A 71444-nucleotide genomic window follows, 5' to 3' on the forward strand; every position below is an offset into this window, starting at 1 on the left:
CCAACCAAAGCGCATTACCAAGAAATGTAAACGGTAGGTTTTCTTTTTTTGGCGATGTTGCAAGACAGCTCACACACAACTCAATTTAGTCAGTTTTTAATGAGGAAACTCAGTATGCACTCTGCTTCTATTGCCGCCACCCAGTTGCTTCACTCCTGCACTCAGAAAAGTAACTGCAACTTACTTAATGTATTGAAAATATATTCTAAAATATACCAGGCAACAACTTCCTTATGAATACATATAGTTTGAGTACAAGTAACTTACTCTTGTTGATAATGATTTTTTTTTAAAGGTGCATTGAAAATGTTCCCTAGTTAAATGGTTCTAGTAATATGACAGCATTCAGACTACTTTTGCTTTGAGGCATTTGTTTCAGTGTAAGCACCAGCCCATTTGCATTGGGTAAGCGGTTATGACTCTGACAGGAGTCGAGCTCCGATGCAGGGTTCCGGGTCCCTCAAAGGAATTCGCTTCGATGTCTGTCATGTCATTTATTACTGCTTCTCATGCGCCCCACTCTCGCACCCACCCACTTACCACCCACCGCCCCTTCCGGCCGCGCCCCTTTCGGTATCCGTTCTGTTCAATCGTTAGACATTTCCGTTGCGCTGTCCCTCTTTAGTGCGGCGCTCGCCTCGTCCTTTGTGTACGATATCCTGCGCCTGTCCAGCCCGTGTCCTGTTTTCTGCCAGCAAAGCCTTTCCGTGCTTCACTGTACAGTAGAGTGCGCTCGCACGGCGCTCCGTTGTTGCTGTAATCGCATAAAGATGCCCCAATAACACCACGCACAACTTGGTGGGTGGGAGTCCTTTGGGCTGCGCCAGCAATTTGTGGGTCAAATTGAATTTGTATTGTGCCTGGGCAGCGCAAAATTGATTGAAACATTTGCGTGAATTTATGTCCTTGAAATGATTGGCCAGCCGCATCTTTGAGAGTCACGATTCCCGTGCCCGCGTCCGTAGCCCCGAATCCCTGCCAATCTGCCGGACTTGTTTGTCCCGTGCATTATTTATGGGATTAGTGGCCTCAGACCATTCGGCCAATGGCCACGTGCCAGGACCCAAGCCAAAGCCCAAGCCCAAGCCCAAGCTCCAGGCCCAAACTGGCTCTGGCCTCAAAACTGATTAGGTTCAATGAAGTGCTGTCCCTTGCCTCGTGCTGCTGTCTCTGCTGAGCCGTTTTCTTGGAGGCAGCGTCGGGATGGCACTTCCTTTTTTGGCCAGCCGGCCTCATCTATTTTTCATGCACATCGCCCAGCAAAATAAAACAAATTTTCACTTTAATATGAGCCCGAGCTGACCTTGGGTGGAGTGGAAAACTTGCGCACACTCATGCCAACTGCTGCTGTCTGTCGACCTGTCGGGGCAACAAGTTGTCTCGTGTATGTGGCTGGAAATCTGGCTAACAGACTGCAGAACAGCTAGCGGAATTGCTGTGCAGGCGCCACACTGGCCAACAAAGTTGCCAATTAAAAATTTGCATTCTGAAACTGAACTTGTCGGCAGCAAAAAGCGATCAATAACCCAACTTCCTTGTTATACATTTTATAGCTAATGTGCTGCAGTAAAAGTCCAAGTGAGAAACAAATTTTTGCTGGCCAGTGTAACGAAGCCAATGTCACGCTTCAACTTACATACATATTTTTTAATTTTGAAAATGACGTTACGCTTTTGTGCGCCCCCTCCCGAGAAGTACGTGGATTTGGTGAGGGTCTGGCAAATAGATTAATTCCTTTAAGTGCCCAACGCGGCGTATGCGTAATGGGTGCAACGCTGAAAAGTAGGCTGCACCAGAATTTCAATTACAAAATGTCAGACGAGCCGCAGATAGCGAGCTTATCAAGATGTTGCCTTGTGTATCCCTCTTGGCAACTGTGTGCAGTGCGCGTTGTATGTGTGTTATCATTGGCATTGTAAAACAAGTCACTTAACACACAAACAGCGCACACACACACACATGCGCAAAAGGCAAAGAAGTTAAATTTGCTGCTTTTGTTGGCAGTTGTAAAACAATGGCCTGGAATTGTGTCTATTGTGTGTGTGTCTGCGTTGTATCTTGTATCTTTTTGTTAGCCCAAGTCAATTGTTCTGCATGTGTCGCAGTTTCTCCCTATCTGTGTGCGTCTGAGTGTGTCTGTATGCGTTCTTATTTACGTGTTATCTGAGACCATTTTGCCCCGGGACACGCCCTCTGCTCGTTGTGTTGCCACATGCCATCGGTTGTTGGTGCTTTTGGCACTTGTCTGCCTATTGCGCACTGATTGTTGGCATAAATTGGCATAATTAAACAACGCATCCAATGGCTATTCACTTGAATCCTGCCAGGTTTTGCGAAGGTTTATTATAAGTCTCCAACACATATGGAACTTCAAAAGGTTAGGGGATTCTATCAAACGATGATTACAATTTTGTTAAATTTCCAATGGCACAAATGAGAATTATACGTTTACAGATAATATATACAATTTTGTGTTTACTGCAGCCCTGAAAAACTTACTTCTTAAATGCCATAAAAACATTTCGTTTTCAACTTCGATTTCCATTTAGGCCCTAGGCTCTTCTGCGGGAAATGGCGAAAATGTGTGTTTTTTTCGACACGACCTTACGCGCGTCCAGTCGTGCACAAGAAGAGGAAAAGGCCACCAGCAAATGAAGAAAAGCGTTATGTAATGGGCCAACGCGGCGTATACGCAATGGCGTATACTATGGCGTTTTCGATGGCGTTGGCGGCGTTGGCGTTGTCGCCTTGTTAGCCGTCCTTTTGCCGTTCATTTCCATTTTTCGTATGCACTGCTGACTGCCATTATTCGGCTTTAATTGCTGCCTGCATTCGCTGCCCCCAGAGAATACGTGCTTTAATTAAAATACAATACGAGGGGAGCATTCAAAGACAGAAATGCGGATGTGATAAGTGGCCGGCTTAAATTTCATAACTCGCGTATGGCAAACAGCAATGCTGGGCTTTGTCTCTGTCATAATTAAGCAAATTAACTGTAAATAAAAATTCAGTAATTCGATGATTGCGTGCGCCAATCAAAAAGCAACTTGTTAAGTGCCACAGCAGAACATTGGGCCGTAATTCGCCCATCCAACTGCCAGTTGCCAACTGCCAAAAAGAGCTTATTTATGCGCATATGAACGGCTCGGGAGAGTCGAACATCGAACCTTCGCCGGCATTCGTAATTGGCTCACCTTTAATTTGATGAAAGCAGGTGGTGGGTGAGGCAGTGGTGAAAGTGTAATAAATAAATTAACATAAAACAAACACAAATTAATGAATGAATAAATGATTGCCAAGGAGGAGCGGCTCGAGGCACGGCCATGGGCAGAAGCGAATAAATATTGTGCAGATTCTGTACAAATGGCAACTGTCGATCAACGTCAATTAATGGCCAAATGGCTAAGGCAATTTCCAATCATTTTTATTCCCTTCTTTTTTGATAATTTCCTATTTGTTTTTTCTTTGGCCCGTAATGAGGGCAGGCAAATCCTGTTCTGGCCAAATGTAAATTGTAAGCAAATCAATCAGCCAGCAGCAACAGCTGTTCATGATTTATTCACCGGCGAAGGAGGAGTTGAAAATTTTAATAATATACAAAGACTGTTGTCAGTCCGTCGAAATGATTTTCTCTGAATTCCCGTTTAATGTTCCTTCATTTCCTTCACTTATTTATGCGATGCCGGATCAGGACACATTTCGACACAATGACAAAGGAACTGAAATGTTTTGGTTCGAGATGAGCGGGTGTGCTTCTTTGAGGGTAAGCAAATGTGTGGAAAACAAAGGTACTCGGAATAATGTTGTGCAGATAACTTTAAGCAGCCTCATCAATTATTAAAGTTGGGGAAAATGGGAAACTTAGAAACGTGGGAACATGGTGAAGCTCGTCGCCCCACCTAAATGATTTCTCCAGCCGAGTTGTAAATTTTAATTAAACGCACTTTACTGTCAAATTCGGACAAGAGTATCTGCATTATTTATGGCAGCTGGCACTCAAACTGCCAATTGCGAAAAGTAGAGTTCCTTTGCGCGTAGTACAATAAATAAAAGCCTCGCCTTCCAGCGGAAATAATTAACACGAAAGGCAAGGAAAATAACTTGGTTAGCAGTTTTGCTTCTCCTTTGCAAGGCTGTAGTTCCCCATGATGATGAGAACGATAATGACGTGGCCTTTGTCAGCAGTTTTTCCAGCAGGCAGTTGTAATGAATTAATTGATTTGCGGTTGCCGTGGCAAAGGTGAATGAAATATTAAAGTCAACTTTCCCGGGCAGCTGTATGCTGGAGAAGCTGGAGAAGGTGGAAAAGTGGCAACTGTCAGTGGCATCTGTCGCAGCTCGACTTGCATTTATGCATTGGCTCGCTTTTCCAGTGCCACCTTGCTCTCATTAAGGACCCTCACACACACACGCACGCAGGCACACACACACACACACGTCCTGGTAATGTGCAATTAAAGTAATTTAATTTATTATTTGCCATTGATCAGCAAACTTCGCGGCATAAATCATTGAGCATGGCCTGTTTTTCTGCAGCTATGTTGCATTTTATTAAAATGCTGACAGAACACATTAAGGCGAGTCCTTGCGGGCAGTATAGTGTAAAACCGGGAGCATTTGCTTATTTAAGGGGATTTAACCAGCGAAATCCCTGAAAATAGCCCGGCTATTTTCACCCCTTTCAATTTGCGCTAAGTGCTGCTGCTGCTGGGCCAGCAGCAAAGTGTATAGTAAATGCAATTAAACTTGCTCCCCGAATTTGGTTAAAACCCTTTGGCACCCTTAGCGTATTCCCGCTTCGCATAATCTTAATACCCTTCCACTCATTAATTCGCTTGTCGCTATATCCGATTAATTACGCCCCCCACACGAATGGCAGGTAAAATGAGTTATGCTCCAGCAACAACCTCAAATTATGTTTTGCGGAAATTTATGAGTGGGCCAGGCCAATTCAGGCCGGTATCTGCTCACCTATACATGCTATACTTACTGGAGTTTTACTGGATCCTGTAATTACATTTTTTAATAAGCAGTTAGCATAACGAGGACATCAACTAATCGCCGCTTAACATCTTGGCTTACAAAGTTAAATAACATTTTGTTGCCTTTTCCGTTTAATAACTTAATGCGGACACACACACATTCCGCCTTGCAGGTTTCGGGTTTGTTCTAGCCAAATTTAATAAGCCTAATGCGTCTGCCTGTGAACTTAGATGAATTTCCCAAGATATGCTGGGCACACCCTCCTGAAGAAGAACACCCCCTACACACACACACTCGTACGCACATGCGAGTGACTTGTGCGCCCAGCAAATGCAATTAATTATAATTTTTAATTAGCTCGCCAGCAGCCACCCAGCCACCCAGCCATCCACCCACAACAACAAAGGCGAAGAAAGCTGCAAAATTCTACTTCATATTGCCGACGCATGACGCGCCTCGACACGCGATTAATAAAAGGGGCCAAGCGGCAAGTCAAGTGCTGGGCGGTGGGTGGTGGGTGGCGAAAGGTGGGCGGCGGGGGCGTGGCCGGCAAAAGCGACAGAAACAGCGACAGCAAGTGAAAGGTATTTAGTCACGCGGAAAGAAATGTTTACTTTTATTAGCCGGGCGACCGGATTAAGTTGGGCGGAGTGAAAAATGCTGGGTGAAAGCGCGGGGTAAGCTGAAAATTGGGAGAGTTTTCCCTTGGGTGGACCTTTCTAGTTCCTAGAAAGTTGGAAAAATCATAACAAGAAGCGACATTCAAATAGAGCACTTTACTGGTTGCGTTTGGAAGTAAAACTGTTTTAATTGGCTATTACTCATACGCAATATTTATTGCATATTTAATAGGGGCATATATGTACTCATTTGAATAAATGTAAGCTGCCAAGTTAACTGTCGAAAACAACATTTTAATTATTAAGTGCATTACATGCATGACTTTGACTTTCATTACCAGCTCAATTAATTATCTGCCGACTGACAAATATAAATATCCTTAAACCTCCTCTATCGATAAGCTATTAAGCCGGTGGGTTTGCAAAAATATAGTAATGGTTGGCTATACATTGCATACGAGATCACAAGCACCCTTTAATTCCCCATTAACTGTAATGGAACTAGGGTTTTCACGAGTATTACCTCAATAAAGTCCACCCTATTAGCCATACATGCCTCTGCAAGCTGAATGTGGATTAGCCACGCCCCCACCTTTTGGCCACTCAATGCGTTGTTTACGTGCGAATGTGAAATACTCATTTCTATTTCGCCGTTGTTTATGATTGTGAAACGCTGGCAGGAAGAATGACGAAAGCAGAACGTGGCCAGCAAGTGGGAAAAGTAAGCTAAGACCCCGGCAATCCATCAGCCACAATGGCTTTAATCCCCCCGCAGGGCTTCCTGCCTGTTTGCGAGTTGGATCCGTTTGGGGCGTTCCGTTGGAGGTCTATGAATCCACGGCCGCACAGAAACACAGATACAGCTCCAAGGTCATCGGTCGCCGAGCTCTGAGCAGCTGCTAAGGCGCAAATTAGATTTGGCTGAGACAACCGTGCGCCGGGACAAAGCCGCCAAAGCCACGACAGATCAGGGCCAAAAGGACTTTAGGGACCAGGGGGAGGGGCGATTGAGAACACGGCGAAAACAAGAGATAATTTGCAGCACGCTAAGCTGTATTACATTTGTGCTCATTAAATCATATAAATGTCATATACTTCATGATGCTTGGATAATAGTTGTTATGAGATCAAGCATCAACTGCTTTCAATGAAACATAAACCAATTTTGCTACTTAGAAATAAATTCATACTCAATCAAAATGAAATAACTGAAATGATAAATACCTTGACAAGAGATTATTAGAATCTATGCCTACCGTAATAGGTATTCTTTATAAAATATATATTATTTAACATAGGGAAAATAGGCAGCTCCTTGTCTTTAGTATTGGTGAGGAAGCACAAGAGTCTCTCACAATATGAAAATCTTATGAAAATCCTATGAAAATCCTATGAAAATCTTTGAAAATTTGCTGCAGTGCCCAAGCGAGGCCGTCGGAGCAGCGAAGACAAAATTAGGGACTCCAAGACTTTGTCTCGTTGTTTGTTGCTAATTAGGCAAAAATTACATTTTAAAAGGCTGTCGAGCGTAAAATGGAAAAAGTTCCCGACCAGAACTCGACTGCTCCTAGTCGTCCTTACTCAGCTCCTGCATTTTTGCCATTTTACCGCCTGCAGCTGGAAGGAGGTCATCCACTGTGAAGAGTGGCACATATAACTTTTACTGGCCCTGCCGTCGCCCGAATGGCATTATAATGACTATGACTCAGACGTGATGTTGCAGACGCTGGTGCCAGGGTGCCAGGACATCATCCGCTGCATCCTTGCCACTGGAGACGCGGAGGTCCACTTGCTGGGTCACAAACTTGCCGCTGCCCAAGCCAACAAATTGCGGCCACTTCTCAGCCGGGCATTTGTGCTATTCATAAGTTGCCAGTGCGGCAAACAATTTGCATGTGCACACGAAACACGGCGCATATCGCACCTAACCGCAGCTAATTTAATTGAGTTGAGCGATAAATTTAATTCATAAAATCACACCGCCAACATCCTCATTAGCGGCGACTGCAAAGAGTTCAAATTTAAATTGCAACAAATTGAGTTTGGCCCCAAAGGCTGCCAGCTGAAAATACAATTTGATAAAATATATTTGTATTTCCATTTTTTGTTGACACAATTAGCGGCTTGTTGGGGCATTTCTCGGTTGTTTATTAAGGCCCGCAGAAATAGTGAATATATGGAATTTATGCGCGCAACTCATCCTACTTCATGCCCAATAATCCAATAAAAATTCGCACAAAAACGGCATGACAGCCGCCGAAAATGTCAGTGGCCCATCAAAAGGGATTGACACCAAACTCTGGGGACAGGACTCGTGTGTATATATGAGGCACATGGGTTGGGAATAGAGAGCAGGCAGCTATTTGCGGCATATTTTATACGCCTTTCTACTCCGTTTACACGCACGAGCCAGGACGAAGGACCTTCACTCCACGGCTATCCTTTTCAGCAGGGGAGTACGGGGAAAACAGATAGAGAGGCGGCCAAAGCATTTGATGTGTGTGTGCACATACATATCAAGTGAAAACATTTACACATGTTTGATTTATGGGTCAAGTGTGTGATAAAACTACAAAAGCAGTCTGAAGGCAGCGAGCTGAAATCAGAGTAAATCATGCAAAATACAAACGAAAGATGAGAATATGCCGGCATGCTGTATGGCAAAATTATGCAGTCGCAAGGATGTGCGAAAAGTCGCAACTCGAGCGCCGGGCGACGCGCAAAAGTATGCAATAAATGTGGCTAAAGGAGTGAGGACATCACTGCCGCCGAGAATTTCGCATTCCCCGCACTTCACCGCGCAGCCATAAAAATTGTATTTCAGTTAAGTGCCCGGCAATTGGACACTGTCCGCCTTGGAAAAGGAGCGGCTTAAATGGCATTAAGTGCGCACCAGGTCGGGGATTTTTCATCCAACTGACAGCTCATAATTCGAGCTAAAGCGGGGGGATAATGACAGGATGTGCAGGCAGGCATAAGTGAATTCAACTGATTGGGATTTGTTATAATAAGATTTATAATCGTTTACTTTCTGCAACTTGTATACGCAATATAAGCCAATTAGTTTCTACTACAACTTTATAAATTTACCAGAAAAATCGATGTAAGACAAACAAGAGTGAATGCTATAGTACTTTGTAGGGACCAACTTAACTTTACACTGCAAAAACTCTTCAAGACACCCTCGCCCTAAATTATAGCAGCTTTGGTGCAAAACAAAAAGCGAGAGAATTGTCTTAGGCCAATCAGAACAGAATATGATCGTACGATTATACAGTTAGGGAAAGAAAAGCTGTAACAGCGACCACCAGCATGCAGCTTCCCCAGAGCTTAGAGCATTATCGGATAAATCTTCGTGGCGAACGATCATACATTTTTGACGCTGCCCATTTAACTTCACATACACGTGGAAATATAATTAGTTATATATATATCCAATCTCATAAAACAAGAGTTGGTATATTTCAATAAATTTCCGTGTTCGATTTGTGTGTGAAAGTGGCAACGAGATTCGACCCCAAGGCGTAAGGAAGACCAGGCCTATATATAAGAGCATGTGATTGCTCTACAGCCGACTACCCCCCGTCTCGTCGACCCCCGCATCAGCTCATGGTTTAAACCCCGTCGCTCCAAGAAGAGGCCACGAGGCGACATAACCTTCAGCAACAAATTACGCAACCGGCCACCTGCCGTATGATAACTGGCCCAAATATATTGGAAGGCTAGAGTTCATCCAGATATTCAACTATGCAGAAGTTTAGACGACCGGAGCAGATTTAATTACATTTGAACATCATCATCGTCACGCAGTGGAGATCATCTCCTATGACCAACGGAGGTCCAACTTTGTGATTTCGTCTTATCGCAGCGCAGCGTAGCAGCCAGCGGTTTACTAAGGTCTTATCGCTGCAATACTGCAGTTATATTTCGTGTTTTGTTTTGATTCTCGATTTTCTTTTGTATTGCGATTTATAATGAATTAAATAATGAATTAAAGAACTTTTGGCATTTGAATAGGAATTTAACTTAGAACCTTTAAAGTTTGACCTACAGCTCGACAATGTCAACGTGAACTTGGGCCCAACTTTACGCACATCATGGAGTGGATATTTAAGGTCGTGAGTACTACAACAACAATGATAAATACATTATTATGAATTACCTATATTAAAATTCTAACAAAATGCCACTCGAACGTCTAATTAAAATAATATCTGCATTTGACTAAAGATTATGTAACTATATTTGCTAATTTTATATTCAATTACTTATATATATTTGCTTTATACTTTGCTTTTATATACTTTATTTTACCCACTGAATATAAACAAAAATGAAGAGTAGAGAATGACTAGGATAATTATGCGTAGATAAAAATATTGTTAGTTGGTAAAAGAGATTTAATGAGACCGCTTATTAAACTGAATGTATATAAATGGAATTATGATTGAAGATATATTCAAAAAGAATGAATTGTGAATAAATAGATTTAATGGTTTGTCGAGTACTTATGTTGAACACTTTCTTAAATATGTGGTAGAGTTATTTTGAACTTGGCCAAGGGACAATGTAAATATTTTAAGTAGCATTGTCATGGTAGGGAGGGTAAAGACTTAGGGAATCATTAACATCCAAAATTCCCAATACTTGTCAGAATCTGTAGCTTATCTTCACACGTGTCGGCGTGTATCATTAGTATCAATATAAAGCCATTTCTTTTTGTTAATCGATAATCCAGTTTTGAATATTGTTTATGAGTAAGACGCACTTATTAAAATGTAGTAGCGTTCGTACTATCCTAAGCTAAAAGAACCCCGACCTACGGCGAGCTAGACCCGAGCATAGCAAGAGTGCGCATCCCTAGCGAAGGAAGTACAAGGTCCTCTTTATTAGTAATTATCACCCACTATTAAAAGACCCACTAGTTAAAAATCTATCGAACTACGTACACTACAACTTTCAGATCTTGCAGATATTCTTAATAACTCAGAAACTTCAAGAGTACATAAATTGTGAAGTAAAAACGTCAATTTAACAATTAATTTTAACAATCAATTTAATTTTTTAGACACTAACAAAAAATATGAAAATACTTTAAAGAAAAATTAAATAAATGCCATGCATTTTTAAGATATAAATCCATCCAGCTTTGGCGAAGATAGGAGTCATTGTTTTGGATTTGGAAACTCCTCCACACACACAAGGTCCTTCATTCAATGGGTCACTCACACACACACACACTGTGCAGATGGGTAATTGCATTTGATGCGAACTGAAATTGACCAAGAACGACAGTTGCCAGCAAATCGAGTTATCTTGTGGCTTAGTGCAGATCAGATGGCCATATGGATTAACGATTATGACAACGTTCGTGTAACCGTGAAGGCAATAGAAAGAGGATTCCTCTGTAATTTGCAGTCACAGCTCCTAATGAAATTGCCAACAGCAAACGAGATGAAGAACTATGCGAAAAGTAAACAATTTACATCCAAACAAAATGGGAAAAATAATTATTTACAGAGCAATTTGACTGCAGCTTTGGCAAGTACAACAGAGAAAGACAGTCGGGCCTAATTTATGTGAACGGTATGCCAAAAATTCCATTTGAGACAAAAGCCAGAGAGCCAGAGAAACAAAATGTGAAAATGACAAATTGCATTAGAAGGACCTTTTGCATGGGGTTTTGGTTTTTGGTTTTTAGTGGGAGTGTTGACCACAAAAATGACAGCCCAAAGTGGGCTCACCGAGTGAGCAACAAATTCAGACCAGCTCGGTTATCCATTTATGGAGACAGCGCCAACAATGTGCCACATATTCAAAAAGCAATTCTCGGCTGAAACGGGCTCACACACACACGCACACCCACACTCAGATACACATACACATACGAAAGCAGCGAGGGAAACCACAAAAGCACACATAGAAAAATTATAAAATGAAATTCCAGCAAACAAAACAAACAAAAGTCAGCGAGACCGGGAACCCATTTAAACCGATTTCCTAATCAAAGCCGTATTACTTCCCCAGCCCAAAAACCGCAAAATCCATACGTATCCGCCATGTAACCCCATCTAAACCCATTTTTTCGTGCAAAATTTAATTATGAGCAGGGAAATGTTTCCTATTTTTTGTATTTTGTTGCCGTCAACAACGTAGCGCAAAATGTAATTAATTTGCTATTTTTAAAGCACAAAAATGGGGTATTTGAGTGAAAAACTGGCACCAAAACAATTGCCAAGGGAAACGCACTCATAACACATCTTTTCCCTGGTGAATAACCACAGAAATTTCATTACATGTGTAAACAATATAGCCAACAAATTTGGTTTCCCTTTTTCTTCATTGTTCCAGTTTGAAACGAAAAATTAAGGGAATGTCGAAGTAATTATACTTATTAATGACAGGGATTATGAGCACTAATGAGGGGTAAAATTTACTGTGTGAACTAGTTGGGAAAACACTTGGAGAAAGTTAAAGTAAGCCATTTAAGTTGTATGAAATCGATGGCAAAATTTGCAGAATGCCTTCACTGGTCACTTTGCTGCCATTTAAATTGCCCATTAGCATTTTGCCACAAATACGATGATTGGACGAGGGGATCAGAATCAGCATCAGAATCAGTAAAATAACTTCAATATTCCGGCAGGCAGGTGGAGGACAATATTTGACAGGACTTTGGCGCTGCCAGGACTCTCAGCAAAGCCAATATATCAAGTACTGGATTTTCGCAAGGACAGAAACACCAGTCGGCGTGTTTAAAGCCTTAGCCATTTGATTTATGTTCAATGAGCGAATTTAAATTGCAACCTCAGTGGCAGACAAAGAGACGTGTGGCTGAGTCAAATAAAATCAAATCATACTTTCGCATTAAAAATGTACGCGGCAATATCAGGGCTCTCCACAGGAGACATACAACACATAAAAGGAACGTGTTTCGGTTTACTCTCGCTTTTATTTTGTTTTCGCCTCCGAAAGTGAAGTGAAATTCCGGGCCATATTGCCAGACTTTTTTGAAAACATTTATGTTGATCCTGCCAGGAGCGTAGTGTCCTTTTAGGCGGCTCTGGAATGCGACACAGGGAAAATTACGTTGACAAATGAAAATGTCACAATGATGATAATTTATTTTCTCCTTTGTCGATTGCCTTTCCTCGGACCCAACTGTGTGCCACATTCCCCGGGCATTCCAACTTTCATCTGCACTCTGGCCGACATCTGTGACCCGAGCTATGCGCAATTAAAGGTAATATCCTGCAAGTGCGAGGCCGCCTTTGGGGATGATTTTTATATATATGATGGGGATGGGTGTGGGGAGACTTTAAACACTTGCGAAGTTGGCTCGAGGTTTTCCCAAAGTTAAGCAAGGATATGTATCAAAGAGGCACAGAGACAGTTTATTTTTCCATTAAAAATTACCATTTGTGCAGCAGATAAACTTTTACTCATCAATTTGTGTTTGTGTCTTCTTAACAGAATGTTGTTGTTTGTTATTCCAAAGATAATTTATGATTATACCTATACATATAAATATATATATTTATGGCAGTAATATAGTGCCTGCAATTTAGTGCATTCTTTATTTAATTATTGTTCCCCTGCAGGTCATCCGACTTATCGAGCCGTGCAGTCCATCCATCTTGCACACGAGGCTGTGGTCCCAAAACCAGAGTATTCCAATCATCGTCGTCATCATCTTGGGTAATCCTGTCCCTCCGCCGAGAGGAGTGGGAACTTTCCGCTTCATGGGCCTCATGCGCCTTATGCGCCCCTTACGCTTTCCACTCGATGGATTCGGGGAAAGTGGGCGAAGGAGGAGAGGTCCTGGGTTGACGCGTTGTGCGCTATTAAACTTTTTGGCATGATATTGCGGCCCAGGACAAACACACACACTTGCGCGCGGGCACACACACACTTGTCATATAATAAACTTTTATGTTAACGGCTTTTGATGTCTTACCAAAGCGCAAACAGAGTCCTGCCACACATGGCCCAGAGCTAGTCGTAGGGCAGCTGCCAGCCAGGCACTTAATGCCCATTCTTCTTGCCATCAGTTTTGGTGGTCGGCCCTGTTTTTTGCATTGCGGCTTTATTAGGCTGAAAAATGGAAAATGGCGCCCCCGAAAAAGGCGGAGGAAACTTGCAGTCTCCCGTGGTTGTGCCCCTCGGAAAATTCCTTTGTCTGTCGGCTTGTGCGTGTGGCCCATTAAAATTCCCAAGCCAAATGCATGAATGGCAATGGAAAATATTTACATAAATCTTACCAGGATTCGACTCAGCATGTGGCAACTGCTCGCAGCCTCCCAAAAATCAGAGAAAATACAGGCTTTTGTTATACATATTTATCATTGGATGGTAATAACTAAAAAACTTTATTGAAATTTTTCATTCCGATTTTCATGTTTACGTGGCTACTCGCTTAAAAATTAAAAACAATTTCATAATCTTTATAATGCGTTGCCATTTTGTTTGCAACAAAAGTCAACAGAGTTTGTTTTTGTTTCCGCTTTTCGGCTTCTGTTATAATACTCGCTATTTTTGCCCTTATTATGCTTATAACATATATTTCATTTTATTTGCGTAATTGCAATTATATTCATGGTTTTTTCCTGTCCCATTTGTGGCAACATTAATTTACCCATTAAACATTCATTTACATGTCGCGACTAATTTTGCATGCGTTGGGTTTACATTTTTAATATCGATACATCCATATACGTATATAAATCCATATCTATATCTATATATATGTCCGATTTGCGAGCACTGTGCATTCTTATGTTTGTGTTTTCGTATATGTAATGTATGACTACCACACGAATACTTGAGTACAATTTATAGTTTATTCATATGGCATATATGCAGGTTTATTTACAATTTTGATCAGTTAAACTCAGTCCCATTTGCCGGCCGTGGAACCCATACATTTTTAAATGTGGCACAGGAAGAGGAGCCCGGTTTCCCGGACAAAGTCCTTCAAGACGAGCCCAAACCCAACGTGGACACATTCGACGGCCTCGGACCGAAATGGAAATGCAAATATTTTGTTGACAAGAGTGAAAAGTGACTTGCCGGTTGGTTGTGTCTTCGTCCACGTCTTTTGCCCCTTTTTTCCGGTGGGGCAGGGCTATAGCTATATAAATGCAACCGGACATGCCGAGCTGGGTGGCTCTAAATTTCGCCGGACTTGGGAGCAATGAACTCGCAGCAATTGCTCGGAGTTGGTAGATGGTAAATGGGCACAGGAACTGCCCACATGACTTGGAGAAATTCGAAATTCTTCCAAATAAATTGCTAGCCGGAAAGTCGCACTTCAAACTGAGGCGGGTTTTTGGCAGGAATTTCTCATGCATTCTCCAAGTTCCCATAGCTTATTGAGAGAGACCATGGGACATGTACATTTTTCAGAAAATTAGTTTAGGAACCTTCGAAGAAGTTCGTGTCGAAACAGTTAGCTACTTTGTATCTCTAAGTATGTACATTGCTTAAACTCTAGGCTATACAGGGTAGTCCACGGGCCACACACAGATAAATCAAGAATCAAGAACGAATACCAATAGTATTTACAACGATCTGAGTAAACATTCGCTACATATGTATATACTTAAGCTAGTAATGGGGGGTCCTCCAGAAGTCCGCGGATATTCAAAAACAGTAGTCAAGTGCTACACTATGTACAAATGAAATTTCTTTGCCTTATTGCTACAGAACAAATTATGCGCTACCTTAGGTCATAGACACTTTAATGACTGCTTTTAAATCTCGACTAGCTGCAAAACACCCCTGCGCCCATGTCCTTTATTATTTATATAAACTTCTAGCCATGGCTCTATAAGCAAACCACTTGAATATAGTTCTCTAATTTGATGATTCGTTCGAAATGCTTTCCATTTAGCTAGGTTCGCTAGTGTGCTGGCAATTTACGTGAGAAGTTTATGTACATGGCTCCGATTTCCGCCTAACTAACTAATCCCCAGCCCACTTAATTAGAAGCACGCTTACTTACAACTTGCCAAGGTGCAGAGGAGCAGCTCCAGGAGCAGCGACGCGGCTTCTTCCATCATTAGCATAATTAGTTGGTTTTCCAGATAGGTATTACATGCAGCTGGAGTGGAAGGACCTCAGATGCTGCTGATTCTGCTCCTGCTGCTGCTGCTCCTGTAACTTGGAGTATAAATCATTTCAGCTGCACGCGGGGGCTGCACTGGCGGTGGAATTCCAACTGGGCGACATTAATTTATCACCGTGCATTCCGGCTGCCATTATTGACACGCTCCGCGGACGTCGTCGAGGGCACCTTGGGGTCACACGGGGAACTTGTGCGCGGTTTTTCCAGCATCTCCCTGGCTTGAGTGGGCCCAACTCCTGCGGCCGCTCCTCCTCCAGAACATCCTCCTCCGCCTCCACCGCCCTGCAGGAGCAGCGAGGAGCAGGCCTCCAACAATACAAGTGCCGCCACCATTGTGCTAATTACCCTGACCGCCTGCGTGGCCTGGCCAAAGTGACAGGACCAACAGGCCAGGGCAACGGCGGCCGGAGCGGCGTTCGTTTGCATCGCCTCGGGTCGCTCGCCTGTGCGGGAGATGGAAATGGAGATGGAAAATGGGAAATGGGAAATGGGAAACGGAGAATGGAAGGTGGAAATGGAAAATGTTTAGTGGAAAATGACCAGATTCGTTGCGCTGAATGCGCAACAATTTGTAGCTTGTCTGCATTACAAAGAGGTCTACATTTGCTATTAACTTGGCCCGAATTTGCTTAGTTCTCACTGCATTATTGAACAGATATGTTGTTGGAAATAAGAAGAAAAATCTACAAAATTTGTAGTATGAATAAATTTCTAAGTAGAAGAATATATTGCAAGAAAAGTTACTCTCTCTGTTTTAGGAATAAAATAGCTCAATCATATTTATATCATATCATTTGCTTGTTCTGAAGACCTCTTATTTTTGCAAGTGCACATCTGTTGTGGCCACAGCTCATAAATTGCGCAAAAGTTGGCCCATCACAGATAGAACGAGATGCAAGTTTAATGCATACAAATCGAGGTCAAGCAGATGCATGAATGTATAATTCACATTATCAAACTCAAGCATCCAATTAAGGCTTAAAGTGAGAACCTGATAGCGGCCAAAGAAACCGTGGGCTATGAAAGGAGGCGAAACTCACCCTGAAGGACGTGGACGCGTATGCTGGCTATCTCCGTGTTCGAAGGATAACACGAGTACTTGCCGGAGTGCAGGAGATCCGCGTCGTAAATGAGCAAAATGGATTTGGTCTCCTCCGACTTGATGGTCTTGAATTTCAGCCGGCCGCCCGAAGTTTCCTCGCTGAGCACCTAAAGGTGAAACAAAAAAAAAAAAATATGCGTGGGTGTGCTTGTCATATTAAGTGCGACTTTCCCTCGCTGGAAAAGCCAAAGCTCCGCTGAGTGCTGAGCTAAATGCAAAAGCATGTTTTCTCATAATCATAAAAGCCAAAATTAAATACATTGCGTATACGACGCGTAAGCAAACGCGAACAAACTCACACTCACAACTTGCACACTCTCATTGGAGAGGCGCCAGCACAGAGCTCATAAAAGTTAAAAACGTTTATCCTGCAGCAATTGGCTGGGCGTGGCTCCGCCCTTTATCCTTACCGCCCCGCACCCCCCGCACACGCTCCACTTTTGCGCTTTTTACTGCGCACAAACTCAATTATTGCACGATAATTTGGCACCAAAGAGGAAAACCTTAAATTGCTATTGCCCTCGGCCGCTTAATTTTTCTCGCTTTTTTTGCTTTTTTTTGGTTACTCTTAGCCTGTAAATTGATTTCGAGAGATATTTACCTTATCCTGATGATACCAGAAGATATGGGTCGGTGGCTCCGGGCTGAACTTGATGATGCAAGTGAGATTTATGGTGCTGCCCTTGTCCACGTACAGATCGGGACCTCCCAGAATGGTGGCCGTGGGCACTGCGAATGGAAAATTGTGGAGGGGGAATGAGATATTTACTGGCCATGCACCGCCTGTGCCATTCCCTTTATAAATCCGAAAATTCCCGGGCTCTGCTAATCACTGTGTTACGTCGCCTAATCAGCGCCATTCCCATTTTTCCCAGCTCTGACGAGTTGTGAAATTGCAAAATGGTTTGTTTTCCCAGCTTGCAGCACATCGCCGGCGACCAGTGACATGTGCCCCACGTACCCACGTACCCAAGTCCCCAACTTCTGGCCAGGCCAATCCGGTCCAGCTCGGCTTTGTGCCAATTTCCATAGTCCGGAGCAGGGAAACTGGCGTGCCAGTCAAAGTCAGCACGTTAAATAATCGATTACCGCCCGTCAGGCGGGCAGAAAGGCAAACTTTGAAAAGGACAAGGCTGCACAAAGTTGAAAGTGATTTTAAGTTGGGTTACAGCTCAATTTTATGCTACTTGGGGATCCATCGGCGAACTTGATATTTTCATTGGGAGACTCTCTGTTTTCGGCATAAGAAATGAGGCTTTGGAAAATGTGCAAGTCTCTGACAAAGTGTAATATTATAGCACTTCATTGAATCTATTCATATTAATCAGGCTGTAATTTAATTAGCTTAAGTCAGCACTATTACTTTTTTGCATACTTTAACATTGCCCAACACGGAAAAGACATTTTGCAGCACTAAATTAAACGTCAAATATATAAATTCCCTAGTTGCATTTTGCATTTTTGTGTACTTTGCTTGCGCTTAACAATTTGTATAGTTATTTCGTTTCACTTGCCATTTGGCAGTTGGGGTTTGTTGTGCATTACTCTTATAACACCTTTAAATTTCCCATTCATTTTAGTTCTAAACAGAAATGCAACGATTGCAGTTGACTCTTTTTCTGAGTCGTATTTTGTTGCTCAGATCTATTTTTGCTATAGACTTTTGTGATATTAAGTCCTGCCATGGCAAGCGGCACATTGGGTGCAATAACAGCATGGTGGGTAGGGTCCACTGGCTACAAGAACTATTCAAACCCCTTTTTCCAGATGTTCGATGAGAGCTGCCTGCGTTTTCATGGCCTGGTTAATATGGCATATTTTCGCGAGTATCTGCTGGGCCTCCACAACGGATATCGCCAGGAGGTGGCCAGCAACTTGTTTCCCGACCTGCCACCTGCCCGGAAAATGCCCGAATTGGTGTGGGACAATTACCTGTCGGTGGTGGCCGAATACCACCTGAAACGCTGCCAAATGGAGCTGCCTGCCGACTCCTGCGTGGCCACCGATGACTTTGCGGAGCCCCATTTCAACTACGCCCAGGATTTCTACCCAAGACCAGTGATGCGGCAATCGAATGTTCGCGAAATGACCATCCTGGCGGAGCAATGGCTGGATGAGCTCTTCGACTTGGAGGATATATCCACATACAATGCGGAGGGAGAGATCAGGAATATCATCAACGATCGCAGCTCCCATATGGGCTGTGCTGCTGGCCAGGACTACGATCTCTGGAACATACACTTTGTGCTCGTTTGCTACTATAGCTCAGGACCACCAGTTAAAGGAAAGCTCTACGAGGAGGGCCAATTCAATGCCAGCCTGTGTCCCAATGGACATAGTGATGAGTACCCCGGCCTTTGCAAAACACTGACCCTGAATGACTAAGTCCCTGAATCTCCGGCAAAATAAATATTGCAAAGGCTTTGGGTATAATTAAATGTGCGAACCACTTGGCCGTAAATGGGAGAAAGGCAGTGCTGCACTGTTGGCTTTTTTATGGGTAGAGATGCGACGAAATTTAAATAGTATCAAATTAGGCATCAAAAATACACAAAAAAACAAAAAAACACACACAAAAATGCTAAATAAATATGCTGTTAAAATAATTACTTTTATATTTAACAAAAAGAAGCACCCCTCTTGTTAGTTTTGTTTATTATTTGAAATTGCTAATTTGGAGCATGTTACTGTATCCATTACTGTTTTGAAACAATTTGAATTCCACTCTTCATAGCAATTCAAGTTGCTTTATTTGCGGATGTGGCAAACGTCTGGCTGTGAAATTGTGCCAGCACTACAGAACGCAGACCGGGAAATTGCGAAAAGGTAGAAAATAATAGGTGGAGGAGTAACAGTAACCGTAACAAGCTGGCAAAGTTAGTGGGTAAAAGCTTGTTGGAAAGCAATTTGTTCGTCATGAGCCAGAAAAGTGCTTGCTCCGGGCGCCCAGCACTTGACTCCACAAACACCCCACATCCTGCGCCCATCCTGCCCCCCTCCTGCCCCTCAGCTGGCACAAAAATGTTGTAAAATATTAAAAAATAATATGCATGCATGGCAGCCCTCGAGCGGAGCTCTCATCTCCGTCTGGCACCTAATTTCTCCTCTATCTGCGGTCGGACTTGTCACTCGGCCAAAAAATAAGTGTGCTGCCAGAACAGAGGATGGCTGGATCCCGAGCCTCCACCAGGACTAACCCGCAACTGTCTGAATGGGTCCAAACATGCCGGCGAACTCATCGTTACTGGACTGGTACACCCGATTCTCGGCTATATAGAAGGCGTCGTCGTTATAATACTGCTGCATCATATCGCTGGTCTCGGCGTCTATCAGGTCTGCGCATCGCCACATCGGTGGGTAACCAAAAATATAAACAAAGGAAAATGGGAGAATAACATATGAAAGCAAAATATAAATAGAAAAACGTTAAAATAATTAAAGTACGCCCATGGCTGACTAATCAGGCAAACCAAAAATAGAAATAAACCATTCATTATGATTCCGGGGGCCAAGTCCACCTACTGAATAATTCAATCCTAATTTGTTGGCTTTTTAAAGGAAAAAACTTCAAGTTTCGATCCATCAGTTTGCTGTCCCCATTCGGAATTTGTTATTCAGCTATGCGCTTGATTTAGAAAAACCATGAAAATAATTCAACCAAAATATAAAAACGTACTGTGGCCCCAGGCTTAAAGAGGATAAATGTTATTTTTAGAAATACACGTATTTTTTCGTTGCGCAGTTGGTTTTCCCTGTTATCTACACCTTAAATCCCGTATAAATGGCATCCTGTCGATATCCATTCGTGTGTGTGTGTGTGTGGCTCCTGCCAGTTCCTGTCAGTCCATCAATCTGCCCAAAAGAATCTCGCGAAAAATTCCTGTCATATTTACCGGCAGAGCAGCCCGCTTTTATATCCTGCTGTGACGATTGCCAAGCGTGCATAATTTACACACTTGAAAATTGCATGAATATGTTAAAACAATACAGGGAAGTATACGAAATTCCCCACACAGAGGCCCGGAATTATTTAGTGGCTGCATGTATCTGGAATACTTGGGGGTTTACGAGCGTTCTACAAGATATATTTTACACCGGTAGAAATACAGTCCTCTGAAAAGAGGCACGGGATCCCTAGACTATGTTTTTTTAAGTGAAACTAGGTGATCTATTGATTTGCAAGTTGAAAATATGGACTATAGCTAATTCACAAGATGTTTCTGCACTAGAACCGGAAACTATAAGAATCTTTTTAACGTTTCTCTCTTTTTTTCACCAGTAATGTCTATATAATCGTTTGAATAACCTTTAATTTTGGGTGTGATTTGGGCCATCGCCTTCTAGCTAGTCCTTATATGAGACCTATGTCATCTGGGACAGAGCATCTACTCACCCACGATGTTCAGGTTGACGGAGTAGCTGCGCACGGGCTGCGTGGATATTTGGCACTCGTACACCCCGGCGTCCCTCTGCTGGGCCCACTTGATCTGGAGGGTCCACTCGTCGATGTCCCGGTGGTAGGAGGTCTGGAACCGCTGGTCCGTCGTGTAGGTGTAGGTGCCCACGGTGAGGATGTGCAGGTCACGATGTCGTATCCAAGCAACCTGGGGAAGGACCTCCATTAGTACGCTGTTCCGAGGAATTTAAAGAGGCTCTGATTGTAGCTCGTTGGGGGCCATTGGCCGCCGCAGAAACCGCAAAATTTATGCAGCTCACAGGCTGAATTTTCATACAACTGAAATTAGTGTGCGGAACGCATGACAGACCCGGAAAATGATACTCCCCATACTGCGACATTCACTCGACATTGCCCACTATATTTGACACAAATTTGTGTCCGTCCATTTTTGGATTCTACTCCATTTCTACTTTTTCCTTTCTGCCTCCCTGTTTTTTGGCCATGGAGGCTCCTTGTTTATGCGGCTAACTGTCTAACCAATAACACACACGGTCCAAAAGACAGACAGAGACAGAGTCAGCCAACTGTGTGGCATCCATCTGTGCAGTTCCACTTTCCTGCCGTCTGGCCGCCTGTCTAATTCTGCAATAGCAGCAGGAAAAAGGGCGAAAAAAGTTGGAAAGTAAACTTTAGCCTGGGCTGGCCATAAATTCACTGTTGGCCAAAACCGAGCACGGCCAGTTAACTGGATGATGTGTGTGAGTGTGTGTAGTTTACTGATTGCGGAAGCGGATTTGGCCTAAAGGAAATCTATGAGCCCCATGACCGTGGCCAAATCGCTTAGCGTTATCAACGTTTTTGGGCCTGCCAACACCTGCAAGCTTTCCCACTAAAAGAAAGCGCTGAATTCTGGCCACTGCGTGCACAATATTTTCGCATTGTGTCTGCGGCAAAAAATAATCTTTATTATATAGCCAGCCTTGCTATGGCAACCAAGCAATTTAATTTTGATCGCCGAAAGGCAACACTTTTTGTTTCCCGAAAAACTTAAGGGCTAACAACTGGCTGGAGGAGACTTTAATTGGGTTGAGTGGATCAAGTGACGCCATCCAGAAAGAAAAGAGCATGGAAAAACTAGGGCCAAGCGGTCAGCATGTGTGTGTGTTTGGGTGTCGGCTGCTGTCACGTATTACATAATAAACTGACAGCAAATTTAATAACCCCGCTCTGTCTGTTTGGGCCCTGTAAGTGGATATTTGGTGACACATTCGCCACACTTGCGACCGCCCCCATTTCGGGCTCTTTGTTTATTAAATGTAAATAAAATCAAGATTATTAATACGAAATGTTTCCGGCTGTTCTCTCCCTGTTGACTTGCCTGCACTGTGGAAAATATATGTTTACTCAAGACTTGGCAAACGACAAGCATAAAATAAATGTTAAAGTCTCCTTTTTAATATACTTCTGCTACACTTCTTCTCCCAAAATATCAATATTATTCTAATGAACATGCTCGTATGTTCATTTTTACGCTTGCTGAAACAAAGCCAAATGATTTTGTAGATTTTCGGCACGTGTTTGGCCTTTAGTGCGTTATCCCCGGACTCACCGTCTTATTGCCCAGATGCTTGACACGACAGCCCAGATATGCGGACTTGCCCACCAGCGATGTGATGTTCCTGGGCATCGTGAGATCAAAGTACGGCTCGTTCCACTTGTGGCCATGAGGAAAATGCGAGGGGGGTGCGTGGGTGGGCTTCGCCTCGGCGTTATTGTGATTGTTGTTGCTTACAGATTGCCGCTGGTAGCACACGGCCAGCCCTGGAAAATGCGTTAAAAGATAGCGGATATGAGATATGAGAAAGATACGGCGTCAAGTGCGAAATGGCCTGCCGTAATAGTAATTCACAGCAGAGAACGTGAAAATAACACAAAACTTCCTGCTAGCTGCACCTTAAAGTCGCGTTCTTCAATTAAAACGGTGACATAACCCGCTCATTTTCGTTTTGTTTTTATTTTTCATTTCACGCTTTTGCCCTCTCAAAAAAAAAAGAAAAAGAGTCACTAAGTGGCCTTCGCCTGGCTGACTTTCCAAGTGGCGACCATGTGGAGTGCCGGTTGTTGTTGTTTAGTTAGTTGCTCGCATTGCGAAAACACAGTTGTTGTTTCATTTTCATTTATGGCCTGCTGGCAGGGGTTAATTTTCTAATTACTCGACGCGACGACGACTTTCTATGACTTCGCAGTCGGTATTTGTAGAACGGCAAAGGCAAAAAGCTTTTATAGTCCACTCAAACCAGCGCGGTCCCCTAAAAACGCAACAACATGAAACCCTTTTACGGCGAAATTCTAAAACTGTAAAACTGTACAAATTTCATTTCCGCCTAAAAGGAATCTAGAATCTAACAAAACAAACAACCAACAATCTAAGCGAACTCCCAAATGGCGCTGCTCATAAACTTTGCTGTTTACGAAATTAAGTGCAGACAGGGGTACATATACATAGTTGGGTATCTTTAAAGTGTGTAAAATAAACCGAAACAGCGATCAAAAATCACGGAGAATTATGAAAGATTGCTTAAATTATATTTACAAGTGCGATGGATATGCAAAAATTCCATTTCTCTGGCAATCGAATCGAGTATTTGCTGCATTCCAGCTGCCCGCAACCGAAATGGAATTCTACCGCAAACCGGAGCGGAGAAAGGAAAATTCGAGGCTGCCTGTAAAGGAAATGCCTTTGGTCGGAAAATCCATTCAATGGCCATCTGCAGTGGCATCAGTCAATGCTCATTTCGAGATGCTGCACTGGGCGAAATTAATTGGTAGCCCGTTTGCTCGTTTTGCTCAGAAGTGATTGGAAATATGAGATCGTCCCACGGAAACTTTAATTACATAAATATACATTTACTTTGATTTCAAATGGTATGCAAACAATGAATAGTTGTGCTTCCTTTCATGTTTTTCGAGTGGCAATTCGACGAAATTCGGTTTGTTTGCCATCCATCTCCCTCCGAGTGTCGTTTAGCCAGAACTTCAGTTTTCCGAAGCCAGCTACGAACCGCAGAACTTAAAGAGCTGCCAGCCAGAAGTCCTACAAGCGCTTTTCAGGCTTTTCCCCAGAGCTTTCCACGGCGTTTTTCGCAGGGCTTGCAGGGGCAAAAATGGCTGGCGAAGGCGATGGCGATGGGATGGGGAAAAACCCTTCGGGGCAAACACTGCAGAAAAGTGAATGCAAATAGCAGTGCTGCATTGGCATGCCGGGCATATGCGTATTGCTTTTATATAAAACAGCAAATACCAGGTGGGTGGGTGGCCCATGGGGTGCCCCATCATGCCTCCCCAATGTCCACAGATTGTTTGTACGGACTCGTTAGCCAGGCTTTTGTACTCGGCCCGCTTGAGCAACTCATTTATTCATGGCAGCAATTTGAGGGCGAACAAAAAGCTGCGGGCAAATCCGAAAATGAAAATTCCGAATTATTCAAAGAGCGGATTCATGACAAAAATCAGAGCTAAAGGTCAAGGTGCCGACTGTACAACTTCCTAATCGCCCTCGCAGATTGTGCAATAAATATTAATGTGCTGGCATAGAATTCATTTCGGGGCAATAAATCAATTAGTGGGACTGCTGGGAGTGGCCAACATCACGTATACGCCACCGACTCAGGCAAATCGTGGCCGTTGACAATCTATGATTGATTCGCCGTGCGGGTGCAGTGGCCCCAAGGTACCGGAAGGTCCTTTAACCCAAACACCCCCCGCCCCACTGGCTCCGCTGTATCCATTCATTTGCATATATGCGCATGCAACGACTCCTTGGGGAACCATAATGAATCATTCGAGCGGCTGCTCAGCGCTCATTTTACGCAAAATTAGCCTTGGCATCCGCCGCAGACATTGCAGCCCACCTGATGGCAAAACAATTGGACCCAGAACCAGAGCCAAGTGCAAACGATAACGATGACGATTATGGTTGCGAAAGGATGTGGGGCTTGCGAAGGGAGTTTCAGTTTCAGTTTCCACTGCGACCCCATCCATGGCCACAAAACTACGGCTCTGCCCTGTGGAAACAATGGCAATCGGCTGTGGAAGGGCCATAAAACGCTTAGTCCTGGCCATGTTCGACCACGGCCAGCATTACGCATGCATGTGTGTGTGCATGCTGTCTGTTTAATGGTCTTAAATATTTATAAAGCAAGCACTGGCCAACCGCAGCGGCAAACGTCGAACTGCGGAGCTGCCGGAAGGGTTAACGATTAATTGAAACAGAGTTGAACTACTTCTGCGGCGCCAGGTCAAATATGTCAGGGGTCAACGCATAATTGGGCCGGAGAACGGGCGTTAAGCGCACAATAAACTCAATTTTATGGTGGTATGGTTATGTGCATTAACCATTGTTAGCCTTCTCTCGCTAAATACAGCAGTGATTTCCGATGTGATAAACAATAGAATAAGGTATTTTCCAACAGCACACATTTTTCATAGGATATAATATATCTTGCAAATTGAAATGCCTGTTAAAATGATGTATCCGAAGTAAAAACCAAGGGGCAACACTGTTTGTTCCCTCTGAAAACCCATTTCTATGCGCAACTGACAACGAACAGCAGATCCTGGCAGACCGAAAGGAACACACTGCGAATATGAAAAGTGTGCTCAGCGTAGCGTGGCAGACGAGCCTTTGTTGGTCTGCCAACATCCTTCGTATCCTTGCGCCGTGCTGAATGTTACCTCAATTAAAGATAAGTATCAAAGTGCATAGTAATCAGGAGGCAGCCAGGCGAGCGACGGCCCAATGGGTAACACACAGCCGGAGGCCAATTCCGGGGCTAAAAACACGGCGGAGAGTGCTGTCAAAATGATTGTCTTACATGCATTACCCACCTTCGCGGAACATCCTGGGCTCATACCCATCGGCTTCCATCACTCAACCATTTTATGTGGCGTGGTGCGGTGTGGCGCACCTGGCGTATGCGCAATTTTTGCATGCCTGCGAGTTTCTCCCGGTTACTTGTTACTTATTTCGCTCCGCTCCGCTCAGAACTGGACTTTTTGTTGCACATCGTTTTTCACAACAGCCACAAAATGTAAAATTTTTGCGCCATTTTTACTGCAATTTATGCACACGGCCAGAAGGGGCACGGGGTGGAAAATGCCGGGCATTGGGAGGGAAAACAGAGGAAAACGTATCCGAAATCCCAGCCCTGCCGGGCTCGGCCCTCTTTGGTCATTGCTTGTTAACACACCCAATGGGAGTTATTAATGTTTGCGGCGCTTTATTTACGGCTGCCAGGACTCCGGCCGTATTCAGCCTGCCCAGCGAGTCGATTTTTTACGGCCGCCCAAGGATTCGAAGGATTCGCTGACAGGCAGATCCCCGGAAAAACTTCAGTCCCCCCCCACACAACCCTCCGGAGTTGATTTAAATTTGCTGTAGTTAATTTTTAACCCAATTTTTTACTCAGCGATTTTTTTATTTATGTGCACCGCCCTTTTAATGTTGCAACATTTTATTGCCGGGAGCCATGAAAAAGTGCCCGGCTTAAAGGATTCAATTGCCCGAAGCGTTGTTGATGCTGAACATTTTTAGGAGGGTTGCTATCTAGGATTGTATATCCGAACTTTATAGTCATAAAAAGTTTTAGGGAGTGCCTTCCATCATTTTTAATCAGTGCAAACCTTTAACAAACATTTAATTCCACTTGCGCCGGCTCGTGTTGAACTTTCCCAACCCGACTTGTCGCATTTTCCTCATTTTCCCTCTCGACTTTGCCAAGTTTTCCACTTCAATTTCTTGGCATGTTTCTCTCTGTGTCATTTGCAAATCAAATTGTAATTGAAGAACTTGGGTAAGTTTTTCTCCTCCCAAGGGGGGAGAGGGTTTTCCCTTTTCCGCACAACAATGTCGGAATGTCTTGAGCAGTAAAATATTGTTCGGCAAATTCTCGGAGAGGGTGCTCATGTATGTGTGTGGCCTGTGGCATATCGAATTTTGATTTTAATCCCGGCTGCATTTGTATGCAAATGTAGGCAGAAACTGAATCGGAATGATTCTTTAGAATTGGATTTGCCGTTCACCATGTTTGATTTGGCTTATTGCAATGTACTCGTTTAGTGTCTTCCAGCCGGGGTTCAAAAGGGTTCACTTGGCTCACTTATGGGATGTATGTCAATTGGTTAATACGGAAAATCAATAGGAGCGCTTTTCCGGGAAGCATTATGGTAGTTTGATTAAAAATGCATAATTGCCATGTTAATGTCCAGCGAAGAAGTCCAAGAACGAGGAAACGTCACGCACTGTCTGTTTAGCATATACACATGTCGTTTACAGTGCGGCCAATAAATATATTTTGTTAATTTTTCATTGCGAGCTGCCCAAGAATTATGAGTCCATCATATATAATTAAGAGGAACCCTTTACAGGAGCTAATTATAATTTAGAGAACTTTTTTAGGGAGCAGGTCATGTTTTTCTAGTCCTCACTTGCTTCCATTAACTTGATTCAAACGAACATGTGAGAGTCATATTTAATTGAAACTTTCTAGTAATGCTCTATAACTATTTCTAATATGACTTTGGCTTGGTACTAATGGGTAATTACATGGTTATATCTTATTAATTTATTTTAGTATAAATTGTACTATTAAAGTGTGCTATCTTGAGTTAGATATATAGTATTTTGTAGTATAAATTGTAGTATAAAAGTTCTATCCTGAGCTAGGTATATAGTATTTTGTAGTATAAATTGTACTATAAAAGTGTGCTATCTGAGCTATATATATAGTATTTTGCAGTATAAATTGTAGTATAAAAGTGTGCTATCTTGAGCTAGAAATATAGTATTTTGTAGTATAAATTGTACTATTAAAGTGTGCTATCTTGAGTTAGATATATAGTATTTTGTAGTATAAACTGTACTATGCTATCTTGAGCTAGATATATAGTATTTTGTAGTATAAACTGTACTATAAAGTGTGCTATTTTGAGCTAGAAATATAGTATTTTGTAGTTATTCATAGTTGAAAAGGAATTTGTTATTTTTAAGGAACTTTTCAAGTTACTGAATTAAGTATAGCACGCATTTCAAGTACTTTCCAAACCCAAGCGTTCTGCCTTTTCGAGTGGCACTGTATCCACCAACCAGTTGATGTCGAAGTGAATGACCAGCCCGACATGCAAATGGCGTTGCACTTTGCCGATGGTTCGACTTTGGCCCACAAAGAGCTCTCCTCGAGCTGCGTGCACTTGATTGCATGTTGGCCACGAGTTGAGATGGGCTTGCCATAATTCATATTTCAGCCAACTGATGTTTATTAATGTGCATTTGTCGTGGTGTTTATTTAAGCAATTATTGTTATTCAGCCATGCCATCCGGCCGGAGGGGTTTGAAATGCTAATTAGATTCCGCTGTTGGCGAAGCATTAAAGTGGAGGAAAGTGGAAAGTGGCAAGTGGATCCAGGAGGACATCTGTGTTGAATGGCCAGGAATCGAAACGGAAAATGAAATGTACGACTGACACGCAACATCAACTGTCAATTAATATTGGTCTGGTAAATATTGTTACGCTTTCAATTAAACTTCAATCGGACTGCATAAGCGGCTAATAAATTTCGATGGCGACCGACGCCGAGGCCGCTAATCGCATTATGTGCAAACATTCTTTGTTTGTTTTCCATTTAACAAGTTTCTGGGGAAAAAATCTCCATAACGTATACGAAAACATGATGAATGCTCAGTGGCGGAGTAGGAAGAGCATATATTTTTTTAACAAAAATATTTGCGCAATTCACACATCAAACGAGAGCAAAGTTTTTATGTTTTTCCTTTTTTTCGGGAATGGAGTGGAGATTTTCTGTTTGATGTCGTTCAGAGGCGGAAATTGCGCAAATTGTGAAGCGCCACTTTCCGGCCATTCAATCGCTCTCTTTCTCCTTGTCGATATCCATCTCTATCTATTTGTGGGCCTGTGTGGTGGCATCCAATGGCCAGGCGTTAATTGAATTATGTTTGCTGCACAATTGGCCGCGGCAAGTGCAACAACATGAAGAGTGACCTTTAAACATGTTAGAAGAGGGCGGTGGTTATAATATAAAAATAATATTAATTCACCTGTCGCTGAAATGACTGTACAAGCGAATCAAATTGTATGCTCAAATGAGCTGCATAAACAACGAACTAAATTGGCAAATAAATTAAATCAGCTGGAATCGCATTTCAAACGAATCAATTAAAGCAGGCATTAATTGGAGCACGGGGATAAAAAATCAAATCAACAGGATTTTTATAAATCAAGCAGCAATGGGAAATACAAGAGGATTTCATTTAAGCCATAAAGTTGCTTAATTGATGATTGTTATACTAAAATTGAATAATAAAAATAATATGAAGGCGAAATGCGTCTGTAATCCTATCACTAGAAGTGCTTTCTGGTGAGTGGATCATATGAATGGCTTTGACATTTGCCCAGCCTTTATCGGGTTGTTTCGATCGCTGTTTTATTCATATCCTTGATGACCCGCACATAAGCAGGACGAGCAGCTCATTACAAACAATCAAAAGGCAATGGGAGCCGGCCAAAAATTACACAGACCACGGGCCCATAGTTGGGGCCATAAAAACAAATAGGCCCGAATCACACACTACATATATGCATGATATACATGGCCCTTAGCCCACTCGCATGTGTGAGAGAGTGCCAAAAATAAATGAAACACTAAAACTTAATTTGGTGTTTATGTCGGAAAGAGACGGAAATCGCTGGACGAGCCCTAATGACAACTGCCGTCCTTTGCGTCCCGCTCCTTGGAGGATTAATAAACCAAGTTCCTGGCCAAAAGGGACCGCTAATGAACTGTGCCGTTAAGATCCTGTCTATGAACTTGAGCCGGCCAACGCGGCGTATGTGTGATGGCCGTCTGAAGTCTGACGTCTGTCGGCTGTCGGCAGTTGTGGCTTTGTGTTCTTGCTCCTCGTATAAATTATTTGGGCAAACAGAGCAAACATTTGGCGCTGATTGCCAAATGCCTTTGGCAATTGTTTTCGATGGTCCTCGCCAGCCTGGGAGCCACATAAAAAATAATGAAGAAAAATAACTTAAAGCGACGGACTATAAAATAAATGATCCGGCAATGGGATCCGCCGTGTCTCCGCTTCCGCTCCACATTTTCTGCATAAATTGTGTGGAAATTTGTGGCCAGTTTAGCCTGCGGTCACATATATGTATGTACACATAAACAAAGCATATATCCGTTCTGTTTGCATATCGCAATATAGCCTGGCAAATTTGTCGGCCATTTGCATTTGACTTGACACAAGGCACAAGAAACCCATGCTCTGGGCCCCCCTCCTGTCCAAAGTTTTACTAGCCCATTTATTATGCTCCATGTATGACATTTGGGTCCTCGGAGAGACGGGGCTAAGCATTTGCGGCTGCGTTCGGGGAATTCCCACGTCCCCCGCCAAGGACAAATAAATCAAAGCCTGCTTTGCCATTTTATTGGAATTGTTGGCCAAATTTTATTTGCCCCCCTCCAGTGTGATCAAATGGATTTGTATTTTTAGCGCAAATTGCATAAATCAAAAGTTTTGCTTTGCCAATTTTGATTTTGTACACATTTTGCGCCATTTTCGCCATTTCCTTTTTGGCCAAACTTTTGATTGCCTTTTTTAGATGCTGCCATGTCCGAGCTCCAGACTTTTGCATCGCAAGGCGCTCAACTTCAAACACTCGAGAGTGCGGGAAGAATGGGATTTGGTGTGTTTCGCCGGCTGTAAGCTACTTTGTGACTTATGAATCATAATTAAATAAATTTCCATATAGCCTGTTGACACATCTGAGTGCTCATTAAACAGTCAAATGGCCAGCAGTAAATCAGGCCAGCTTTGTTTATACCCCCGTTTATGCCCCCCTTTTCCCCAATAGAACACGCTTCCATAATTTATGCCCGCTTCCAACTAATATCACATTAACTTGTTTAAATCCAGCCACAATTTATGCAACGAATAGTCCTCCTTCAGGCCATAAATTGGCGCTTTCATTCTGCTCGGCCCATCAATTCATTTCCAACAATCAAGTTTGTGAAGCGTTCAGGGACGCATAGTCCATTGAATTTTCCTCTGATTTCGGCAACACGGAATGTAAATATTAATAAGCCATTCAATATCAAGTGGAAAGCTTGAAGACCTGAGAAATATTTTATGACTATTTTAAATCCCATGGCACGATATTAATAGTTTTATGTTTATTTTGACGCGCTATATATGTAAATACAAGTATTGAGACATAAATTCCATACAAATTGAAAGCACCTTCGCTCATTAATTAAAAATAATATTTTTGTTGGCAGTATCAATAAATCTTGAGTTGATATGCATCATCGTAAATAAAACTCACTCTCTATAGTAAGAGGAAAACCTTCCCCCACATCCATCAAAAGCCAGTAAAAGCCAACATTGTTGTCCCAGTAAGAGAATAATTTATATCACTCTAACCAGCGACATTACATTGTAAATTATTTTATTTATGCGGATATTTATGCTTTTATGAGCCGCGTGAAATATGTTGTGGGCCATGTTAGTTTTACACGCATTTAATGAGGGCCGAAACAGTAGTGATTTAAATATTCAGGCAAAATGAACAAACTGAAAACACACCAAAATGTAATTAGCACAAAAAATAGAGATGTAAGCATTTATGAATATTTTCGGCATGATAAGTTTATAATGGTCGCTTTTCGAGGTGCTACAAACTAATTCCAGTTGAATTTTAATTAAGCCATAATGAATGTGGCCAGCATTAGTACGAAATTAATTATCGTAGCGGAAAAAATGAACAAAAATGTTGCCTATTTTTCTCGCCCGACTTTAATGAGCCTCGGATTTGACAAAGTAACGGCATATTAAACGTAGGCCTCATCGCAAACGGACACTAAAAATAAAGCAGATCCAAGGAAAAACATTTTCTTTCTGGCCGCCGAGGCAGCATTATTAATAGGCACTTAGGGATTTCAGCGGCAGCAGCGGGGAGCGGTGAAATGGTGGTCTCTATATTACAAGCTGATGAAGACACGTTTTTACATTTTGTATATTGACGTTAAAATTAGATGCCAACTTGTCGTCGTCTCGCCGCTTTTTTCCCGTGCCCAAACATCGCGTATCATATTTTAGCTGCTGATGAGAATGATGATGGTTTTCTGGGGCGGCAGTGGGGGAATGTGTGCGGGTGCCAGTGGTGTAGTTTCAGCCAGTTTATAGCTATTTTACAGGGTACTTGCACATGCTGCATCATAATGCTCTTAGGCAGTTTCGCTTTCATCCAACGGAATGATACACCTCTTACATTTGTATTATATACAATCCTCTAAGCTGTATTCCCTTTCAGTACATCCGAAATTTAAATACATTGAATGTTCTCTATAATTATTATACGTAATTAGTTATAATTTCTCACATATCTTCTTATACAAGTATATACGGGTTTCGGCATCACTGCCCCTCCAGGTGTCTGTCTGAGCTAGTGCTAATGCGGCTGTGAGATGATATATGACCGCCACGCACTGCGACACAAATCAACATGTTAAATAGACTGTAAGTGCGCCCGCCACCCACTCCAACCCTTCAGCTAGGTGTTATTTTTGGCACTCCTACAGCGCCCAAAGTCTCCTACCCTTGCTGCCCTGCTCGCCGGGCAGATCCTGGTATTGCTCACCAGCCTTGCAAAGCGATGGGTATTTGGGGTCAGAACCGGACTGGCAGCCGATGGCCTTCTCCTTGTAGACGGGCCAGTCGGGCACATAATTGCTGGCGTAATTGCAGGCCAACAGGAATTGGGGATGTCCTGCGGGCTTCTCGAATCTCAAGGCGGCACAGCCCACAAAGGTGTTGTTGTCACGGGCCATGACGGCGAAATTGCGAATGGAACTGGTTGGGAAAAAAATCATTTTAAAGTAGCAGTAGGAACATAAAGAACCGAAACGCACTCTCCCAACTTTCCCTTGGGAAAACGCTGCAATTGCTCCTTTGTGATATTGACACTCTGATTCCACCAACCTCCAATAGACTCCTTAACGAGGCACTCATCTGTGTGATTTCTGTCTGCAGGTAGCAGGGTTATGTTGATCAAGGCCAAATTCTGGCCAGAGTTTGGGAAATCTGGAGTGTTGTGGCAAGAGTCGTGCTGCAGAACACACTGCTTCACATTCAGTGTGGCCAGATCGGCAAGTTCTGAATGCCACCGCAGTGTGGCCATGCGATCGGGCTGAGGTAAATTGGTGATTTTCCCGGCAGCAAGGAGGTTTCGCAATGTATTGTGCTCAGCCAGGATCAGGTCCTGCAGGCCAGTGAGATTGACCAAATGGGCGCCGGGAGCACACTGCTTGCCCAACTCCTAGAGCAAATAATATCGCCATTGAAGGCAAACAATTAAGTCCTGCCAAAGGCAACCTTACCCCGTTGTTCTTGCAGGCAATGTGCTTTTTCAGAGAGTGGCACAAACCACTCTGGCAATAGTCCGTTGGAGGAGCAGTTCCATTGTCCTGGCTGAATGCAACCTGCAGGAATCCAGAGAGCATAAGGGCCACTACCAATGCCGTAGACATGCTGCTGATACAGTCTTTTACTGCTCGTTTGCCAACCGAGCTCCCCTTTTATACTGCCCAGAAGTCTGGCTATATGGGGGGACAACTGTTTCTCAATCGGACCACTTGCCACAGCTGTTTTTGCCCCTGCAACTTGATTCAAACTGAAACTGGGGCTAAGCCGGGCCAGCACAAACACAGCTAGTCGTCCGTAAATGACCAAGTTAAGACCTGGTTGCCAAACGGGATGACACCTGCTTCGATCCTATCAATGCCTGGTGCACCAGCTCTCCGATTCCCCGCCGACTTATGCCACTTGACATATTATCCCACTTGGCATCCTAGGCAAAAGCAAAGAAAAAAGATATGGAAAACTAAGAAATAGAAGCCAAATGAAAACGAATGCTTAAATCCAAAAAATTCCTTTCATAGCGCAATTTAAACTGCAAACACACAAAAAGAAATGCAGGGAGGTGGGCCTCCATTCATGGCAAGACCAAGAAAAACATAGAATGGCTAAAGGAAAATGAAAATAAGGGAAAAAAAAACCAGAGGGAAATGCCGCCATGTCCTTGTCGTTCATTTTCTACCTCAATTGAAATAGTTTTCTCCTCGGCTGCGAAATTGTTTGCTGTTGCTGCAACAGTTTTTCACTTTCATTATGGGACAGAAGATTACGAGGGTGGCTTTAGAATGTTTTCAGAAATAGCCGAGTCTTAATGTAATTCTTGATAGGTTTGCCAAGGAATTCAATTATTTAATTGGACGGTATGCAACCAAACTTATACTAAACTCAAATTCTTATAACTTATGTACAAGTATTGGATTATTATGAAGATAAGGATTTTAATATTTTTTTTGAAATATATAGTAAAAAGTTAGTACGTTTTATCAACTCTTTTCAAAAGCTTTCGATTAGATTTGATAGGCATTTTTAAAATATTTTGGTATTGGTAGATTCTATACTACAGACTTACAGGTAAATAGCTTCACATTTCTTCGGTATTTCCACGAAAACCCCACTTCATTTAAAGCCAGACGTAGCCGAAATTGCAAAACTAAAATGCTGGCATACTTCGCAGACTCAAGTGGCATTTTCGCATCAAAAATTAAGTAGAACTGCCAACTGGTGAAGCAACTCTTGCCACATAATATCTCATTCTGTTTCACAGAGCCCGCTTTCTGTTGCCCCTTTCTCAGCTTTCCCCGCTTTCCTTTTACCCCTTTCTCCGCTCTAAATCTCCGGGTGTTTTTGTGTGCAACACGCAATGACAGTTCACAGCAGACAAAAGTAAGCCAAGTCCAAGTCCAAGAGTGAAGAGCGAGGAAGGAGGCGACTTTGGTCCAGATAGCAGACAAAGATTTCTATCTTTTTGTAAACACATTTAACCATTATTATTTATTATTACTATAGCCATTGTTGTGCCTGTAGCTCGGCAATTTCATTTCATGCTCTCGAGAAGAGGGAAACTGGAGAGCCAAAGGAAGGCGACACACTTGAGGGTGGAAGGCCCAAAGGACGGGGTAGAAAAAAGGAAAACAGGCTAAGGTCATCAGCTAAAGTTACCCAGTTAACTAGAGGGGGCGAAATGGGAATGGGAAATGGGGGCTGGCCAGGAATCAGGTGAGCTGGTCAGGTAAAAGGCATCGGCTTACACTTGCTTTTCACTTAATTGGATTTGCCTTGGCAGCGTCTCCTTAGCCGGGCTAATAATTGCAGTTTGTAATTATTTCCAGCCCCCTTTGCCGTTTTGCCAGCTCTGCGGGATTAGAGAGATGCACTTGCAAAATGTCAATTGAAAATTAAAACTTTCCACGGGCTGGAGTCGAGCCCAAAATTAAGAAACCTTTAAGGGCATGAAAAACTTTGTGTGCGAACGCGAAACAATTTCAATTTGGTTTCATTTCCTCACTCGCTGTTCGCTCAAATTTATTCACCCGTCCCTCGATCAGGGTTTTCCTTTGATTGGCATTGGCTGTGAGCAGGAAATTGAAATGCTCACACATTCGCACCACATTAGGTTGGAAGTTCGGGCAAAAGGCGCACTTGCCACTGGCACTTTGGCAGCACATATTTGCATATTTTAAGTAAAAATTTAAGTGTTAAGCAGCAACCTCCCGCTCTCCTCAGCGCTCAGAATTTCCAGAATTTCCTGGGTGTGCGGCATGTCAATAAAACAAAGACGATGTCACTTACTCGCCAGAGTCGCAGACAAAGTCTGCAGCACTGACTTCCTCCGCCCTGTTCCTGAGTCCTCACAGGCTGTCACTTAAAATGCCCCACTCAAGTCGAGTCAACTCAATTCGTTTGTCCCATCGACGGGAGTTGCCGGAGCTCCAGTTTATGTCACGCATTATTAACACACGCCCCATCGGACGGGTTGCAGTGCAACGTGGCGTATGCGCAACGACAGTTCTCAGTTGTGAGCTCTGAGTTCGAAGGCAAAGTCTCTGCAACTCGGACTGGCTGCCAAGTCGTGAGCTGATTGCTAAACGCATTGCCAACGACTGCACTTGAAAACTTTAGACGTCTCTAGTCGGATATGATTTGCGATGGAGTTGTGGTGCGCGGTCGAACTCGGACTTAAATATTCATGGAAATGGCTAGATCGGAAGATACAGCCGTAAAGATAGAGGCTTTATGCAAATGGTTATCTGCGATGGAAATGGCACTTGCAGTGCATTTTTGTAGCAATTTGAATACTTGCAGCATAAACGCTGGAATGCTGCTCTTCATTAGGAGATGCAGCTGCCACCTTTTTGGCGCAGTGTGAATATCTGGGCATGTGTGGCGCAGATTTGTTTTCTCGCACAAGAAACGGAGGAATCAGCAGTAGCAGCAAAATATTGTCCTCGCCCTGCCGTATTTACGTTCCGTTTTTTGTTTTTTGTTTTCTGTTTCTGTCCCCCGCCTTTTTTGCACAACTGATTTCGTTGTCCGCCTGCGCTTATGCAATGCTTTTTGGCACGTTTCGCAATGCCAAGAACGTGTTGGTAGTTGGCCATGTGTGGCTGTGTGCGTGGGTGTTGTGTGCGCATGCAGCTGTGCGGCACTTGCACTAATGAAAAAGTCCTGCGGTCCGTTCTTGCCACTTTGGTGCCACCTTTGGCCAAATTCCCTGGTCAGCAGCGCAACGAGTTCCGTTTCTTATCGAGCGGTGCTGGTAATGAGGCAGCTTCCAACTGAACAGGGCTCTGCTCCAGGTGTCCTTAAAGCTATCCACTTCGCTTATGCCATACTGCCTCATTTTGCGACTCTCTGGTTTGTCCTGTCATGCATATTGATGTCATTATCCTACCTTGGCAACAACAAAAGCCCCTCCTCGGCCTAGACAATGTCGGAAAACTTCCGCCCACCTCATTTCCCCACCCCACTTGCAATGGAGGCAAACGCAGACAGACAGACACGCATCGCGGTATTTGCCACAAGCTCTTATCCGGTTGCTGGTAGACATTACAGGGCGTAAACACTTAGACAAACGAAAATACTGTTCCAATAGAAAAACGAACTATAATGTGCTGTGTAAGTCTAGAAGAATGGAAAATAGCCATACTACTCTTACGTTTCAATAGTTGCATACCCACTACTTACACTTGAACAACATACAATGTTGGTTCAGCCGTTTACGTGTCAAACGCAGGGTGATTTAAATGGAATTTGAGCCATCGCGAGACGTTTTTGTCAGTGCACTAGAACACACATTCCCACAACAATTTCACCCCAAAAAAACGGAGTCCCCCAGCAAACAGTGCCAGCATGATGTCGTCGTTGTCGTTGTTTCGATGTTGTCGCCGCGGTTTGGTGCCCCCTCCCACTGTACGCCACTGTCTGCAGTGATTTCTTGCCAACTGATTTTGTGATTTTCGCAGGAACAACGCCGCCACTTGGCTGTACTGCCTAGGTGGCTTTTCGTGCCCGGGAGTCCGCCCATTAAATACGCTTTGACAATCGCAGTGCTACGCTCCGCTTACTTGATTGTGGGCCAGACAATGGGGAATCTGTCGCGCAGGAGCTGCTGTTTATTTCAGACCCCTCCGCTGGGCAGCATGTGTGCCAGCCTAATTAGCCGCCTGATCTTTAAGTTCGAATGGACCATAAAGCAGCATATGGCGAGGGGCACGCCTCAGTGTTGTGTGTAAATAAATACAAAGTTTTATGTATACAGTCGGGTAGTGAACAAGTTGAGCGCCCCCTCTGCATTTGCGCATAATTGTTATGTTGATTGCGAATTTGCAGCGCAGCGAAAGTAAATTCCCCAAATGCTTGCTAAACAACGCTGATGATGGCCAAATGGGGTGGACTAGGGTGGCCCGCACAACTCGAGTCGCACTTTTGACATGCAAATTTTATGCAATTTTTATGCGCAGAGGGGTGAGAGGACAAATGTCAAGTGTTGTTTAACCCCCTGGCGACGATGTTGCCGTTGTTTCCGTCGCAGCTGCAATTTAATGTGGGCCCCACTTTCCCCCGGTGCCTGTTGTAATTAATATAATTTCTGTTTTCATACGCATAAATTTTGAAACATATTCCCGGCCAGCGTTTCCTCTGCGTGCTGCGTGACTTTTAACGAGCGCTTGAAGCCATTTTGTACTGCAATTTGAGCTGCAATTTTTCACACTTGACAACTGGCCAACTCAACCGCTTTTCTCCATTTCCCTCACACTCTCTCACTTTTTTTCCGCCTTGATGCGCTTTTTTCGTGAGCCGGAAAAGCCTTGGCAGCAACTAATTAAGAAAATATTTGCCAAGCTCTCTTGGCTGAGAGAAATTGGGTTGCTGTGGGACTGGGAAATGAGACGATCACTTGGAAAAAAGCATATTCTTAGAAAAGCAAATATTATAATAGTTGTAGAAAAGTAATGGTGACCCATATATATGTATATATTTACACACACAATAATCCACAAATATAAGCAACTCAGATATATCCAAATTGATGAAGGAGAAAACATTTCTCAAAGTGTAAGAAGGATATAGCCAAAAAGGCAAGCAATTGCCGCATTCCGACTGTTGAGACTGCAGTTTGCATTGGTGAGGGAAAAGGGATTGGTCCGCTGCTTTCACAGGATGCGAGTACACAGTGCAATTCTCAGGAATCACAACGTTAACTGAAGTAGAAAATTCGGTCACAACGAAATGCATTCTTTCCCCAATCCAAACCAATAGAGCGCCCAATTCCGAACTCAGGCAAAAATAAGTGTGCCCTTAAGTAGAAAATAGTTTGATTTGTAGTGCTCGACGAAAAGTTGTCCAACTATCCGCAGATTAAAGACAAACCCTTTGCAGCTTGCCAGGACCGCAAAGGACCAAAGTTTCCTCAAAGTTTTCCTCAAAGCTAATGTACCCCACCGGGATTCCCCTTTCCGAGTCGTTTGGCCTCCGGGCTCATTCGCTGCACCTCAGTTCACTCATCTTCCGTTCGACCTTCTCCCTTTCACCACCCACCCACTTTTTGCAGCCTTGAACTGGGTCAGGTGGTTCGGGCCAGGTGCGATTGCCCACCTGCACATTGGGGATACCTGGACTCAGATTGTTTTCACTTAACGTAATATTGGTGTAAGGCGCTTAAAAACATCGCATACTCCGTGAAAGTGTAATTAGTTCCGTTCTGCTTTAACTCGATGATTAAGTTAATAAATAAAATAAATGCTTGCCACATTTAGAGAGCTAAGAATCAGTACTATGAAATATCTGAATACTCTGAATATTTTTTTAAACTCTCACGAAAACATGTATTTTTTTAGTTTCTTATGATACACCTCTGAATTCGTTGTCTGACTTGTCTTTGTGCATCTCATAGCGCCTAGAGATGAGCTGCCGCTGAAGGCCACTGTTCATCAACTCAGAAATGCATGCCCTTTTGGCCGGGCAAGAAGATGGGCCCCGAAAGTTCTCGGCCCGGTTAAGTTATTCAAAAGCAGGGAACAGAAATGAAGCCATAGTCAAGGTCGCTGGTCAGGGAGTCTCATTTTGGGCGATGGCTCCTGCGCTGCCTTTGTGGCACATAATTTAAGGGGCCAGCTCGCCTTGTTCATGCAAATTGAAGTGCGTGGAGAGTGGGATAATGATATACACCAGCAACAGCAACGATTGGGGCGTGTTATTCGGTGGGTGGCTGGGTGGTTTCAGTGGGTGGCAGTGGCGTCAGTGTAAACAAACCTGCCACATGCAGCGCCGCAAAAATTAATATTTGTATTAATAAAACCGTGGAAGGGAGAAGCACAAAACGAGGGTGTGTTGGCAGCAGATGTGCGGTTGTAAGTGTTTACATTGCATGTTTTGGATCCCAACACATTTAGCCAAGCGGACTAAAGTGGGGAGTTGTGTTGGTTGGGAGGCTGGGATTCTGTGCGGCGAGCAGAGATAAAACGAGAAACGTGCCAAACACCAAAACGCTTAAAATAGACGCCGAAACTTAAGCCATCTAACCTCCACACCCCTTTGACAGCTAAAACAGCTAAAACATTGACCAAAAGCGCGATGGAAATCGCTCAGAAAGCGCCTGCAATTGAAGTCGTGCAGCGAACAATTCAATTAACAAAGTTTGCTCTTTTTCTTTCCCCCCGGTCACTCCATTTTCTCGTTTTTCCTCTTTTTATTTCCACTGCGTTCCTTTTGCTGCGTTGGCGGTGACGTCTCAATTTTAAGCCACCAATGCCGCAGGCCAAAAAGGCAAAAGCGATTGGAATGTCCGTGCCGCATTTAAAAGTCAGGGGAACAAAAAGGGTGAGATCTAGGAAAAAATGGCTCCAAACAGTGGACTTCAGCAATATAAAGCAGAAACGAAAATACGAAACGAAAAATAGCAAAACTCAATTGTATTTATGACCACACGGCGTATGAGTGATATACATGTGGCAACTCTTCGTTTTCATAGCAATGTTGTTAAGAAAAGTTTGAAAGAAACCGTAATGTTAAAAGTGATTTACACTGCACTTGACTCCAAGCCTTATCATGCCATATGTTCTTTTTTCGATTCTCCAAACTTTGTGCATACGATACCACTCATTTGTTTTCGGTGGGTAACTTTGGCCAAAACGAGCAGCACCTCCAACAAAGCTGAGCAGCTTAAGTTGTTCATTTTTTTCCCCCACTTGCAGCGCTCATTGCACCCATTGTTTGGCACTTCTCTTTCGCTGTTCTGGCAGCTTCCCTCACTCTCGCACTCTTCACACCCACACCCACACCCACCGCCTGCCACCACCCACTCGGCACCACCAACCTTGCGAATCCAAAGCCGCCCACCCACCGCAATCACTCACTCCACCGAACACCCAAACATCCACTTGGCATTGCATTCTGGCCTGGCGCCTCTGAAATGGGTATTCAGGGGTATATACGCAACCCCAAATCGATTCAAAGATTACATATTTCGATTATTATTTTGTATCTATATTCCAGTGTAATATTATAATATGTGCTGTTTATAATTCAGTGAAAAAACTGGTCAAGAACTAGATTTCCTTCAAGACCACAACACCATAATTTTTGAAGGTCTAGACACATTTTCACTGCCATAAACATATTAATGATTAATTAAACTACGCTTTTTTATGGCCAAGTAAACATATAGCCATATTTTTAGGTTTGTTATAGGCCCACTGTGCAAGCAACTTTTTAATGGTCATTTCAGAGTCGAATCTTGAAGTATTCAGTTCTGTTTTGTTTCGCTGCTTTTGCATTCTACTTAAACCAATGCGCTGGAGCGAGTGCGAAATGGCATTGAAGGGAAATAAAACTTCACACCATTACGGACACCTTTCTCCCTTTCCATCCTGCAGGATGGCTGCTTAGCTATGAATGAAATGCAATTAAGTGGATGTCGAAAGGAGTTTATAGTGGCTCACTGAGCAGAAGTACGAATGGTGGATCCTCGACAGAGAGCACAGAAAAAAAATGTTTAACTTATAAAAAAAATGCACAGATGGGTAGGAAAAAGCAGCTATAATAGCGTAAGCTACCTGCACTTCAGTTTCAAATACTTATCATATGTATAAAAATAGAGAAATAGTTCTAGGCTGACCAAAATACATTTTCCCCTGTGCATCGACGGAAATAACAACAAGCAAACAAAACAACTTCTGAATATTGATGAGTGAGTGTCTGGAAATCGTTGAATTCGTTGTTGAGTGATTGAATTCTCAAGGGTGTGTGGAGTGGGCACATGTGTGTCGAATTGGGTGGGTTGTTCCAGTCCCTCGGACCTAATGAAGTCGCTCTAGTAGCAGTTGTCATGCCAGCTTATCTAATTAACTCAATTCCCGCCAACATGCTGCGCCATCCGAAATGTTGCCACATATTTCAGTCGCTAATTAAGTGGCACAGTGCAACTTGAGCTGCCACTGCAACGACAAATGCATTGTTGCAACTGCAGTCACGGCAACTCGGACGGCAGGCCAAGTAAATATTATTAAAATAAACTACAACCGGAGCACTACCTTCTCGTCCTGTTCGCAGTGAAACTTTGTTGAACACACTCAAACAGTGCGTTTCAAAAGTATGCACTTAGAGGGTATTTAACTGTGAAAAGCAGCGGGGAAAGTGAGGAAAGTAGGAACGAGTGCAATGGGTTTTTACCTTACTTTTTTTAGGGCGAAAAAAAGTTTAAATTTAATTTTAGCTCAACTTTTAGCCTTTAACTAACATTTTGTACATGTATTCAACAAAAAGAGTAGGGAAAAAGTCCCCACAAACAACTTTATGCATAATAAGCAGTTTTTTATTAGGGAATTTCAAACACAATGTAGCAAGTTTAAAAATGCCAGTTTAAAAATGTACACACTACCAATTATTTGTATACCGCAACTCGGAGACCGAATGACATCGTTTTTGCCAGACAATAATTTCCTAAAATGTTCTATTTAAGCCAGAACATTCTTTTTTTGTGGCTCTTTGTGTCGGAATAGTTGGTAAAGTTTAATGAGCCACTATGCTGGTCTGTTTTGTGCGAAAAACTGTCAAACATTTGGGGGCAAAAGTTGCACACACACACTGTAATACACACATGTCTGGCTCTGTCTCTGTCTCTGCCACGCCCACACACTTAGTGGGCTGTCTTCGTAATGGCTTTTGGTTAGAAGAATGAAGAAAGTGGCAGCGGAGGGACAAGGGAGGTCGAGGTGGCCGAGACAAAAGGCAAAGCAAAAATTTGCGGCTACAAGTTCATTTATCATTTTGCTTGAGTAATTGAAATTTCAACGTCGCCGGGCGAAAAGCGGACCGTACTGGGGCAATCAGAGGAGCTAGGTGGTGCAGAGTGGTTCTGGGTGGTTCTGGGTGGTGCAGGGTGCTTCCGGGTGGTTCGGGGTGGTTCGGGGTGGCTTAGCTCGAGGTGCCCATCAGCATCCAGGGAATGGGGGCAGCCAAGTGGAGTCGGAGCCAATACATTAGAGGCTTCCGCCGATGTTGCCGCCTGTCCGGACACATCTTTCGCTTTGAACTTAATGGATATGAAATACATAAAAAATGTATACGTACTCCCGCCACCAGAAAGACTTCCTCTATGCAAAAATGTATAAAGGGAACCTCGCTCAAAGTCACCAAATGGCGAACGGAAACTCATTGAATGAGTCTCGCTTCTCCTTTACACTTCGTTGTATCCTCTGTATTTTTTTCCCCTTTTTTTTGTGAATTTTGTAAATCGATTGGGGATTACTTTCGGGGCATCGCTTTTCATTTTTACCTCGTTTCACATACATATTTATTTTTGGGCCCCTGGATTATCCCTCGGGCCAGTCGGTTCTTAAAGCTCTTTGGGGCGTTTGCTTACGCATCGCCGCACAAATGATTTATAAGTTAGACAAAGGGCAAAAATTGAGGGAGCTACTGCCAGGGCTCACCTTCAACCACCCAGTGGCTGACACAAAAATGAAATCATTTGACCATAAACATTGAACTAAATTCAAAATCAATTTGGCGTACTAATAAAAGCCAGGCTCGAAGGGCGACTGTCATAGCAGTCTGCTGTTGGCAAATATGTCAAGAATTGACTTCAATTGATGTTGAATATCGAGCAAGGGAAGCATACGCCTGAAAACTAATAATCGAGTTGATGTTCGAGAGCTAGATAGGGATTAAATATGCAATAAATAAGATACACATTTATTTAACACTTATTGGCAAAGATGATTAAGAGGATTTCCTTGGCAACGGATAGCCAAACACAAGAACTTGACGAAAAGTTGGGGAAAAAGCTTAAGTAAAGCCCACTAAGAAACTGCAAAGTAAACTTCTTGGGCGAACAGTTTTTTCCCCCATATTTTGCGACTGGCAGTTTGTTGACTTTAAGGTTGCAAACTTCCAATGCTGCGATATGCATATATAGTTAGGGGCCATAAAGATGCCATGAAAGTCCTGGCCAACTCCGTCGACAAATAGCCATAAATAAGTGCCATGGCAAAATACCCATGCTCCTCTGTAAATGTGTGTACGCTACCTATTGGCCATTGTTGCCCCAGAATGGCGACAACTGCAGCAGTCCGATTTGGCCTGGCCCAGAGCTTATTTATACCGAAGAAGCCAAGAAAAAATTGGTAAAAAAAAAGGAAAAAAATTGAAATGGAAAGAAACGGTGGCCAAAAGTCAAGTGAATTTCCTCAGCACACACAGACACACAAAGCCATGAAATGTAGTTTGTTATGAATTTCTGGAACATCCCTTCTCGGTTTTGGTTTGGGGTTTGCTTTGAACCCCTTTGTATTTTTTGTTGCCAGAGGAGCGGGTCACAAACACATCCGTAAACAATTTGTTCATGCTCCTATTCGCTTTTATTTTTCTCAGCTTTTCGTTGCCGCTTCCCCGATAAGCAAAATAAAGAAAAGAAATGGGAGGGGTTTCAAAATAGGCAACCCTATTACAAAGGATACAAATGGCAGCCAAACAGAAAAAAACAATTCAAATGAACTGCCAACCCGAAAAGGCGAAACTCGAGGAGCTCTGGAATATTTTCAAGTTTTTCAAGCGAGCGCTCGGCCATTTAAAAAAAGGGTTAATAAGGGGCAATCAACGCTTTTGGTGGCAATTGGCAAGAAAAAGGGTTAAACTCGAGCGTGAGAAAGAGTTTCCAGTATCACGGCTGAGTTATGTCATATCGTTAATCAGTGCGATTATGAACGGTCCATTGGTGCTTTAATCTTCAAACAGCTGCGAATTTTGCTTATTGCCAAAGGATGTTTAATGCCCTTAAGTAATGTAATTGCATTTCAAAGTGATAAAACTAAATTGAACAGAGCTTTCGTTTTAATTAGTCCAACTATTCGGTAGCCATGAACTAATTAAGTACTTGACTTTCGCAAATCCCAATTCGTTCAGCATTTCATTGATTTGTAATCGTGGTAATGCCGTAATGAAGTTTAATTGCCGAATTATATTGGCCTGCTGAAAATACATATAATTGCTAGTTTGGCATTCTTAGGTTTCCAAGAAAAAATGATTGATTATTAATGAATTCACATTCAATACTTCGTTTGATGTTTATCTTTTAAAATCACTTTTCTTGTGAAGTGAATTGCAAAGAAAACAGTAAATAATTGCATTAAGCTGTTGCTGTAAGTTGAAGGAAAATGGGCTGAAAGTCTGACTTGGCCAACACCCGATGGCGTTGGTGTGATTGAGCCTTTCTTTTTCCGCGCATATGTGTGCGTGTGTGTTCGAGAGCGTTTGCCTGTGTCAACGTAATTTTTCCCTGAATTTCCTTGCTCCACTTCAGCTCTCATTCTTGTTTGCCATTTCATTTCCATATGCACAAAGCAAATAGGCAAACAACCTGCGGAATGGGTATGGGGGGAAATCGGAAAAGTGGGCGGCTGTGGGCGTGGCCTGCTAGCCGAGTGAGTGAATGCTAATACAGGGCCGATACAGTTTGGCCCCCCATTTCGTTGGTGGTTGTCTTGGCAGCGGGTTACACTCCTGTCGGTGGTTCGCAGGACTCGCAGGACTCGCAGGATGCGAGGATCGGGGGGTGGCGCTGTGGCATCTTGACAGCCAACAACTCACTGCTCAGTGACACGTGTGAAATGTTATGTTCTGCGGGGTCAGGGGGCACCAGTCGGGGGTCGGGGGGTTCGATTCCAAGTTTTTTGACACATACAAGGGGCGAACGATGGCAAATTGGAAAGTCAAGCCGAAGTTGACAGGATTTGCGCGCAAAGGATTTGCCAGGGAAATATAGCGAATTGTACAGATAGATAAATTTACCACCATATCAACGTTCAAAGTTTTATACTCTTATCAGTAATAAAGCTATTCTATTTAGTTTGCTTAAGGGAAGTCAGAAATATATTTCATTTTTTGCTACCTTTTTGTATAACTACATTTTAGCTAATGCAATAATAATTTGTATCATAAATCGAATAGATTAAGATATCATTTCTCAGTACGTGTACGTCTAAACATATTGTGAGTGTAGACTGCAAACGAATTTAACAGCAAAATGATAAGGAAATGGAAATGGAGCAGCAGCTACTGGAGCAGCCGCATCAGGATAATCGACTGGCTGTCATTGTGTTTACACTAAATTTCAATTAAATTTTGAGGCCTCCTTTGACAACTGACAGTACAAGAACATCAGGAGGCTTTTCAAGAAGGCATATTGAAGTAGTATATATATATGTACATAGGGATCAGCGGAAGGGAAACAATTGCCGATGCCACTTGCCACTTTTTGGCGAACGACAACAAATCTCGGCGAAAACTTTAGAAACAATCTGATGCGGGAAGTGAAGCCACTTTTGCTTAGCGCCCACAACAGCAAAATAACAACAAGGGAAAGGCGAAAGGCGAAGGAAAATCCAAAAGTACAGCAAAAAGTGAAAGAAAATACCAGCAATCCACCAAAGTGGGCGGGGATTTGCGAACTGGATTTAAAATGGATATTATTTGAGGAAAACCAATTCGCTTTATTACTTTGGGGCATACGCAGCTAAGTAAAACAAGAGCAGTCGACGGTAACGCTGCTAGCAACAATAAAAATAACAACAAAATACATCCCAAACAGCAACAGCAACAGCAACAGCAACAACAACAATAACTGAAGAACAACAAAAGCAAGCGACCATAAAAATTAATGCAATAAAAACACATGGCCAACTGGCAGGAGCAAAAGCCCAAACAAAGGACACAAACAATGAAAAGTTGGCTGCCAGGATGGCAAAGAAATAAAGCCAAATGGGTGGCGAGTGCACAGGTATAGTGTTAGGATCGATAAGTTTTTGCTTACATAACCAACATGCATATCCAACATCGAATGACAAACATATATGTCAGCGTCAGGGAAAAAATCCATTTATAAAGATCTTGCGAAAAAATGCTGCGTCCTGTCAACGCAAATTCATATTGTTCCTGGTCTATCAGAGCAAGCTGAAATATTTTGCATTTACTAAAAACTTTTGCCATTAATTTTACAAATAGAGTAACACAAATATTTACTAGCTAAATTTTTTAATTATTATAAAGTGAACTTCCACACTTTTTATATTATATATGAAGACAATACCTTCCATTTTATTTGCAGAACAAACCATTCCCTAGAAAAGTGTGGTGATGTCAGGATGAAATTTAATAGGAAAAAAGGTAAATTTATCTGGGGAAAATAAAACGCTCCTTCGCTTTTCTTGCCCTTTGGCTCCGTGCAGGCAGCACGCAATTAAAAGGACTTGCGACTCATAAACACTGCGTTTGAGTGGGTCGCCTGGTGGCTCCTTTGGCGGTGTGGCATCGGCACCACCCAGCCACCCAACCACCCACCACCCACTCCTCCCACCACCCACAACTGTTGCTGTCCGCCTGATTGAGCGCACAGTTTGCGGCTCATAAAGTCGGAGTCTCGGGCATAATTACACTTTTCAATTATGCATAATTATGTGTAGGAAGCAATTTGTGTGTGTTTGAAGCGCGTTTAAAATTTAAAGTGCAGTGACACCAGGCACCTCATCCTTAACCCCTGAACCCACCACTCCCCGCACTCCGCCCAGCGTAACCCTTAACCCCCCATTCCTCATTGGAGCTGCTGTTATGCGATATACCCTTAAAAGCGACCCCAAGCGACCAGCAAGCGACCGCATTTGTTTGCTTTGGCTCCGCGTTGGTCTCTCAATTTTACACCGTGAAAAATATGAGCGGCATTTTGAAAATCATCAAAATATATACCATTACGAAATGGTATTTCTATTATTGATACAAGCTTTTACTCACTTAAGTTCGTAAGAATTGTGAAAGGGTCAAAAATAGTTGGCAGAAACTTAAATATGTTTCTTTTAGTTTTGTTGCAGTTGAAAACTATTTATACAAATGTGATTATATTTGGAATACGAGGCTATTAATATTGTGTGTGGTCTGTTCGGTACTCGACTTTCCTCTGCGTGTACCCATCGCTTTCACTGCTCCTGCTGCGGTTGGCAGTGGCCATGTCAGAACAGCAGCACAGGATTGCAAGGACAACGCAGCAGGCAGAAACATAAATCAGGATTTTCGCAGCCCGAACCACAAATGTTTTTAAAAGGATTCAGCGCCCGACGAGGCGGCAACAATAACAACCTTGAGCGGGTTGGTGGAGGCCTATATTGTACTTGTATATGTGTATATATATCGTATATATATTGCTGATAATCTTATGCATGCTTAAGCAGGCTGCAGTATATGGGTTGAGTTGTTTGTCCTTTATGACAGGATCCTGTGGGGAATTTGACTTACCCGTCAGGCAGCAGAAAAGTGCCGTCCACAGGGTCAACATCTTGCGATGACCCGCTCGGTTTGTGGTCTCTCTTTTTGCTGCTGCAGCTACAACCTTTGCACTCTGCTTCAAATCCTCCTCAGGTTCTTCTTTTTTTCTATCACTTTATCAGGTTTGCCTTGCGTCCTATCAATTCGCACTCTGCTTTACGAGCTTTGATCTGCGGCAATATCAGGTGCTGATATATTTTTGTTTTAATTTCCCTTTTCACACACAACACTTTTTTGAGTCTTCCCTTCTATTAGCTTTTTCTGCAGAGAGAAAAATTTTAGTTTTCAAAAAAAATACATAGTAAACTGACCATTACTGCAATTAAAAGTATTCAATATGGCTAATTTGCCTTCTGGGCTCATATCCTTATAACTAATCTGTAAGATATTATTAACATTAGCTAGACAACAGCAATTCTCTTCAATGTTGATAAGAAAATGACGTTATATACAGCGCAATAAATCTTAATTGAAACTACAAATTTTTCTCTCTGCAATCGCGCTTGTATTCAATTTTCTCTTTTCGTTTCGCGTGAATTAAACACTTGCAATGACATTTAAAACACTTAATATCAATGGCAGACAATTTAATCCTTTAACGTTCGTTTGTTGAACTTTTTCGGAATGGTCCTTGTTGTTTTTCGTCCTTGTTGCTGCTGTTGCTTTTGCTGTTGTTGCTGCTGCTTTTGCAGTTGCAGTTGCAGTTGCACTTGTGTTTGCTCTTTTGGCTCGTCCTAGGCCGAAATAATATTTTTTGTTGCCCGACTCGCTTCGCATTTCCATGGCCAACTTTTTATTTTCTTTCCGCCTGGAACGTACCCAAAAAGAATTGATTTTCGTCTGGGACTAAAGAGCTTTAAGAGGAATTTCATTTGTCCGGCTTTCGTTGTTTTTTTTTTACCGCATCTACCCTTTATGTTGTGCAACATAAATTGATTAAATTTGTGTTGATGTCGGGGCTGATAAGCCAGATTCCGATGGATAATAAAACAAAGCATAAGTACAGATTTTCTGATTCGAAAAGATCTTAAAAAGTCTGATAGCCAATAAAACAGTGGCTTCTATCCATTTCAATAACTGACTGTCCTGTGTGTAAGCTGAATTTAAGGCTAAAAAAGGCCTAAAATTGAATTCTTTTCCCTCTCCAAGAGCGCACAAAAGTTTACACCACAAATTAGAAGAACATTACACGCCCAATCCAGTTTCCTTTGAAGGACCTGCTCACATCGTACAATTAATAATGGTTAATGCATAAACCAGAATCACTATTCGACGGAAATTGGGAAGTGTCTCTGGTCAGCTGCCCCTGCATATTTCATTTCCTAAAACTTCGGTGGCATGTGTCCGTATCCGAAAATAACTCTCCGCCCCGGGAAACCCAAAATTATGAGGCGTTTTTGGAGAACTATTCAAAGCAGTAACGCCCCATCTTCCTGCTGGACTATTTTCGGACCTGCCATCCATTCACTTTGGCATCAATCAATTGCCCTGCCCAGGGGAAAAACTTTACTGCTACTGGGGCATTTCTCCTGACATCTAATTTGTTAAACATTTGCTGGGGAATTGCCTTTTTCACACGCCCTGGAACACGGTGTGTGTTTTCCTTTCGAATTTTTATCTCCTGCACTGTGTGAAATTAATTAAAACTTAATTAATTGCAAACTCCGCCGCTTCGCAAGAGACAGACACACTAATGAGCAGTGGGTTGGGATTAAGGTCCGAGATCAACTGCAGGACTCATTCGAAATGCACTGAGAAAATTAATCAGCCAGTTCAGCGAACAAAGGAAAGATTAACACATGGAACAATGGGAACTCATTATGTACAATGGAAGCAATTGAAGTCGTGTATCTTTATTAACTTTTTAAGATAATCAACAAACAACTTCAGCAATAATGAAATTGTTAAGCTGAACTGAAATACTATTTATACATTTTGTTCGAACTCTTTGCAGCTTTTGAAATGGGCCATCATAACTTCTTGATATGAAATAAATATATTTAAGAGCAATATAAAGTTTCAAAATAAATATTAACAAAAAAGAAGTATTGTGTTGTCTGCAGGATCCTCTGTGCGACTTCAATCAGAAGTGGCTGCTGCTGACATACTGCTCCTGTTGGGAATCCTGCCTTGAATCCTTGGCCACTTGTCACTGTTGCTTCCGTAATGGAATTAGGGAGGGGCAGGGGGTTCCGCAACGTGGGAATCAGGAGGTCCTGGCCCGAGGCAAGTACTCAGGATTCAGAGACGGAGACGGAGACGGAGTCTGAGTCTGAGACTCCTGCCAACGTCAGCAATGTCTCTCAAAAGTGTTAACGCACTCAATTGCTATGCCCATCTCCTTCGTTGCCACTAGCCCCTCTCTCTCTGTGCGTCCTCTCGCCTCTCTTTCTAATTGTAAGCGTCTGCATTTTGCCTCTCAGCTTGGGGCAGTGTCTGCTCTAATGCTTAGTAACTGTGATTAGGAGGCAACTCTAGTTCCGGGTGGGCTTAATTTGCCACCCACACCCACACCCACTCAATGCCCACGGGCAGTATTTGCTTTTGTTTCTGCCCCATTGTGTGTCGGTTAATTCCTGGTGTATGAATATTTTATTGAGGAAGGGTTTCGCATTTTACGGGCTACATGGCAGTTTGTGCGAGAACAAAGAAAGGAAACAATATAATTGTGTTTGGGGATGTCAGGCCAGGATTGCACATAAGCTGATGGCCTTAAAAGTTGATACCCAACACAATGGTGCTGGGGAAAAAGAAGTAAAATCGTTGAGAAGCCAAAGTACTTGGCACTCGACAAAACTTTTCCATCAACAACTGCAGTTGAGACAAGCGAAAGTTTTTCCCAAGGAAACTTAATTTTCCCCAACAGCCACCACATCTTATCATACCCATACGAGCGATATACTTGTATATTTCGATTCTTTCGGCGACGCACATTGCGCATACGCACTGTGATCAGTCTGCCGTAAATTTCGGCGCACACTTGTTTTCCGTTAATATTTTATGTGTTTTCTATTAATTTTTGTCACATTCTTTTAGTGTCTCCCCTCGGCCCGAATATTGAATTACACAGAAATGAATGTATTAACGCGCGATATTTGTGGCAATGCCTTTTTTTTCTTGTTTTGACGCAGATCAAAGATAGTTTGGCTCTGTTTTTTGTTTGGCATTTGTGTGTTGTTTTAATTTGTTAATTTGTATTTGGGGTCTGGGCTCCCCTCGGCCGTCTAAATATAAAACAGCTTAATTTGCTGCATGCTAATGAGATGGCAGAGGGGCGGGGCTGGAGGCCATTGTGTGGGCGTTTAACACTTTTATAATTTGTTTGTCCACAGACGGAATTCTGCTCCTGCTTTTATTCTGGCCACACATTTGACAAGCAGCTAGCACGCACCGAATTTCGTTAGATTTCTTATTGCTTTTCTTTTTTAGGTGTATAATTTTCGGAGGCGATGTCGTAAAATATTCGCGTGCCGAAAGCGTTTTAATTTAACAATAAGGCAATAGCAGCAACAACAGCAACAGCAACAGCAGTAACAGTAACTGGAACAACAAAAAAAGCGACAAAAGGTCATTCAATTTTCGACTGCCGGCAATGGGGCAATGAGGCTTTTCCTGCGTTTTCACACGTTTTCCAAAATTTACGACCCAATTGTGCCCGCTTTTCTTATCCGTTTTCACTCACACTCTCTAGCCTCGAGTCACATGCACACACACACACACACACTATTGTACGGAAAATGTCGCGCCTCACGTACTTGGGCCTCACATTTCCCTCAACTTTTTACTCGGATTCGGATTCACGCGCTTTTCCGCGCCTTCGCCTTTCGTTCACCGTCGATGTCGCGCTGAAACTGAAACAGAAACTGAAACTGATTTCTGCCAGCAGTGGAGCATTTGTTGGGGCCGCCGGGGGATTCCCGAACTCACACGAGCCTTTATCAGCGGCGATTCGGGTTTGCTGCCTTCGGCTCGGGAAAAGTGGGCGGAAAAGGGGGCCGGGAAATCGTGTGCCGAGCGAAGCATTTCAGCCGAATTCGCCGCATTTCGCTCTCTTAATTTGCTCTTCTCTTTTAATCACAACACTGAGTCCTCTTTCAAGGTCTTACAATAAAAGGTTTTAAATAGTTTTGGAAATTCGCGATTATTTTGTTAGTGGCAACAGGGGGTTTCGGCTTAATGATGTCGATTTATGTTCTCAAAGCAACTAAAAGCGCTCTTTACGATCCTGTTTTCAAAGGGTTAAGTTGATTTTAATGCAGGGAAGTTAGGCGACACAAAGTGATTCCAGTTCTTAAAAAAATGTACCATGGCTGAAGTTCTGAACTCCATAACTCAACTTATCTTAATCGGATTTTCAAGTGGCATACCTCTAAATGTTTCTGGCGCAATTCTCTAAAAATCTGCATTCAAATTTAGAAATTTATTTTTTTTACAATTTTTTTGCAATTTTTTTGATGTGATGATGTAGAAATTCAAAAAAATGAAGAAATGCCCTACGGCTGAAGTTCTGAACTCCATAACTCAACTTATCTTAATCGGATTTTCAAGTGGCATACCTCTAAATGTTTCTGGCGCAATTCTCTAAAAATCTGCATTCAAATTTAGAAATTTATTTTTTTACAATTTTTTTGCAATTTTTTTGATGTGATGATGTAGAAATTCAAAAAAATGAAGAAATGCCCTATGGCTGAAGTTCTGAACTCCATAACTCAACTTATCTTAATCGGATTTTCAAGTGGCATACCTCTAAATGTTTCTGGCGCAATTCTCTAAAAATCTGCATTCAAATTTAGAAATTTATTTTTTTACAATTTTTTTGCATTTTTTTTGATGTGATGATGTAGAAATTCAAAAAAATGAAGAAATGCCCTACGGCTGAAGTTCTGAACTCCATAACTCAACTTATCTTAATCGGATTTTCAAGTGGCATACCTCTAAATGTTTCTGGCGCAATTCTCTAAAAATCTGCATTCAAATTTAGAAATTTATTTTTTTTACAATTTTTTTGCAATTTTTTTGATGTGATGATGTAGAAATTCAAAAAAATGAAGAAATGCCCTACGGCTGAAGTTCTGAACTCCATAACTCAACTTATCTTAATCGGATTTTCAAGTGGCATACCTCTAAATGTTTCTGGCGCAATTCTCTAAAAATCTGCATTCAAATTTAGAAATTTATTTTTTTACAATTTTTTTGCATTTTTTTTGATGTGATGATGTAGAAATTCAAAAAAATGAAGAAATGCCCTACGGCTGAAGTTCTGAACTCCATAACTCAACTTATCTTAATCGGATTTTCAAGTGGCATACCTCTAAATGTTTCTGGCGCAATTCTCCAAAAATCTGCATTCAAATTTAGAAATTTATTTTTGTACAATTTTTTTGTAATTTTTTGATGTGAAGATGTTGTAGAAATTCAAAAAAATGAAGAAATGCCCTACGGCTGAAGTTCTGAACTCCATAACTCAACTTATCTTAATCGGATTTTCAAGTGGCATACCTCTAAATGTTTCTGGCGCAATTCTCTAAAAATCTGCATTCAAATTTAGAAATTTATTTTTTTTCAATTTTTTTGCATTTTTTTTTATGTGATGATGTAGAAATTTCAAAAAATTAAGAAATGCCCTACGGCTGAAGTTCTGAACTCCATAACTCAACTTATCTTAATCGGATTTTCAAGTGGCATACCTCTAAATGTTTCTGGCGCAATTCTCTAAAAATCTGCATTCAAATTTAGAAATATATTTTTTTATAATTTTTTTGCATTTTTTTTTATGTGATGATGTAGAAATTCAAAAAATGAAGTACTCCATAACTCAACTTATCTTAATCGGATTTTCAAGTGGCATACCTCTAAATGTTTCTGGCGCAATTCTCTAAAAATCTGCATTCAAATTTAGAAATTTATTTTTTTTCAATTTTTTTGCATTTTTTTTTATGTGATGATGTAGAAATTCAAAAAAATGAAGAAATGCCCTACGGCTGAAGTTCTGAACTCCATAACTCAACTTATCTTAATCGGATTTTCAAGTGGCATACCTCTAAATGTTTCTGGCGCAATTCTCTAAAAATCTGCATTCAAATTTAGAAATTCATTTTTTTACAATTTTTTTGCATTTTTTTTGATGTGATGATGTAGAAATTCAAAAAAATGAAGAAATGCCCTACGGCTGAAGTTCTGAACTCCATAACTCAACTTATCTTAATCGGATTTTCAAGTGGCATACCTCTAAATGTTTCTGGCGCAATTCTCTAAAAATCTGCATTCAAATTTAGAAATTTATTTTTGTACAATTTTTTTGTAATTTTTTGATGTGAAGATGTTGTAGAAATTCAAAAAAATGAAGAAATGCCCTACGGCTGAAGTTCTGAACTCCATAACTCAACTTATCTTAATCGGATTTTCAAGTGGCATACCTCTAAATGTTTCTGGCGCAATTCTCTAAAAATCTGCATTCAAATTTAGAAGTTTATTTTTTTACAATTTTTTTGCATTTTTTTTGATGTGATGATGTAGAAATTTCAAAAAATTAAGAAATGCCCTACGGCTGAAGTTCTGAACTCCATAACTCAACTTATCTTAATCGGATTTTCAAGTGGCATACCTCTAAATGTTTCTGGCGCAATTCTCTAAAAATCTGCATTCAAATTTAGAAATTTATTTTTGTACAATTTTTTTGTAATTTTTTGATGTGAAGATGTTGTAGAAATTCAAAAAAATGAAGAAATGCCCTACGGCTGAAGTTCTGAACTCCATAACTCAACTTATCTTAATCGGATTTTCAAGTGGCATACCTCTAAATGTTTCTGGCGCAATTCTCTAAAAATCTGCATTCAAATTTAGAAATTTATTTTTTTTCAATTTTTTTGCATTTTTTTTTATGTGATGATGTAGAAATTCAAAAAAATGAAGAAATGCCCTACGGCTGAAGTTCTGAACTCCATAACTCAACTTATCTTAATCGGATTTTCAAGTGGCATACCTCTAAATGTTTCTGGCGCAATTCTCTAAAAATCTGCATTCAAATTTAGAAATATATTTTTTTATAATTTTTTTGCATTTTTTTTTATGTGATGATGTAGAAATTCAAAAAATGAAGTACTCCATAACTCAACTTATCTTAATCGGATTTTCAAGTGGCATACCTCTAAATGTTTCTGGCGCAATTCTCTAAAAATCTGCATTCAAATTTAGAAATTTATTTTTTTTCAATTTTTTTGCATTTTTTTTTATGTGATGATGTAGAAATTCAAAAAAATGAAGAAATGCCCTACGGCTGAAGTTCTGAACTCCATAACTCAACTTATCTTAATCGGATTTTCAAGTGGCATACCTCTAAATGTTTCTGGCGCAATTCTCTAAAAATCTGCATTCAAATTTAGAAATTCATTTTTTTACAATTTTTTTGCATTTTTTTTGATGTGATGATGTAGAAATTCAAAAAAATGAAGAAATGCCCTACGGCTGAAGTTCTGAACTCCATAACTCAACTTATCTTAATCGGATTTTCAAGTGGCATACCTCTAAATGTTTCTGGCGCAATTCTCTAAAAATCTGCATTCAAATTTAGAAATTTATTTTTGTACAATTTTTTTGTAATTTTTTGATGTGAAGATGTTGTAGAAATTCAAAAAAATGAAGAAATGCCCTACGGCTGAAGTTCTGAACTCCATAACTCAACTTATCTTAATCGGATTTTCAAGTGGCATACCTCTAAATGTTTCTGGCGCAATTCTCTAAAAATCTGCATTCAAATTTAGAAGTTTATTTTTTTACAATTTTTTTGCATTTTTTTTGATGTGATGATGTAGAAATTTCAAAAAATTAAGAAATGCCCTACGGCTGAAGTTCTGAACTCCATAACTCAACTTATCTTAATCGGATTTTCAAGTGGCATACCTCTAAATGTTTCTGGCGCAATTCTCTAAAAATCTGCATTCAAATTTAGAAATTTATTTTTTTTACAATTTTTTTGCAATTTTTTTGATGTGATGATGTAGAAATACAAAAAAATGAAGAAATGCCCTACGGCTGAAGTTCTGAACTCCATAACTCAACTTATCTTAATCGGATTTTCAAGTGGCATACCTCTAAATGTTTCTGGCGCAATTCTCTAAAAATCTGCATTCAAATTTAGAAATTTATTTTTTTACAATTTTTTTGCATTTTTTTTGATGTGATGATGTAGAAATTCAAAAAAATGAAGAAATGCCCTACGGCTGAAGTTCTGAACTCCATAACTCAACTTATCTTAATCGGATTTTCAAGTGGCATACCTCTAAATGTTTCTGGCGCAATTCTCTAAAAATCTGCATTCAAATTTAGAAATTTATTTTTTTACAATTTTTTTGCATTTTTTTTGATGTGATGATGTTGTAGAAATTCTAAAAAAATGAAGAAATGCCCTACGGCTGAAGTTCTGAACTCCATAACTCAACTTATCTTAATCGGATTTTCAAGTGGCATACCTCTAAATGTTTATGGCGCAATTCTCTAAAAATCTGCATTCAAATTTAGAAATTTATTTTTTTACAATTTTTTTGCATTTTTTTTGATGTGATGATGTAGAAATTCAAAAAAATGAAGAAATGCCCTACGGCTGAAGTTCTGAACTCCATAACTCAACTTATCTTAATCGGATTTTCAAGTGGCATACCTCTAAATGTTTCTGGCGCAATTCTCTAAAAATCTGCATTCAAATTTAGAAATTTATTTTTTTACAATTTTTTTGCAATTTTTTTGATGTGATGATGTAGAAATTCAAAAAAATGAAGAAATGCCCTATGGCTGAAGTTCTGAACTCCATAACTCAACTTATCTTAATCGGATTTTCAAGTGGCATACCTCTAAATGTTTCTGGCGCAATTCTCTAAAAATCTGCATTCAAATTTAGAAATTTATTTTTGTACAATTTTTTTGTAATTTTTTGATGTGAAGATGTTGTAGAAATTCAAAAAAATGAAGAAATGCCCTACGGCTGAAGTTCTGAACTCCATAACTCAACTTATCTTAATCGGATTTTCAAGTGGCATACCTCTAAATGTTTCTGGCGCAATTCTCTAAAAATCTGCATTCAAATTTAGAAGTTTATTTTTTTACAATTTTTTTGCATTTTTTTTGATGTGATGATGTAGAAATTTCAAAAAATTAAGAAATGCCCTACGGCTGAAGTTCTGAACTCCATAACTCAACTTATCTTAATCGGATTTTCAAGTGGCATACCTCTAAATGTTTCTGGCGCAATTCTCTAAAAATCTGCATTCAAATTTAGAAATTTATTTTTGTACAATTTTTTTGTAATTTTTTGATGTGAAGATGTTGTAGAAATTCAAAAAAATGAAGAAATGCCCTACGGCTGAAGTTCTGAACTCCATAACTCAACTTATCTTAATCGGATTTTCAAGTGGCATACCTCTAAATGTTTCTGGCGCAATTCTCTAAAAATCTGCATTCAAATTTAGAAATTTATTTTTTTTCAATTTTTTTGCATTTTTTTTTATGTGATGATGTAGAAATTCAAAAAAATGAAGAAATGCCCTACGGCTGAAGTTCTGAACTCCATAACTCAACTTATCTTAATCGGATTTTCAAGTGGCATACCTCTAAATGTTTCTGGCGCAATTCTCTAAAAATCTGCATTCAAATTTAGAAATATATTTTTTTATAATTTTTTTGCATTTTTTTTTATGTGATGATGTAGAAATTCAAAAAATGAAGTACTCCATAACTCAACTTATCTTAATCGGATTTTCAAGTGGCATACCTCTAAATGTTTCTGGCGCAATTCTCTAAAAATCTGCATTCAAATTTAGAAATTTATTTTTTTTCAATTTTTTTGCATTTTTTTTTATGTGATGATGTAGAAATTCAAAAAAATGAAGAAATGCCCTACGGCTGAAGTTCTGAACTCCATAACTCAACTTATCTTAATCGGATTTTCAAGTGGCATACCTCTAAATGTTTCTGGCGCAATTCTCTAAAAATCTGCATTCAAATTTAGAAATTCATTTTTTTACAATTTTTTTGCATTTTTTTTGATGTGATGATGTAGAAATTCAAAAAAATGAAGAAATGCCCTACGGCTGAAGTTCTGAACTCCATAACTCAACTTATCTTAATCGGATTTTCAAGTGGCATACCTCTAAATGTTTCTGGCGCAATTCTCTAAAAATCTGCATTCAAATTTAGAAATTTATTTTTGTACAATTTTTTTGTAATTTTTTGATGTGAAGATGTTGTAGAAATTCAAAAAAATGAAGAAATGCCCTACGGCTGAAGTTCTGAACTCCATAACTCAACTTATCTTAATCGGATTTTCAAGTGGCATACCTCTAAATGTTTCTGGCGCAATTCTCTAAAAATCTGCATTCAAATTTAGAAGTTTATTTTTTTACAATTTTTTTGCATTTTTTTTGATGTGATGATGTAGAAATTTCAAAAAATTAAGAAATGCCCTACGGCTGAAGTTCTGAACTCCATAACTCAACTTATCTTAATCGGATTTTCAAGTGGCATACCTCTAAATGTTTCTGGCGCAATTCTCTAAAAATCTGCATTCAAATTTAGAAATTTATTTTTTTTACAATTTTTTTGCAATTTTTTTGATGTGATGATGTAGAAATACAAAAAAATGAAGAAATGCCCTACGGCTGAAGTTCTGAACTCCATAACTCAACTTATCTTAATCGGATTTTCAAGTGGCATACCTCTAAATGTTTCTGGCGCAATTCTCTAAAAATCTGCATTCAAATTTAGAAATTTATTTTTTTACAATTTTTTTGCATTTTTTTTGATGTGATGATGTAGAAATTCAAAAAAATGAAGAAATGCCCTACGGCTGAAGTTCTGAACTCCATAACTCAACTTATCTTAATCGGATTTTCAAGTGGCATACCTCTAAATGTTTCTGGCGCAATTCTCTAAAAATCTGCATTCAAATTTAGAAATTTATTTTTTTACAATTTTTTTGCATTTTTTTTGATGTGATGATGTTGTAGAAATTCTAAAAAAATGAAGAAATGCCCTACGGCTGAAGTTCTGAACTCCATAACTCAACTTATCTTAATCGGATTTTCAAGTGGCATACCTCTAAATGTTTATGGCGCAATTCTCTAAAAATCTGCATTCAAATTTAGAAATTTATTTTTTTACAATTTTTTTGCATTTTTTTTGATGTGATGATGTAGAAATTCAAAAAAATGAAGAAATGCCCTACGGCTGAAGTTCTGAACTCCATAACTCAACTTATCTTAATCGGATTTTCAAGTGGCATACCTCTAAATGTTTCTGGCGCAATTCTCTAAAAATCTGCATTCAAATTTAGAAATTTATTTTTTTACAATTTTTTTGCAATTTTTTTGATGTGATGATGTAGAAATTCAAAAAAATGAAGAAATGCCCTATGGCTGAAGTTCTGAACTCCATAACTCAACTTATCTTAATCGGATTTTCAATTGGCATACCTCTAAATGTTTCTGGCGCAATTCTCTAAAAATCTGCATTCAAATTTAGAAGTTTATTTTTTTACAATTTTTTTGCATTTTTTTTTGATGTGATGATGTAGAAATTCAAAAAAATGAAGAAATGCCCTACGGCTGAACTCCATAACTCAACTTATCTTAATCGGATTTTCAAGTGGCATACCTCTAAATGTTTCTGGCGCAATTCTCTAAAAATCTGCATTCAAATTTAGAAATTTATTTTTTTACAATTTTTTTGCATTTTTTTTGATGTGATGATGTAGAAATTCAAAAAATGAAGTACTCCATAACTCAACTTATCTTAATCGGATTTTCAAGTGGCATACCTCTAAATGTTTCTGGCGCAATTCTCTAAAAATCTGCATTCAAATTTAGAAGTTTATTTTTTTACAATTTTTTTGCATTTTTTTTTGATGTGATGTAGAAATTCAATAAAATGAAGAAATGCCCTACGGCTGAAGTTCTGAACTCCATAACTCAACTTATCTTAATCGGATTTTCAAGTGGCATACCTCTAAATGTTTCTGGCGCAATTCTCTAAAAATCTGCATTCAAATTTAGAAATTTATTTTTTTACAATTTTTTTGCAATTTTTTGATGTGATGATGTTGTAGAAATTCAAAAAAATGAAGAAATGCCCTACGGCTGAAATTCTCTGTCTCTATACGGACGCCTTGGACAATATTTTAAGCAGGACTGGCAGACTTAGGTCAGTATCAAAGAGAAATTGCATGGGCATTGGAAGAGAGTGCGCATACACTTAAAGATTCTTTGGTGCTCTTAGACTAGCTCTTCCCCCTTAGCGGCGAATTGGATGATGTGGCCAGAAGGCTGAGATTTCAATAAAATACACTGAAGTTGGCATAAAAAGAGCTAATGACAATATAAATTCGCGCGACGTATGGAAATGCGTGGCAGATGGGAAACTGGGTAGCCAGCCGGCTAAGGGATTTCCCGCTCTTTGAAGGGAAAACGGTATTGGGATGATGAAAATCTGGTGAAAATGGCGGGGTGCAAGCCAGCTGACAGCAGTTATCGCTGGAGCGAAAGGCAGTAATTAGCGTAAATTGAGTTGGTAAAAAGCGCAAGTGTTCAAAATCCAGCCACCCAGTTGTGTGGCATCCGCACCACCACCACCAACACCACCAACTCCACCACCAGCCCAAAAACCAAGAACCACCCGAAAACCTCGCCTGCGGCCTTGGGCTTTAGTTGTCCCTTGTTTTTGTGGCTGCTTGCGCTGCTGTTGTTGATTATGTGGCAATTAGTTGTCGCTTTTGTGGCAAGCCACGCGGCACTTTCAATCAGAGCATCTTATTCCGACAGCCGCATAATGCCCGTCCAGGTGGGGCTTAGTGAGCTAATTAAACAAGCCGATTATGGCCCGACATTCCGCTGACCTTGGCCACCTCATCCCGCCACCCACCACCCACATGGAGTCCATCTCGGTAAAGTTTGCCACAACTCCTAACCAACTCGACCCGAGAACATTTCTCCAGTTATCAACTTTCTGCACATATTGTCAGAGGTGTTTAAAAGTCTGGGTCACTGTGGGGTTAAGTGGGCGTCGGGGAATGCTGGGGGCGTGGCTGTAGTCTGATGAGCGGCATTCGCTACTTGCTCGGTATTAGAAACTTTGCGAAATGGCAAAAAACCAAAAGTTTCCAATTTGGTAGCACAGAAAATATTGTTGTAGGAATTTGCCTAAATCAAACTCGACGAACAAAAAATGCACTTCAAAAATTGAGATAAAATGTAACCGAAAAAAAGCGAAAGATGTTTTCTGGTACTTCTAGCTCCAACTCTTGACTCTTAAAAGCACTTAAAAGTACTTCTAAATTGATTAATAAAGTTCTGTTACGTCAAGTCTTTATTTTTCAACTAACAACGAAGGTAGTTTCCATTTACTTTATTTTCGGGACGGATCTACACACATTTGGCATCTTACAAACCATTTCCCGTAGCTCAACAACTTGGGGCGAATGCAGTTCATTTGCCAACCAAAAATTTTATGATTTATGGAAATGTTCTACGTATATTTCTGTTCTGTGCTCCTCCACTTTCAAATGAAAGGGGCGTGATGCCGCCCACATTGTAATACAATCAGGATCTGGCTTGGAATTAAATCTGCTAACCGAGTTATAGCGCTCGATGCGGAAGGGGGTACTAGAGATTCTGTTCGAGGGCATTGTTGCATATTCAACAATTGCCACTGCAAACCGACGAAGTAATAACAAATGCAAATTTCAAGCTCAAGAATTTTCGTTTTGCAAAAATTGTGTACTTTTTTTTTAGCTCATATTTTACTTATTTATGCTTTTAGCTTTTTGCTTTTTGCCATGGGCAACAGCAGGCAATAGTGTAAATGAGTTTTGCTCGGCCCCTTTTCCCCTGACAATTGAATTTGTTTAAATTGTTGCCTGCGAAATTTCTGAGGGAGCAGCGGAATCGCAACCATGCATCAGCAATCAGGAATGGGGGATCCACTAAAACTTCAAGTAGAAACACATTGTCCTCCTCGCTGAGAGCCAATATAATCAAGCGGCAGCAGCTGGCAAAAAATGATGTGGCAATGTGTGGGTGTGTGCGGTATGCACTGGGAAAAATATGAATAGGCGTCAGCACTTGCAAAATATATTTTTTTTAATACATAAGAGTTTTTAGAACTATAGATTAGCTTAAACAGGTTGCTTAATACTTCCAATGGAATTCAAATTGAAGATCACTTTTTTTACATCATTTGTGTAAAATATTTATATTTAACATTTTTTTTGTGTGTACTGAGGGGACTGGGGGGCTGGTGGGCAGCAGGCTACAGGACTTGGGCACTGATGAGTTCACTTCAGTGAGCAAATGAAACGATATTGTTGTCAATTTAGGTGCAACAAAGAGCAGCAATGCGTCCCGTCTCTTTCCATCCGACGGCAGACAAGGACAAGACAAAGCAAACAGCATGCATGATGAGCGAGAGCGAGAGCGAGAGGGAGTCATGCGGGTCAACGGAAGTCGGAGGGGGAGAGCGATAGCTGGCGTAACAACAAAGGCAAACAACAACAAATTGCATGTCCTTCCGCCTAAGGTTGCAACACAATATACAACGCACTCATATTTACTTTGTGCGGAGGATCCTGTTCCAGGTCTGCTCTGTCCTCTGTCCTCTGTCCCCTGTCCCCTGTCTTCGTCCCTTTCCCACATGTCGCCCCTCTCGCTTGCACCTGCACCTCGGCGAACTCCTCGCCCAGTTGCAACATTAATGAAAACTGCAAGCGACCTGACACAGATACGTGTGTGGGGTGGTGTCCTGGCGGGAAAAGGGGCGAAAAAGGGGGTGAAGGGGGGTGTGCAAAGGACACCCCGCCATGACTGCACCTTTATTTACAGAACCAAGGAACGAAGGTGAGCTCTTCCAGAATTGGACAATATTTTTAGCCATTTACAGTGCCTGATTTTCCTCTAGGTGATCAAGGATAATTGCCAACTAAGCTGCCTTTACTGTTTCTGGCCATTTAATAACGAAAATAGGGCTTAAATACTGCAGCATTTTAAGAAAATTAAATGCTGGCAACACATTTAAAAATCTTTCAAAGCCATGCTTAGTCGCACAGCAAACAAACAAAAATTGTTTCGATTTTCAAACTAAATTGAGATAAATGTTCTAAAATGATTTATCAAAAAGTTTAACTGACGCAGTTTGTTCAACAGTTTGAACAGGATTGCTGGATTTCGCCGATAAATATCTAGTTCCATTTGATGGATATTTCGGGCAGATTTTAAAATAACTTTAAGCCATTTATCTCCATTTAGCATTATTTAAATACAAGCTATAGATTGCCGAAATATGTATATTAATCAACTTCAAGGCCTATAAGTTTGCATTATGCGGCAGTCAAGTGCTAAATGGCCAAAAGAATTAATTCGAAACAACACAATTTTGATGCACAGCTAAGCCGAAACTAATTGCAACTTTTGATTTGGCAATTTAATTGGTATAAAAGCATTGCATGGTCAGAATTGATTTATTATCGATAGATGGGTTGATAAATAGATGGGTAAATAAGTTAAATAAATAAATAAATTAGGCATTACAATTAGGCGTAGACTACAGCTGAGCAGAGCAGTGAGAAATGGCTGTTATCCTGCAGGACCCTTTACTTTTTTTTTTTTTTTGCACTCAGAGCCTGACAACTTCGACGCCCTGGGGGGCAAACAAGGATTCGGCTGCCAATTTGAGCTTCTCGTTGACCAATTTGGCAATTTTGGGCGTGCGTCGCCACACAAACTCGCGGGTGCGGTCGTGATTGTCCTTGCTCTCCACCTCCACCTGTGTCAAAGGTTGATTGGTCAAAGAATTTGGCGGGGAAAACGGCGAGAATGTGGCCTAGTCACTAACCTGCTTGGGCTGCTGCACCTTGATGGACATCAGGGTGGCCCGATCATCCAGCACGCTGAACTTGATGCGGCCCATCATCTCGTTCGTCCTGGCGGTCGCGCTCTTCACGCTCCTCACGCTGCCCTTCTTGAAGGACTTCTCCACCCGCAGGACCAGCGGACCCAGCGTGAACTTCGCCTTGATCGTCGAGTTGCGTCCCTCGGCATCGCTGATCACCTTGACATTTCCCACCCGCTTCAGGGATGCCAGTCCGGAGAGCCTGCCCTCGGCCTTCTGCAGCTTCTCCACCGCCCCACCGCCGGCGGCTCCCGCTTTGCTGGCCCCCGCCGGCTGATTGTAGTTCCCTGATTTCAGGCTCGACGCCTTATTCGTGTTCTGCTTGTTCGAGGACTTCTTTTGGCCCGTTTTTGCGCCCGAAACGGTGCGCGTTTCCGCCTTCGGTGATCCAGAATCGGACTCGGACTCGGTGGCAGGCGATGCGGGGCTGGTGGCCGGCCCCCTGGGCCTCTTCTCCACGGCCTTGATGCCCAGCTCCGACTGTAATTGCGTCAATTGCTCCTGCAGCTTCACCGCAGCCTCCCTGGCCTCCTGGTTCGGATTCGCGGAACGGGGCTCCGAGCGCGTGTTCTTCCTGCAAAGGAGACCGAATTCGAGTTGGTGAATACGAAACAGCTTAATTGCCCCTTTGACACTGCTTTCAGCATTTACGAGGACTTTCCGCCGCTGATTTTGATTAAACTCCTTAAGCGCTTCGCTTATAAACCTATTCGATTTATCCTCATTTACAATTTAGCCTAAATGGAACATATTTCATGCCAAAATGTATACATTGTCTTTAAGGTTTTCGAAATTCTTACTATGATTAGAAATGACTAAATAGTAGTTGATTTGATACCAAGTATATAAAGAAAAGGACTCCAATGCCTTTAACAAACTGAGGTGTTAGTCAAGTTTTTTGAGTTAGGCATGCAACTGAGATAAATTTAAATTTAATAACTATATGATACCTATTATAATTGAAGGAAAACGTAGCGACTTACAGCTTCTTGTGACCTCCGACCTTGCTGCTCGTCGATTGCTTCTTGTTGGTGCCCTTCACCGCTGACCCACTGGCGGCATTTGGCAAAGCGGAGCGACCAGTTAGGTTGACCACATAGGGATCATAGTTTTCCGAGACGATGCGATTGATCCTCGAGAAGATGGCGTCGATGAAGTGGTTGTGGCGGGCCTGGAAGGCATCCGTGGACATATCGATGACGTTGTTCTTCAGGTCACCTGTGGGCGGGTCAAAGGTCGTGGCCGAGGGGCGGGAAGAGGGCGGCGGGCGGAAAATGTTCACATTAGTTCGGTTCAGCTGAACACAATAAGAGTTCAAATCGAGGTGTGAAAGGGTAGTGGGCGGGCATTGTGGTTTCATTTTCGTGGGGGTGGGGGTGTGGGTGTGGGTGTGGCTGTGGGTGTGGGTGGGTGTGATTTCCATAGGCGTTCGCTTTGTTTTCAACCTCTAATTACATTCAAGTGCAGAGCTGTGTGAGTGTGCTGACCTCAGATACACACTAACACACTAAGCTCCGCGCTTACGCGGTGCATGTGTGTTTGTGGCTGGGCTAGCAAATAAAGTATAAAAAGACATTTACATTGAATCGTGCAGTTAAGTTCACATTCGTGTACAGATAAATAAAAATCCAATAACCATGGTGGAACGAGGACAGTTAAAGCAGTTTTCGTATCATAAATCACTGCAACTATAGTGTTAATTAAAAGCGTGCTTAATCATTTGATAATTGAGTGATTAGTTGTAGCATTTGATTTTTGCGAAATAAATATTTCAGATCAAACTAGCCCCTTTGATGAAATGGGTAAACATAGCCTAGGCTTAATAATATGAGCAAGAAATCCTTTTCTATAGCACAATTAAACATAAATAAATCTGATCAGTGGGTATAATAAATATCTTAAGAAACATGTATTTAATGCACTCCTAATGTATTTTGATTTTCATATTAACGAATTTCATTTATTGATCCAATAAATTATAGAGATTCTAGTAATATTTTTAAATTCTTCAAATAAACTTTTGCTTAAACAATTTATGATTAATGAGGTTAATTAAATCAAAACACGAAAACGTCCCCTTTATTTACCCAATTCTGGTGGAGTCTGCGGCGTACTTATTAGTTTTAAGGTATTTCCCAGCAAAGCAAATATTCATAAAGCTCCAGCACTGTGCCAAAGCCCCAACTTAGTGGTCACTTAACCCCATAAATTTATTTCCGAAACTGTCACCCTCGCCGAGAGTGTGCAGCGATTCGCAGGACCATCCCGTCAGCCAGGACCCCACATCCTAATCCTTGTCTCCTCCTTATCGCGGTGACCCATCACCGGGACCCCGCCCCATCGGGCGGGGCACCTAACCCACAAGCGGATATAATCTCACACTCGACCACCGCTGAACGTGATGAGGTACTAATGTACTTTTTGCATGTAAAACCCGCCCCATCCACAGTGGGTCCGGTCCGTTAAGTACTGCCCGTCGCCCAGAAGCGGGTTCACTTTCAGCATTTGCCCTTTTCACTGGCTGTTAATTGAAGCGGGAATTTCAAATTTAAAGCGGCATATTCTAAAATAGATAATCGTGTGGGTGTGGGCGTGCCCGTTGGGCGTTGGGATTATATCCAAGGACTTTTGGGGGGTAAGAAATGCACAATTACAATGGTTGAGCACCAGATCCCAACTAATTACAGCTGCAGATGGGCAAGATGGATGATATGAGGTTTGGCCGAGATAGCACGGAACATTACTGTAATGACGGAAGCTGCTAATGATGAGTGTGAGTGTGTGAGTGAGGAGCGACAGAGAGGACAGAGGACAGAGGAAGAGGACAGACAGAGACACCAGCACCTCGCCTAAGGTGACGCTTGAAAGTATGCTACGAGAAATAAAAACACAAAATTTCCAATTTCACACAGATTCCAATACCATTAAAAGTTGCACAAGGAATTTCATTTCGCAAATTTATTTAAGCAAATTTATTGTTTTTGTGGTTTGTTCTTCATCTTCTTGCTTTTGTTTTTATAATAAATAAATAAATAAATAAATAAATAATAAATTATAAATTAGATGACCTAAAACGCAAAGTTTAACAATTCTCAATTTCGTTTTGTGAAATTTTGCGCTGCCTTTCAAGCGTTCAACTTTTAGCTACAATTCATTGTTGATTTTTAAGTTTGATTGAGTTTTTTCCATATTTTTACAAAATTTGCGTTATTTACGTTCGGAAAATTATGCGAGCCGAAAAAAGTAAGAGAAAAAGCCAAAGGTACAAAATATACATCTTTTGATTCATCTAAAATGTTCAATTGTAAGCCAAATGTGTGAAAGCAAGAGATAGCGATAGTGCTTAAATGCGTGTGTGTGTGCATAAGAGAGACAGACATAGACATAGTAAGAGACAGAGCGAGTGAGATAGGCAGTTGTTTACATCATGATAACTAATTCCGAATCTGATCGATTGCTTTGTTTAATTACACAAATAAATACGAAAAAGATATTACAACTAGAAATAAATAAATTACACTAAGTAAACAATTCTTATTGCTGTTGTGTTTGTTGGTGTTACATCAATTTAGCTATACGTGTGTGCGGGGCGTGTGTGTGTGAGAGAGATAGACAGAGATAGAGAGAGTGAGAGAGGGAGATATGTGAATGTGATGGAATGGGAAAGAGAGAGCAAGGGAAGCCTTTCTTTCAGCGATATCTCTTTCTAACAATTCTTCTCTTGCTCTGCTTCTTGCCATTCTTCCGCCTTCGATTCTTCTGCGCCTTCTTCTTCTTCATCATGATCATCATCATCATCATCTTTTGCATTGTGATCTCTTTGAATTCAACCATTTTTGTGCTTGGGCATTAAACATGTTGCTGTTGCAGTTGCAGCTGCAACTAGTGTTGCTGTTGTGCGTACAGTTGGTGTTGCAATTCTTTAGTCAGGTGAAACAGTCCGTGCGTAAATAACTCAACAATTGTGCGTTGGAGGGATGCGGTGGAAAAAAATTGGGAATAATTGTGCTGCTTGTTGTTTTGCAGATAGTTTGACTAGCACCAAACTCTCGATAAATGCATTCCCCTTTCGGGGATGCGTAAACATATGTATGTACTTAACTCAGTTTTTGTTTCATAAATTATAGGATAGCGAGGGGTGTGGGAGGATAGTCAGTGCAGGCAAAGATGCAATTGCAAAAGTCCGGATCGCGTCCTGCCCCATGGGAAAATGTTCAGAAAATTCGCTTTCCTTTTCGTTTTTGCTTTTCGGGGCGTGTCATTCTCTGTTGCTGTACTCTTTTTTCGTTTTATTGTTGTTGTGGGTCCCTGTCTTTAGTGGTTGTTGCGGTTGTTGTTGTTCATTTAGCAGTTTGTTTGGTTAATGCTTCAGCTCTTTCTTGGCCTTCTTTGAGGGACTTGTTGATTTCTTGGCCTTGGTTTCTTTCGTCGCCGTTTCCGACTTCGATTTGGACTCACGTGCTTCGCGGCGGGCCTCGATGATGTCATCGCCGATAATGTCATCGTCGTCATCGTCATCATCATCGTCGGCCTCCTCGTCGTCGTCGCCGGCGATACCTGTAATTTCACCAATTTCATCGACTCCATCATCAATATCATCATCATCATCATCGGTCTCGTCGTCCTCATCATAATCGTCATCGTCGTTGTCAGTGTCGTCGGCGCCAGCGGCAACATTCCCGGGAGCAACCCCACTTGCAACACCTGTCGCCGGTTGCCCCAAGGTCGTCCCACTGGCCACCAGCTTATTGTTAATGATGTTGTTGTTGGTTAGAGTGTTCTTGTTGACTGTGCTTGTTGTGGTTGTCGTCGCATGCTGAGATGAAGCCAGTGATTGCTGTTGCTGTTGCAGTTGCAGTTGCAGTTTCAGTTGTTCTTGCAGCTGTATGTTTGTTTGTTTCTGTTGTTCGTCAATTGCAAGGGTGCTACTTAAACTAGTTGTGCCACCACTAACACCATCTACAAGTGCGTCTTCATCGTAAAAAACATTTTGTTCACCTTCGTTGTTGCTGCTGCTGGCGGCTGCGTTCTGCGCCGGAGCAACTGCAGCGGACACGGACTCATCGGCGGCATTTCCGGCGGCCAGCAGCTCGGCGGCGTTTCCGGACTCGGCGGGCAGATCAACACCATCGGAGATTCCGGCGCTCACGGAGGAGGCGGCAGCGGGGGCGACCTCATCCAGAGTTTGGGCGGGCGCGGCTGCAGCAGCGCTCTGCTGGGCGGTGGCAGCGGGCGCCTCGTCATCATCATCCTCATCATCATCATCTAAAATAAGGGAGGCATTCGTTCGGTTAACTTCGGTTTACTTTGGTTTCATTTTTGTGGCACCTCCGTAGGGAGCGATCTGCTTAACACCTAAGTCAAGTTTTTAGTAACAACACTTACCGCCCAGGATATCGTCGAACAGCCTGTCCAGATAATCGTCATCATCATCGTCCTCCTCTTCGTCATTGTCGCTGGCAGTGGCCGCCGGAGCAGCCTGACCCTGGGGCGTATCATCCTCCTCATCCTCGTCATCGTCCTCCTCCTCATCATCATCTGAAAGTCCCGAAATCAAAAGAACTTTGTTACCCAAGGAGAAGGGAGCCACAGAAGAGAGTCACAAAAAATGTTGGTTAATAAATGCTGGACAATATCATCGTTTGGCTGGGTGCTCATTGCATTGCTCAGTGGTTGAGTGGTTCAGCGGTTCAGTGGTTCAGTGGTTCAGTTCGGTGGTTCGAACAGTTCAAACAGTGGTGCTGTGCTGGTGGTGCTGGTGACCTGGGTGCATTCAGTGAACGGGAATTGCTCTAAACCTACCATCATCGTCATCGATCAGATCCCCTAGATCAGGCTCATCATCGTCGTCCTCGTCGTCGTCGTCATCGTCGTCATCGCTGGCAGGAGCTACCGCTGGAGCCACCTCATTGTTCACCGTCTGCTGACGGGAAACAGCCCGCTCGCTCCTCGAAAGCCGCTGGAGGGGAGACGCCTCAATTTGCAGCAGCAACGCGCTCAGCACGCACAGCAAAATCACGAACTTCATGTTGTCAGATCTGCAAGAGGCACGGGGGATAATTTTCTGATAAGCCAAGGATATTGAACCTAAAACATATGCGCCCCAAGTACGTATGTAAATTATGGATTTCATAAGATTCCCTGGTAGCACCAATTCTGTGGATCTTTCTGCATTGCGATTATTTCTCCCTGTGCAGCCACTTTCTTTTTCATGATTGTGAAATTACACATTTAGTGGGCAAGCGTACGTCAGCAGCGGCGGAGTGGTCTTTCGGTCAATAAGCCAGCCACTGAAGAAAGCAGACAAAGGAGCGGCGCCGTGTGAGAGTGCGATTGTAAACATGTTTTTGAGCTTCGCCTCAAAGTTGCCGCCGGCGGTGCTCACATGTCCAGTGCTGGCACTTGACACACAGCAGCAGCAGCAACAGTTGCAGCAATTGCAACACCAAAAGCAGCATTCACCTGAGCAACAACAACACCTTTTCGGACAGCCGCAGGCGCCACAATGGCAGTTGAAGGCTGAGGGACACAGGCGGGTCGCACCATCTTTGAACCCGCCAGGAATCGCTGTAAACGCATTTCAAAGTCCCTGGAGGATGTCCGGTTTCAAAGGGTATTGCTAGTTCGGTCTGCTGTCCGAGCGTAGCTGTCATTGTTGTGTAGCTGCTGTTGCTGGTGGCTTTTTAGTCATGACAATCAGCGCGACCAACAGCCAGCGGCAATGGCAATGGCAAACAACCGCAGCAATTGTTGCTGCTGCTGTCGCAGATGCTGCTGCTGTTGTGGATGTTGCTGCTGCCGCTGCTGCTGCTGTTATTGTCGCAGTGTCAAGTGCGACTGCCGCGGACTCAGTGAAAGCGACTGAGCCGTCGGCGGCGACGCAACGTTTTCCCAAAAAACTTGTTCGCAGCAAGTGTGGTAGCTGCTGCCGCCTATTGAAAAATGAGTAAAACGCTTTCAGTAAATCGAGTCCAGCGCTGATAAGCGAA

The 71444-nt window shown here is 41.8% G+C and overlaps 4 protein-coding genes across 10 annotated transcripts in view; 1 reads left to right on the plus strand and 3 right to left on the minus strand.

Moving 5' to 3' along the window:
- Positions 1-13933: 13933 nt before the first annotated feature.
- On the minus strand, positions 13934-52403 carry LOC6546129 (zwei Ig domain protein zig-8). 3 transcript variants are annotated; one of them, XM_026977367.1, is made up of 8 exons: positions 52284-52403; positions 48499-48789; positions 22840-23051; positions 21225-21435; positions 20029-20166; positions 17433-17560; positions 16770-16938; positions 13934-16172 (listed from the first exon to the last, which is right to left on the minus strand). In XM_026977367.1, exons 2-8 carry the CDS (start codon positions 48536-48538, stop codon positions 15841-15843), a joined length of 1230 nt encoding a protein of 409 aa, XP_026833168.1. In that variant the 5' UTR covers positions 48539-48789; positions 52284-52403; the 3' UTR covers positions 13934-15840. The 3 variants fall into 3 exon arrangements, with proteins under 3 accessions (XP_026833168.1, XP_015013212.1, XP_026833167.1); XM_015157726.2 differs by lacking the exon at positions 20029-20166; XM_026977366.1 differs by lacking the exons at positions 20029-20166; positions 52284-52403 and adding an exon at positions 52211-52226.
- Positions 18306-19395, plus strand: LOC6546131 (venom allergen 3). Its single transcript, XM_026977368.1, has 3 exons — positions 18306-18321; positions 18412-18549; positions 18599-19395. The coding sequence occupies exons 2-3, from the start codon at positions 18424-18426 to the stop codon at positions 19214-19216; spliced, it is 744 nt and encodes a 247-aa protein (XP_026833169.1). The 5' UTR covers positions 18306-18321; positions 18412-18423; the 3' UTR covers positions 19217-19395.
- On the minus strand, positions 32632-33833 carry LOC6546132 (venom allergen 3). Its single transcript, XM_001972229.3, has 3 exons — positions 33681-33833; positions 33213-33619; positions 32632-33153 (listed from the first exon to the last, which is right to left on the minus strand). The coding sequence occupies exons 1-3, from the start codon at positions 33828-33830 to the stop codon at positions 32877-32879; spliced, it is 834 nt and encodes a 277-aa protein (XP_001972265.1). The 5' UTR covers positions 33831-33833; the 3' UTR covers positions 32632-32876.
- Positions 52404-64005: 11602 nt separating the features above from the next.
- LOC6546133 (acidic repeat-containing protein) overlaps positions 64006-71444 on the minus strand; it is an 11860-nt gene continuing 4421 nt past the window's right edge. For 2 of the 5 annotated variants that reach the window (XM_026976502.1, XM_026976501.1), the window contains exons 2-7: positions 70258-70493; positions 69841-70017; positions 68914-69720; positions 65439-65673; positions 64399-65029; positions 64006-64329 (exon numbers count right to left, since the gene is read on the minus strand). In XM_026976502.1, coding sequence (XP_026832303.1) covers positions 64180-64329; positions 64399-65029; positions 65439-65673; positions 68914-69720; positions 69841-70017; positions 70258-70483 — 2226 coding nt within the window. In that variant the 5' untranslated portion in view covers positions 70484-70493 and the 3' untranslated portion in view covers positions 64006-64179. Of the gene's footprint in view, positions 64330-64398; positions 65030-65438; positions 65674-68913; positions 69721-69840; positions 70018-70257; positions 70494-71444 lie in introns of those variants that run through there. The other 3 variants (XM_026976503.1, XM_026976505.1, XM_026976504.1) reach the window with 3 other exon arrangements.

This window comes from Drosophila erecta, unplaced genomic scaffold, assembly GCF_003286155.1.
Source record: "Drosophila erecta strain 14021-0224.00,06,07 unplaced genomic scaffold, DereRS2 tig00000021-arrow-pilon, whole genome shotgun sequence".
Taxonomy (NCBI): Eukaryota; Metazoa; Arthropoda; class Insecta; order Diptera; family Drosophilidae; genus Drosophila; species Drosophila erecta.

Excerpts from the sequence above, each read along its gene's own strand:
- LOC6546129 (XM_026977367.1), bottom strand. The coding sequence starts at position 48,538 with ATGTTGACCCTGTGGACGGCACTTTTCTGCTGCCTGACGG. Across the intron at positions 16,939-17,432 it reads TCTGGTATCATCAGGATAAG|GTGCTCAGCGAGGAAACTTC; the intron begins GTAAATATCTCT and ends TTTCACCTTTAG. Across the intron at positions 16,173-16,769 it reads ACGCGTCCACGTCCTTCAGG|GCGAGCGACCCGAGGCGATG; the intron begins GTGAGTTTCGCC and ends TCTCCCGCACAG.
- LOC6546131 (XM_026977368.1), top strand. The coding sequence starts at position 18,424 with ATGCAACGATTGCAGTTGACTCTTTTTCTGAGTCGTATTTTGTTGCTC. Across the intron at positions 18,550-18,598 it reads TTGGGTGCAATAACAGCATG|ATGTTCGATGAGAGCTGCCT; the intron begins GTGGGTAGGGTC and ends CCCTTTTTCCAG.
- LOC6546132 (XM_001972229.3), bottom strand. The coding sequence starts at position 33,830 with ATGTCTACGGCATTGGTAGTGGCCCTTATGCTCTCTGGATTCCTGCAG. Across the intron at positions 33,620-33,680 it reads TTGCCTGCAAGAACAACGGG|GAGTTGGGCAAGCAGTGTGC; the intron begins GTAAGGTTGCCT and ends TATTTGCTCTAG. Across the intron at positions 33,154-33,212 it reads CCCAAGGGAAAGTTGGGAGA|TTCCATTCGCAATTTCGCCG; the intron begins GTGCGTTTCGGT and ends TTTCCCAACCAG.